Source organism: Thermobia domestica, chromosome 9 (genome assembly GCF_964235325.1).
Source record: "Thermobia domestica chromosome 9, izTheDome1.hap1.1, whole genome shotgun sequence".
In the NCBI taxonomy this organism is placed as follows: domain Eukaryota; kingdom Metazoa; phylum Arthropoda; class Insecta; order Zygentoma; family Lepismatidae; genus Thermobia; species Thermobia domestica.
Window position 1 is genome coordinate 233,514,977 of NC_137462.1, and position 72,089 is coordinate 233,587,065.

The following is a 72,089-nucleotide window of genomic DNA, read 5'->3' on the forward strand; positions in this document are numbered from 1 at the left end:
TTATATTTTTCTGAAATCGAAGTGTTATCTTGTCTTCTACAACGGTTTATTTTGTTGCACCCTGTATATATATATTTTCGATGTCGAAACAAAATATGTTGTTTTCATATTCTACACATCAGGATAGATACGATAGACACAAACTAGCAGAAAAAGCCTAAAATTATGAAGTTAGTAACATATATTCTACATGAACGACTTTAACACTTAGCTTTTCAATGCGATCACATGACGCACACCTTCTGTCAAAAATTGATTCCAATTTCCACTTAGTTATTCATTTTTCCTATAATTTTCTTATTTCTCGTAAAAATGTTGGCTGGCAATGGTCTAACAATATATTATATGCCATTATTTACATATTGAATTGTTATGAATTGTCGTGTATTATAATCTGTTTTGGTCTATATCTTAAGAACCACTTAACATATTTTTACGAAATAAAGATCAACCGCGAGTACAAGCACTCGTCTCATCGCGGTCCTAAACCAGGGTCCCTTTGCCTGAATAAAGGTACCTTCTTCTCTACCATGTTTTGTGCTACTTTATTGTTTTTTTTAAACAACGCAAATTTCACTGCACTTCTTTACACTGACACACAGCTAGGTTCTTGCATATGACACCCGAGGATCACATATGTGTATTTTTAATTAAACACAAAGAAAAAATACATCATTATATCGAACTCTTATATTTTTCTGAAATCGAAGTGTTATCTTGTCTTCTACAACGGTCTATTTTGTTGCACCCTGTATATATATTTTCGATGTCAGAACAAGATATGTTGTTTTCATATTCTACACGTCAGGATAGATACGAAAGACACAAAATAGCATAAAAAGCCTAAAATTATGAAGTTACTAACATATTCTAAATGAACGACTTTAACCCTTACCTTTTCAATAAGAACACATGACGCACACCTTCTGTCAAATATTGATTTCAATTACCACTGAGTTATTCATTTTTCCTATAAATTTCTTATTTCTCGTAAAAATGTTGGCTGGCAACCGTCTAACAATACATTATATGTCATTATGTACATCTTGAATTCTTACGAATTGTCGTGTATTTTAATCTGTTTTGGTCTATATCTTAAGAACCATTTAACATATTTTCACGAAATAAAGCTCAAACGCGAGTACAAGTATTTCTCTCATCGCGGTCGCCAAACGGGGTCCCTATGGCTGAAAAAAGTACTTTACTCTCCAACACGTTTGGTACTAATCTATTATTTTTTTAAAAATAACGCATATTTCAATGCACTTCCATACACTGACACACCACTATGTTGCTTGCATATGACACCCGAGGATCACATATGTGTACTTTTACGTAACACAAAGAGAAACTACCTAATTATATCGATCTTTTAAATTTTTCTGAAATCGAAGTGTTGTCTTTTCTTCTGCAACGGTTTATTTTGTTCCATGCTGTATATATATTTTCGATGTCGGAACAAAATATGTTGTTTTCATATTCTACACATCAGGATAGATACAAAAGGCACAAACTAGCAGAAAAAGCCTAAAATTATGAAGTTAGTAACATATATTGTACATGAACGACTTTAACCCTCACCTTTACAATGAGATTAAATGACGCACACCTTCTGTCAAAAATTGATTCCAAATACCACTGAGTTATTCATTTTTCCTATAATTTTCTTATTTCTCGTAAAAATGTTGGCTGGCAACCGTCTAACAATATTATGTCATTATGTATATATTGAATTGTTACGAATTGTCATGTATTATAATCTGTTTTGGTCTATATCTTAAGAACCATTTAACATATTTTCACGAAATAAAGATCAACCGCGAGTACAAGTACTCCTCTCATCGCGGTCGCAAAACAGGGTCCCTTTGCCTTAAAAAGAGTACCTTTCTCTCTACCATGTTTTGTGCTATTTTATTGTTTTTGTTAAACAACGCAAATTTCACTGCACTTCTTTACACTGACACACCACGAGGTTGCTTGCATATGACATCCGAGGATCACATATGTGTATTTTTACGTAACACAAAGAGAAACTACCTAATTATATCGAACTTTTATATTTTTCTGAAATCGAAGTGTTATCTTGTCTTCTACAACGGTTTATTTTGTTGCACCCTGTATATATATATTTTCGATGTCGAAACAAAATATGTTGTTTTCATATTCTACACATCAGGATAGATACGATAGACACAAACTAGCAGAAAAAGCCTAAAATTATGAAGTTAGTAACATATATTCTACATGAACGACTTTAACACTTAGCTTTTCAATGCGATCACATGACGCACACCTTCTGTCAAAAATTGATTCCAATTTCCACTTAGTTATTCATTTTTCCTTTAATTTTCTTATTTCTCGTAAAAATGTTGGCTGGCAATGGTCTAACAATATATTATATGCCATTATTTACATATTGAATTTTTATGAATTGTCGTGTATTATAATCTGTTTTGGTCTATATCTTAAGAACCACTTAACATATTTTTGCGAAATAAAGATCAACCGCGAGTACAAGCACTCGTCTCATCGCGGTCCCAAACCAGGGTCCCTTTGCCTGAATAAAGGTACCTTCTTCTCTACCATGTTTTGTGCTACTTTCATGTGTTTTTTAAACAACGCAAATTTCACTGCACTTCTTTACACTGACACACAGCTAGGTTGCTTGCATATGACAACCGAGGATCACATATGTGTATTTTTACGTAACACAAACAGAAACTACCTAATTATATCGAACTTTTATATTTTTCTGAAATCGAAGTGATATCCTGTCTTTTCTAACGGTTTATTTTGTTGCACTCTGTATATATATTTTCGATGTCAGAACAAGATATGTTGTTTTCATATTCTACACGTCAGGATAGATACGAAAGACACAAACTAGCAGAAAAAGCCTAAAATTAAGAAGTTAGTAAAATATATTGTACATGAACGACTTTGATCCTTACCTTTTCAATGAGATCACATGACGCACACCTTCTGTGAAAAATTAATTCCAATTACCACTAAGTTACTCATTTTTCCTATAATTTTCTTATTTCTGGTAAAAATGTTGCCTGGCAACCGTCAAACAATATATCATATGTCATTATGAACATCTTGAATTCCTACGAATATTCTTGTATTATAATCTGTTGTGCTATATATCTTAAGAACTATATAACATATTTTCACGAAATAAAGCTCAAGCGCGAGTACAAGCATTTCTATCATCGCGGTCGCCAACCGGGTTCCCTATGGCTGAAACAAATTACCTTATTCTTTACCATGTTTGGTACTACTTTATTATTTTTTCTAAAATATCGCATATTGCAATGAACTTCCATACACTGACACACCACTAGGTTGCTTGCATATGACACCCGAGAATCACATATGTGTATTTTCACGAAACACAAAAACAAACTACTTAATTATTTCGAACTTTTATATTTTTCTTAATTCGAAGTGTTATCTTGTTTTCTCCAACGGTTTAATTTTTTGCACCCTGTATATATATATTTTCGGTGTCAGAACAAAATATGTTGTTTTCAAATTCTACACATAAGGATAGATACGAAAGACACAAACTAGCAGAAAAAGCCTAAAATTATGAAGTTAGTAACATATATTGTATATGAACGACTTTAACCCTTACTTTTTCAATGAGATCACATGAAGCACACCTTCTGTCAAAAATTGATTCCAATTAAGACTGAGTTATTCATTTTTCCTATAATTCATTCTTTTGTCGTAAAAATGTTTGCTGGCAACCGTCTAACAATATATTATATGTCATTATGTACATCTTGAATTCCTACGAATTTTCGTGTACTATAATGTGTTATGTTATATATCTTTTGAACCATTTAACATATTTTCACGAAATAAAGCTCAAACGCGAGTACAAGCATTTCTATCATCGCGGCCGCAAACCAGAGTCCCTTTGGCTGAAAAAATTACCTTACACTGAGAAAAATCCATTATCCGGACAGCGGTATATTGTACAAATACAAGGATTCGTTATGTTTACTAAGGAAATCTGTACGGAGCGTACTTTATCCATATACTACATAGGTACTGCCTTTTACCCGCTTAGATATTACATCATGTCTCTGCAGGATGTCTGATATCTAACAATCTTCTGTAATTTACATACGTATACGTATGTTAAATACTTCAGCTATACGTTATATACGTCCATCTGTGTGTAAGATCCAGACCGCCTATAGACACTCTTTTTTTCGCCATGGCTGACGTCATTGAACTACCGTCTTTTGCTTGCGTAACGAGGTTGTTTACAAACGGAACAGAAGAGAGGAAGGAAACCTGGGAAGCCTGGGTAAGTACAATAGTTAACTATTACTTTAGTTAAATATTCCCATTAATTATATATTCTTTTAGTGTAACTTGCTTTAATATAGTACTAAGTAAGTAATGTAGTTTATGACTACAATTCTTACTATTGTAACTCGTAAATGATTGAGGAGAATGGAATGGGTGAATCTGAATTTTGAAAAAACTTTGAATATTAATGTTTTGAAACATATTATGTTTCAAGGTAGCAAAATGAATGTTATGTGTTTATTCATTCCATTTTATATGTGACGATTTATTACTTGGTGCAGATTTACTACAGGACTGCTTAACATAATTGCTAATAAACCGTTTTCAGCGCGGAAATTTCCTTGTGTAGTGAAGATTTAGGATTTAGATTTCTGGGCTTTCGGCATCAATGGCCTTGTTACCCCATATGAGGGATGACTTTCCTCGGCGAGTACACTATCCGGGGAAAGAAAGGGAAGAAAGAATTGGGGAAGGAAGAAAACGGCCTGGGACCTATATGTTAGGTACCACTCCGGCATTTGCCTGCTGTGAATGAGGAAAACCCAAGGAAACCTCATTCAGGATGGCTGGACTTACAATCTTTTGATACTTTTTCGACCGAGTTCCTCCCCGGGATCGAACCCGGAACCGTTCGCACCGAAGGCGAGAGCGCTAGCGACTACCCTACGCGGGGCCACTTGTGTAGTCTAGAAAACTCATTTTTACTAGAATATTTGCAAAAAATTTTTTTTTTTTTTTTTTTGCTTTTAGTTTAACGCCCCATGATTGTACATCAATGTAAGAGAGAAGGTGACAATGAGATACATGATAATGGTGGAATCAAGAAAATGTAAGGAAACTGGAAAGTCTTAAGAATAACCACACCTACAGTGTTCACCAAAAGGCTATTTGTCGGGAGCAGGAATCGAACCAGGGACCTAACGCGTCAGAGGTAAGCGCTCTACTACAAAGCTTTCTTTTGTTTAAAGAACTTGTTTACATTGAAATATATATATTTTACGAAGATACTAACATATTTTACAGCCTCACTGAAATTAAAAAAAAAAAAAAAAAAGTAGTCAGGGAGAGTTTACTTGTCAGATTTTTATTTTTTAATTTAATTTATTTTTATTTTTATTTATTTTTGCTTTGTTATGTTCCCTAGTTAATTAATGTTTGGGTTACTGAAAATTAAAACCTTTTTAGTATTATTGTTATGTCATCACTTTGGAACCAAAAAAGTTAGATTTTTTTTCTTGTGTTTTCATATAGGAAGTTGGTAAGTTTGTGCCTTAGCATTGGTTTGGTTTCTAGAACGTAATTGAAGGTCATGTTGAGTTGAGTCTTGGCGGGTTTAGAGTTCGTGAAGTGTCAGGCACTGCTTGTGCCCCTGTCTTCTGTCTGTGATGTTTCCTGGCTTTGGGCTGTGAGGTATTTATGTTGAGGAGTACCAACGCAGGCCGCGTGATATACAGGTAGCTTCAACAGCTACGAGTGCCAGATGTTCATCTTTCGTTACGGCGTGACTAATGCAGTATAGTACTAGGTTCAAATTCTATGGGTGGTAAAAATGGTCGTGGTGTGGTAAGAAATACAACGTAATTGTTATTAGTTTATTAGTGTTTCTTCATAGTATAGTTTCACTATTTCTAGAAGGAATTAAGTATTAACGAAGTAATAAATAAGCAAAAGCACACTTTGATTGGCGTTAACTATTTCTCATACTCCATTGAGAATGTTTTGATCCTCAGTTGCGCAAACATCCAGTGTGCGTTTTTTTGTTTGCTTACACTGCCTTATAGATGAGCTCCCTCGTGGCTAAGTGGTTAGTGAACACGCCTTTGGCGTGGGACACCCGGGTTCGATTCCCGGCCGGGGGCCGCGGTGGCTCAATGGTAGAAGGTTCACCTCTGGTGCTTGGGGTCCCGGGTTCGATCCCAGCCCCGCCAAGTGAACCTTGTGGTGGACAAACACCGTGTGCGTGGGTTTTCTCGGGGTTCTCCCGTTTCCTCCCACTTTCTTCATTCCACTATTTAATTCATTACTCATCACCGTCTCCATTAGCCTAACCATCATAACCGTAGGACATAAAACTCAAAGATTTCATTTCATTTTTTCGATTCCCGGCCGGAGCTTATGTGGTTCGGATTCCACGTTAATCTGTAGGTCCACGTCTCATACAGCCTTGCTGCTGAAAGGAACGTTAAAATCAAATCAGCACTGTTTTACAGATGCAATTGTTCGATTCCGAGTTCGAATGAAGCTTTTTACGGGCAGGGGGCGACTTTTATATATACAATCCAAGGATTTTAGTTATTAGTCAGTGATGCAATATATAGACCTATATATATTACAAAATTGAAAGTGACTATGTTTGTGACTCTTAATCTCTTAAGAGCTGCGGTGGCTCAGTGGTAGAGCGTTCACCTCCGGTACTTGGGGTCCCGGGTTCGATCCCAGCCCCCGTCAAATGAACTTTGTGATGGACAAACACCTTGTGCGTGGGTTTCCTCGGGGTTCTCCCGTTTCCTTCCACTTTCTTCATTCCACCTTTCATTCATTGCTTATCATCAGCGTCTCCTTTAGCCTAACCGGCATAACTGTGGGACGTAAAACTCAAAGGTTTCATTTCATTTTTTCTTAATCTCTTTGGAATCTTGTACTTAGGTTCACAGCGGAAGCGACGAAATAACTCGACTCATCCATTGTAGCTCTCTTCGCAACCAGTTTCCAAAATGTTGGCAATAAGTTTGCGAAACGGGATATGACGACTCCAATTTTGGGTGAAAAGTCGCTATAAAAAATAATAGAGAAATTCATTGTCTATAAGCATTGTTTTAAAGTTGTAGATGTAAACTAAACAATATGTTCTACTCACTGGCGCAAATCCGTGGGGGGGGGGGGGTGACGGATACATGTCCCCTCCAATCTTGGAACTGAGGGGGACTTCTCCCCAATAATCCGATTTGAAATGTGTTTTTTGGGAGAAATTTGATTATTTTTGTCCGATTGCTACAAAGGAACGTGAGATAAAATAGATGTCCCCCAGAATAAGCCTCAAATCTGCAGCCTCCCAACGCTGAAAACAACTCTGATCCTCCACAACATTGTTTTTCAACTTCATAAGTATTTTGGACATCGTCAAAAAAAAGTATGGTAACGGTCTTACCCCCCCCCCCCTCCCAATGTTGAAGACAGATTTGCGCCGCTGGTTCTACTCACATCTTTGTAAATAGGGCGCAACCAATCCTTTAATTCAGGGATCATTTTTTTGTAAAAGAAAAAGTGCAGAATAATTAAAAGACCCCAAAGGACAAATATAACAAACATCTTCTTCGCCTTTATTCACGCAATCTATAGCTAATCTTGTTGCTATCGGTAATGATGTATTACGTGTGTTTCTCAACGGAAACTCTGCGAACTAAAGGACATCAAGTTTGTAGTTGTTCTTCGTTAGAGGGCAAGGGTAACATAACAATGCAGGATTGTGGGGCAGTGAGTATGCTGTATTTCCAAACTCTTCATCAGTTGCGCTGATTAAAACAAACAAACAGAAAAAAAGAACGTAAAAACTGTTTTGAACTAATAATGCTTCTCTACAGATGAACATTTTGTTTGGAGCAGAAAGTCGCTAAATGTGTAAGTAGGTAAATCGTCATTTAAAAATCACCCAAAAAAGTCTCCAATCGGAAAAAAATATTTTTGTCGCTATCGTAGGGCGACCATACGTCCCGTTTTGACCGGGACAGTCCCGTTTTAGTGGCGTGTCCCGGCCGTCCCGTCAGTAGATGGAAAAAGTAGTATTCGTCCAGTTCTATGTAAATGAAAGAAGTAAATAACAAACCCAGTATCTTTACTCCTTTTAAAAGTATTAATAATTAATAATAACAAAGAGGCAAAAATTGAACTGAAATTCCCTATATTAAACATACTCTATAGTTCGCAGTACTGCTCGAAAGGCAGCAGAGGTTTTAGCAGTTGGTTGTGTGTTGAACAAATTTCAACGTGTCTTTCCTTTTTCATAAGTACCCGTTCTGTAACAAAGAGAGAGAGAGGAGGAAATCTGATATCAAGGCACTGATAAGAACAAAGGTAGATCTAAAAGTCTAGGGTTGCAAGAACCTGTCCCGTTTTTAACTGAAAATTTTATGGTCAACCTACGCTATCGTTGAGGTCGAATTCCCCTTATTTAGCGACTTTACCCAAAATTGGCAACATTGACCCCCACCGAACAACCAGGGTTGAATTCAGGGGGTAGCCCGGGGGGAATCTCCCCCCCGAAGAAAATTCATTCCCCCCCGGAGAAACTCCCAAAATTTCAGTCACAAAATGTAGAAATTACTTCACCCAATTATTTGCTTTTCTGTCCGTGTACGTGCAGACGAAATCCGATCTCTCAATATACATATAAATGACGCAGACCCATTCTATATAAATGTTAACATGTAACATCTAAGATAGAATACCAAATAGTGAATAAAACTTGTATTTCTTAACGCTATGACTGAGTTTGGCAGAACATGAAATTGTTAACTGTTGAAGAAAGGTTTGTATTTTAGTAGGTACTATACTCTCGCCCTATATTATATATTAGTAGGTAGCACTAGCACAGGTTGAGATACGAAAGGAAAGATAGGGAAGATCTTTCGATCATTCCATATAATCTCTCATGTCAGCAGACTTCAGTTCTTGAAAATATACAGTTCCTACATTATTTGAAATAGGGCGCCTAAATCCCATTTCTCGCATCGGAAGTAACAGACGTAAATGTGTTTTACGATTGTTAAAGTAAACACATCTTTCTTTAAAAATAATTCAGTTAAAGGGTGAGATTCAGTGGGCGTCATTTAGAGGGATCAGGGAGGAACAGTTATCCCTCCTTGATTAGAGACTTATATAGAATTTATCAATATGATAATAGTATATAAGTGAAAGATTGCTATTGAAGGTGGCCAAGATCCTGCTCAGTGCCGTTCCATGGGGGAGGGGCAAGCGGGGCGACGGCCCCGGGCGCCGAAGTAAGGGGTGAAAAATTCGGGAGGGAAAAAGAAAAAAGAAGGAAAGAAAAACAGAGGAATGAAATACATGTGGACATATATAAAATGAAAGGAAAAAAGTAATGAAAAGTGCTCAAAATCAAGGAAAAGCAGGGTTTACTTTTTATAATTTTCCCACCTTTGGCGGCTGGTCTGTCGACCTCACTCATATATACGGGGATGCCGTCGTATACTCTCGCGCCAAGCGCTGATTTTCCACGACACGGCACTAATCCTACTGAAGATTTCGTCAACTAAACTATTGATGTATATGCAGTGAAGAAACCAAGGCTAATATGTTTGATTTAGAATCAGAAGTGTGAGAAAGAATGATAACTTTTTATTAAGATATTCCTAAGTATGTTTGTTTTAGGAGAAAAAATATTTCAGTTAATTTAAATCTTTTTAAAAATTTTTACATTAGTAACAAACAGTAATTACTGAATATAGGAAATAATAAAAATAGTTACTGTAAATAGCAGTTAAAGTTTAGTCTAAACTATTTTTGCCAGTCTTTATTTAATGTTTTAGATGAAATCAAACGATTGTTTTCTTAAAATTATAATCTCATTGAATATTTATCAGCAATTAGTCTCAATATTAGGTAAGATGTGTATGTGAATGGAATTGTTAAATATGCTGCTTTCTTGAAAAAAATACAGAAAAATAACCCTCCCCCGAGCAGTTGACATTCCCCCCCGGGTGTAAATGTCTGAATTCAACACTGCGAACAACACCCCGTTATCTTTAGCCTAGCCAGCATAATAGTGGGACGTAAAACTTAAAGATTTCATTTCGAACAACACTCCCAGAAACCTATTGTTATACCATTCCCAAAACACCCTTTTGTACAGTTCTCCCTATTCGAAAAAAAAATTGTAAATAGCAGTGTTCATATATAAATATGGAACTCAATTTCCCTGAATTTTCCAGGTTTTCCAGGTATTAATTTTTCAATTTCCAGGTCTAGTGGAAGAAACTAATAGTACGAGAACACATAAATTTTAAGAATACTATATTTATATATTTGAGAATGGCCACCCTTCTCCCCAATGAACGATTGCAATTAAATATTGAGTCACAAGAAAATAAATAATTAAAATAAATAAAATTTAAGTTGAAAAATATGAAGTTGAGAAACCTACTAAGGGAATTATATAATACTTTTGTTCCATACTTGAATACATTCAAAATATACAAAAATATTGGCTTGGGGAAGAAAAAAGGGCCCGCGAGATTTTAACTGATTCTTATAGTACTCGACAACAGAAATAAATTACTGAAAGAATTTTCAAAATCGGCGCAGGTAAACATGCAGAAAATCGCATTTTCATGTACCGGTTCAAAATGGGGAAGAAAAGACAACCGCGAGATTTTAATTGATTCTTGTAGTACTCGTCGAGAGAAATCGATTAGTGAAGGAATTTTCAAAATCGGCGCAGGCAAACATAGAGAAAATCTCATTTTCATTTTCCGGTTCAAAGTGGGGAAGAAAAAAGGGCCGCAAGATTTTAACTGATTCTTGTAATACTCGACGAGAGAAATCGACTAGTGAAGGAATTGTCAAAATCGGCGCAGGCAAGCATGAAGAAAATGGCATTTTCATGTATCAGTTCAAAATGGGGAAGAAAAAAGGGCCCGCGAGATTTTAACTGTTTCTTGTAGTACTCGACGAGAGAAATCGATTAGTGAAGGAATTTTCAAAATCGGCGCAGGCAAACATGGAGAAAATGGCATTTTCATGTACCCGTTCAAAATGGGGAAGGAAAAAGGTTCCGCGAGATTTTAACTGATTCTTGTAGTACTCGTCGAGAGAAATCGATTAGTGAAGGAATTTTCAAAATCGGCGCAGGCAAACATAGAGAAAATCTCATTTTCATTTTCCGGTTCAAAGTGGGGAAGAAAAAAGGGCCGCAAGATTTTAACTGATTCTTGTAATACTCGACGAGAGAAATCGACTAGTGAAGGAATTGTCAAAATCGGCGCAGGCAAGCATGAAGAAAATGGCATTTTCATGTATCAGTTCAAAATGGGGAAGAAAAAAGGGCCCGCGAGATTTTAACTGTTTCTTGTAGTACTCGACGAGAGAAATCGATTAGTGAAGGAATTTTCAAAATCGGCGCAGGCAAACATGGAGAAAATGGCATTTTCATGTATCAGTTCAAAATGGGGAAGAAAAAAGGGCCCGCGAGATTTTAACTGTTTCTTGTAATACTCGACGAGAGAAATCGACTAGTGAAGGAATTGTCAAAATCGGCGCAGGCAAGCATGAAGAAAATGGCATTTTCATGTATCAGTTCAAAATGGGGAAGAAAAAAGGGCCCGCGAGATTTTAACTGTTTCTTGTAGTACTCGACGAGAGAAATCGATTAGTGAAGGAATTTTCAAAATCGGCGCAGGCAAACATGGAGAAAATGGCATTTTCATGTACCGGTTCAAAATGGGGAAGGAAAAAGGTTCCGCGAGTTTGAACCGCTACGATGTATGTTCACGAATGTCCCCGTCTTCTCAAATTTAGTTAATTACTGTGACACTGAAACATGTGACACAGAGTCACATTGTGGATGACTGCAATCGGCAACCACTGCACATATACTCCTCCCGCCCCACAGTTTGATTATTTCGATCCATTCCTCACGTGCTAACGGCATGGTTCAACATCTGCAAGAAAGAGGTAATGTAACGTTCAATTGGCAATAGCTTTTCACCAAATTAAGCTGCATGAAATCTGATTGCATATTTGACATACTGAGAAAATTCTAGTCCGTGGCCATATGTATCACATATCCCATCAATTCATAAAAATTTTGAACACAAAATTACGGTCGTCCGTGTGACGTACTCCCAAAAGGCCTAATGTGTATCACCCACCTCACATTCAATGAAACCACATCCGTGTAGAATTTAGAAAGGAACTTCTTATGATGTATACAGGATGTCTCAAACGTTCCCTGACATAGGATAACTCTGTTATTATCAGAGTTACAACAAAATGTAAGAGGAAAAACATCTCGAAATATGACGTTTTCAATCTAAAGTGAACACTTTTTAAAAAAAATCGGACGAGATGTTTGTGCTGTATACTCTTTATGCAGCCAATTTTAAATGAAAATGCAACGTTGTCATTTACCTGGACCCACAACATAAGTGAATGAAGTTACTGTTTGAAACGGGGGCTGGCCATCGACATGTTAGCGTAAAAGACAGTAACTTCACTCACTTACGTTGTGGGTCCAGGTAAATGGCAATGCTGCATTTTCATTTCACATTGGACGCATAGCGAGTGTACAGCGCAAACGGGTCATCCGATTTTAAAAATTCCTTCACTTTAGAATGAAAACATTATATTTGGAGACGCTTTCCAAAGTAGTATAATTTAGTTTGTTTAAATTTACAATTTAATACAAGTAGATTCGGATTTATATGCGTAGGATTTTGTATGCATCTAACTAATGAATTCTTTATTTTCATGCTTAACTTAGTGACTTGGCTTTGGACTGCAACTGATTATTGTAACCCATTATTGCTTGAGAAGAAACAAGATATCCGAATCTTCATTTGGAGAAATCAAACGTCTATTGGAAAGCTGGGGATTACAATCATTAATTTCTACATTTCAAGGTGCGTAAATTATATATTCTGTGTTTGTTGTTAAATTACTATTACTATTATTGGGTTTAGAATCAATCAAGCACTTCATGATATTTTATGGGGATCAAGATGGGTGCCGGATAGATAAGTATTTGAGCGTCAGGCTCTTATTTCTTTTCAATTTAATATTTAATCAATGATTATTTTTCTCCCTCATTATTCCACCAAATCGTATTCCAAGATCATATATCCATTTTTGATCGATATATCCATATTTTTGATCTCTTTCATATTTCTATATTTTCGATTTTTGATATTGTTTATATTTCGATATTGCTGTATTTTTCGATATTTCGAACAAGTTTCGATAGTTTGTCAATATCGATTATCTATATCTAAATTCGGATATCCCAAAGCCCTATCGAACCCCCTCCGAAATGAAGTTTTTGGCTATGGACCTGATTAGGGATGCGCACGAGACAAGACGAGACAGAATTTTTGTTACGAAATTCGAGACGAGATAGAGCTCTTCCAATAGAAACGGATCCAGTTTTCGAGACGAGACATAACTTTCGCGGCACCTTTTCGAGAGGAGACAATCTCAAATCTTTTCTCTTGCGCATCCCTACACTTGATCATGAGGTATCAAAAAAAAAAAAAAGTTAATGAGAAATACCGGTAACATGTAAATACAACATAGGTAGCTAAAACATTTTTGTTTTCATTCTTCAGTAATGCATTATTATTAATCTCAGGGGGGCGCGGTGGCTCAGTGGTAGAGTGTTAACCTCCGGTGTTTGGGGTCCCTGGTTCGATCCCAACTCGCGCCGTGTGGACTTTGGAGTGGACAAACACCGTGCTCGTGGGTTTTCTCGGGGTTCTCCCGTTTCCTCCCACATTCTTCATTCCACCATTTCACTAATTTCTCATTATCTCCGTCTCCTGTAGCCTAACCGGCATAATCGTGGGACGTTAAACTTAAAGATTTCATTTTTTATTAATCTCTGTATTTTATAGTGTATTCTCAAGCTTAAGGTGATGTATAATTAAATTTTGAATTCAGTTAACTTATTTTGTTTCTCAGATTGTTTTTAAAATGTATGTACAAACGTTTATTTTCATTCTTGAGAGTTTAAAGTGACGTATAGTTATTAAACATAGTATTTAATATTGTACTCTTAACGTGGAAGTGATATACAGTTAACTTTTGAATTCAGTTAACATTTTTCTCTCTGAAATTGCTTTAAAAAGTATGTAAAAACGTTTTTATTTTATTTCTTGAGTGCTAAAAGTGATGCAAAGTTATTAAGCTTACTACTTTATATTGTATTCTTAACCCTAAACTGATACACAGTGCGTTTTTGAATAAATTATGTCAAGTTATTTGAGTGACGAACACTGGTAGAAAATCCTGACTACTACTGGAACATTTTGATTTTAAGGTGACGACTACTGGTGCAAGGATTTTAAAATATTGTTTTTCCTCCAACGGCTACTCCTTTTTTAATTCTAACTACATGGTCATTATAGGAAGGATCAGTGAGTCTTTCCAACTATGGTACAGCTCCGACAGATTCACGATGCTCAGAGAAGAGACAAAATAGTATGTTTTCAACCTTAAAGTGAGAACCACTGGCGTTTTTACCCTGCTATGCAAAAGTAAGTGAGTACTCCAATGGAGTTCCAATGCGGTACTTAATTTCTGCGTTTTAGATATATGGAAATACATGTCTCTAAAATGTAAAGAACTGATTTTTTTTTTTTTTTTTTTTTTTTTACTGAAAACTGCAACTCGGTAAGCCTTATGGATACCGAGGTATGGGAAAATAAACTATAGGTATGTGGGGCTTGCATACTTGACGCTACAATTCGGAAATTGAATTAAAATATGACTAACGGCTATCAAGATGTTGTCAAATAAAGGGAGGACCAACACAGTTAAGGGGTTTTCGTGTTAGATGCTAAAATTTCCGAAATCGGTCATGGAAAGTTAATAAACACCAGTAGCAATTTCATCTTAAAGTAATTAGATATCTTCATGGGGTGTTAGAACATCATGGAGTCTACCAAAATTAAATTTTAAAAGCTTTTGAAAATGTAATCTGACATTTGTAAACAGTATTTGAAATATGTATTTACCCAAAACTTCCAGCTAGTACATCTAACATCTGGAGAAACACTGTGAAATAAAAGCTTGAAATTTCGGAAACAATTATTGGTCTCAACAAAATTAAATAAGATGGTACTTCTATGGGTTAAATCAGTACCTCAGTACAATTTCGATCGAAAGATTAGTTCAGTCCTAGGTTTTCTTCAGGCAATTCCAAGGGTTCATCGAGCTGTGCAAAAGAATGAAAATTCGCTGTCAATATCTAAGATAGTAAATAAGATATAAGGAATTATATATTTTATGACGTGAAAATAGAGATCTTTATGGATTTGTACTTTTGGGTCTTTCCTAAAAGAAAAAAATTCAGAAAACTACTGTATATACCTTAATAGACAATTCAGTGGGCGGGGACACAGTAGCTTAGTGGTAGGGCTATTTAACTAATCTTTTTTTTTTTGCAGAAACTATTGGAGTATTCACTTAACCCATAGAAATACGATCATACTTAACTCCCTATTTAATTTTAAAATTAAATAAAAGGAAATATTTCAGTGTAGCGACCCACGATTATGCATTTTAGTCTCAGGGAGATTATGATTAAAGCAAGTGAATGTTGTTGATAGAATTGATGGAATGCAAAGGTGGGAGGAGAGTACCCCGAGAAAACCCACGAATACGATGTCCACTACAAACTGACTTGGCCGTGGATCGAACCAAGAACCCAATACACCAGAGGTAAGCACTCTACCACTAAGCCACTGTGCCCCCGCCCATTTAATTGTCTATTAAGGTATATACGGTTGTTTTCTGAAATTTCTTCTTCTTACAGCAAATACTCAAAAGTACAAATCCATGTGGGTCTCTATTTTTACGACGTCATAAAATACATAATTCCTTATATCTCGCTTGCTATATTAGATATTGACAAAAAATGTTCACTTTATTTCAGAGCCCGATGAACGCTTGGAATTGTCCAAAGAAAATTTAGAGCTGAATTAATCTTTCGATCGAAATTGTACTGACGAGTCTGAGGTTCTCACTTAACCCATATAAGTACCATCTTATTTAACTTTTGTTAGGATCAATAATTGTTTTCTGAAATTTCAAGATCTAATACGCTTTTATTGTATGGTGTCTCTCTAGCTGCTAGATGTACTAGCTGGAACTTTTAGGTAAATACATATTTCTAATACTCTTTACAAATGTCAAAATATATTTTACAAAACTTTTAAAATTTAATCTTGGTAGACCCCATGATGTTCTTAAACTCCATGGAAATACCTAATTATTTTAAGATGAAATTGCTACTGATGCTTATTAACTTTACATGACCGGTTTCGGAAATTTTACCACCTAACACGAAAACCCCATAACTATATGGATCCTCCCTTTATTTGACAATATCTTGATAGTCATATTTTAATTAATTTTCTAAATTGTACTGTCTAATATGCAAGCTCCACGTACCTATGGTGTCGCTTTTTATTTCACCATATTTCGGTAACTGTTAGGCGTACCGACTTGCGGTTTCGGTAAACACACACCTCTAACGTTCTTTAAAACGTTATTAAGACATATTTTAGAATATTTAGAAATGAGAGTTCTGGGAATATCATGGTACCCGAAAACCCCCATCAGGGCGTGTGTGTAGTGTATTTAATTGAAACTACTTTTGAGGTTGTTGTAAGCCCTCGTAATTACGTTTCCGAAACTGCACCATCTAGTACGCAAACTCCACAGTTCTGTAGTGTCGCTCTTTATTTTCCCATATCTCGATATCCATAAGGCTTACCGAGTTGAGGTTTTCGGTAAACAGATGTCAGTTCCTTACATTTTAGAGACATATATTTTCATATATCTAAAAAATACAGACATTAGGTACCCCATGGTAGCCCGAACACCATTGAGGTACCCACTTACTTTTGAATGGTAATACATTTTGAGTTGTTGTTCAGCATCAATAAACACTTCATAGTTTTTCTACGTGCAACCCAAAAGTCCATACCTGACCTAACAGATTTTGTCCATTTAATCTCAAAAATGTTAAGATACTTTGTATTGTTAAGTACAACCAAATTAAGCACACTGAATATAACATTTTAAATATTTTCTGATTTTTGTTGCAGGTATTTCGTGCATCAAACCAGGATTCTGCTTGAAAGACAGTCAAAAGAAGCAGTGTAGGTTGTGGCTAAAAGTACGCCCTTTCTGAAGACAGACTCAGTTGTACTTACATTATTTTGTACGAATATATAACCCTAATAAAGATACTGTACTACAAATTATTTCTTTCTTCCATAAATTATAATAAAATATTATCTCTGTTTAAAGAAAATGATTGTTAATGTTAAGTCATTTTAATTCTTTTTCTCTGTAATAAGAACATTATCCCTAGCAATATTTTTTATCTTTGTGCTATTGCGATTGGATGAAGTAAAATTCTATACGAAGCACTATTATTTCAGACATGCATTAATAACTAATGTATTGTTCTGTATGTAAGACAATGTGTATACTGAACATGTCTAGCGAAGGTGTTGTTTTAATACAGAATCTATAACTCAGCTTTTCAGTAGTCAACTTTATTGGGAATCCGAAGAAAGAAGTTAAAAAAAAAATGTTGGACTTACCAGCGTGTGTGTGTTCGAATTCTGGACTAATCCAAATTATCCAGAGAAATCATTATATATTTCTTTGTTGCTATTTCAGATGTATCCTTTATCCAAGTCGTATGAAACGGAGACTTCATACATCGCTATACTTTGTATGAACTATGTTCCGTATTTACTTAATCACTTTGTAACTTTCTCTAGTGTTGACAAGGCCGCAGGTGTCAATCGAATAGTTTAGTGTTTCACTCATGTCACCTTGTGACTAAGGTACGTCCTGTCGGTATATATATGGTACTGGGTTCAATTAGCGATAAAATACATTTTTAGCGTTAAACAAATGCAAAAATCTATACGAAATGAGATACCGTGATCTCTGACTTACGGATAACACCAAGCAACTAATGGTACTGAGTGTGATTGAGTTTACTAATTACTATTTGGCTAAAATCAGTGTTCCTTTATCTATAGTTCTTTTCGTGCTTTGAATTGCAAAGTTTGAAATAACCGTTTTAAATTATTGTGTATATATATCTTCCGAGTAATTCTGAGAATCATTGCTCTTTCTTTAAGCAATGTATGAGACTGTTAAATTGCTCTTTCCTTAAAATGTTGCACTAAGAAGGATGCATCCAGGAAAGTCCAAATTTGCAGAATGTCTATAGCAGGGAAGAATAAATATGTTTAGTCGATGGCTGCACAACGCCTCCGCTGTCACCACGTTGTCACACAGCGAATACAGCGAACGTTTAAGAGTATTCTGCACTTACTATTAGGTATCGGCCTGGGAACTTTGGCGCATCTACCCAGTCTCCTTCTTGGTGTTTCATTTTTAATGGCGAGTACTGAGTAGGAATAATATTGTAAGCGAATGCGTTTCCGGCTGACACCACACTTTTAATTATTGCGACATTTAAAAAAAAAACTGTTAATTAAAATGTACAGAGAAGTTATTTCTGGAAAATTCTATTCAGGCCTCTTGTGGTAACAACTGCACTTTAGTAGAAGATACTATTAAGGAAAAGAATGAGGTAAAATAATCTTTATATCGTACAAGCAATGGATGATAACAGCTTAATAAATGATTGTACGTAAATCTTGTTTGAGTTTGAATATAGGATTGTATAAGGCTGTGCATTTTGCATTATTATTGAGGTGCTGCAACTAACTAACTGCAAACCATATGATAAATTCTTACAGTAATATATCACATATTGATTTACTCTGTATGGAAACGAAAATAGTTTAATATATATTTAACCTCCTTTGTGCCAGGGGCGAATCCAGAGGGGGGCGATCGGGGCGATCGCCCCCCCCCCACAAGAGGAAACTTTCTTATTTTATATATAAATAAACCCATCCATAACAAGTTTGGAGCTCTTAAAAGTAGCAGTATTACCGCCGACCGCCCCCCCCCAGAAGTCCGTCCTGGATCCGCCCCTGCTTTGTGCCCATAATTTTAAAATTAACGCTTGTGTCACTTTTCAACACTTGACTTTGCAGTAGCTTTCCAACGAATTAGCAGGAAGCCCAAACTTATAGGACACCCTGCAGGTAAATACATTTCTTTGGACAGTTTCACTGCTCCAAACTAAGATTTGAAAAGTGTAGTATTGTTAATTTTATTATTATTGGCACAAAGGAGATCAACCATATTTTAAGCTATTTTTGTTTTCATACAGAGTAAAACAATATTTGACAACATTACAGTAAGAATGTATCATGCACTTTGCAGTATGTTGCAGCACTTTAATAATGGTGCACTATACGTACACTCTAGATCCTGCATATGTCCGATCCATACATTACAAGAAGGCAATACGTATTCGATACAGGTAAAATCTGTATATTTCATATGGACAACCTATTAGCTATATACATCCAATCTATACATTACATATGGCCAACCTGTACGCGACATACGTATAATCTATATGCTGCATGCAGACAGTCTGTAAGCTACATATATGCACTCTGTATGGTGCATACGGATATTCTGTATGCTGTATCTGGACAAGCTGTGTGCGACATAAGGAAAATCTGTATAATACATACGTACAATACGTATACTGTATCTAGTCGTACGTATGGGGCACAAGTACAATATAGATGCTGTCTCGGGGTTGAACGCAAGAAACATACGTACAGAACGTATATTGCATACTTCTTGAAATCATGCTCCGTCCTGATAGTCAGTGTATGTCGTCATTATTAACCCACATGCTACATACGACCCTGACGTCACAAAGCTAGATATTACCTCCGTATATACTTGTTACTGCAGATAACGTCACACGAATGACGTCATTGCACTTCTGCAGACAGTACGTATAATACATACTTTTTCAGCTATACGTTTGCTGCAGGATGTTATATACGGTTGTACGTTAAGTCCAGAAACTACAGGAATTACGAATGTAACCTACGTTTTTAAGTATGCCACCTACATTTTTTTTTCTCAGTGTACTCTCTACCGTGTTTTGTGCTACTTTATTGCTTTTTTTGAACAAAGCAAATTTCACTGCATATCCCTCCACTGACACACGACTAGGTTGCTTGCATATAACACCCGAAAATCACATATGAGAATTTTACGTAACACAAAGAGAAACTACCTAATTATATCGAACCTTTATATTTTTTCTGAAATCGAAGTGTTATCTTGTTTTCCACAACGGTTTATTTTGTTGCACTTTGTGTATATATATTTTCGATGTCGGAACAAAATCTGTTGTTTTCATATCTACACATCAGGATAGATACGAGAGACACAAACTAGCAGAAAAAGCCTAAAATTATGAATTTAGTAACATATATTGTACATGAACGACTTTGACCCTTACCTTTTCAATGAGATCACATGACGCACACCTTCTGTCAAAAATTAATTCCAATTACCACTGAGTTACTCATTTTTCCTATAATTTTCTTATTTCTGGTAAAAATGTTGGCTGGCAACCGTCTAACCATATATTATATGTCATTATGTACACCTTGAATTGTTACGAATTGTCGTGTATTATAATCTGTTTTCGTCTGTATCTTAAGAACCATTTAACATATTTTCACGGTATAAAGCTCAAACGCGAGTACAAGCATTTCTCTCGTCGCGGTCGCCAACCGGCGTCCCTATGGCTGGAACAAGGAACCTTATTCTCTACCATGTTTGGTACTACTTTATTATTTTTTCCAAAATATCGCATATTTCACTGCACTTCCCTACACTGACACATCACTAGGTTGCTTCCATATGACACCCGATGATCACATATGTGTATTTTCACGTAACGCAAAGAGAAACTACCTAATTATATCGAACTTTTATCTTTTTTGAGAACGAAGTGTTTTCTGGTCTTCTGCAACGGTATATTTTGTTGCACCCTGTATATATATTTTCGATGTCGGAACAAAATATGTTGTTTACATATTCTACACATCAGGATAGATACAAAAGACACAAACTAGCAGAAAAAGCCTAAAATTATGAAGTTAGTAAAATATATTGTACATGAACGACTTTAACCCTTACCTTTTCAATGAGATCACATGACGAACACCTTCTGTCAAAAATTAATTCCAATTACCACTAAGTTACTCATTTTTCCTATAATTTTCTTATTTCTGGTAAAAATGTTGGCTGGCAACCGTAAAACAATATATCATATGTCATTATGTACATCTTGAATTCCTACGAATATTCGTGTATTATAATCTGTTATGGTATATATCTTAAGAACCATTTAACATATTTTCACGAAATAAAGCTCAAACGCGAGTACAAGCATTTCTGTCATCGCGGTCGCCAACCGGGGTCCCTATGGCTGAAACAAAGAATTTTATTCTCTACCATGTTTGGTACTACTTTATTATTTTTTTAAAATATCGCATATTTCAATGCTCTTCCATACTCTGACACACCACTAGGTTGCTTGCATATGGCACCCGAGGATAAGATATGTGTATTTTTACGTAACGCAAAAAGGATCTACCTAATTATATCGAACTTTTATCTTTTTCTGAAAACGAAGTGTTGTCTGATCTTCTGCAACGGTTTATTTAGTTGCACCCTATATATATATTTTCGATGTGGGAACAAAATATGTTGTTTTCGTATTCTACACATCAGGATAGATATGAAAGACACAAACTAGCAGAAAAAGCCTAAAATTATGAAGTTAGTAAAATATAATGTACATGAACGACTTTGACCCTTACCTTTTCAATGAGATCACATGACGCACACCTTCTGTGAAAAATTAATTCCAATTACCACTAAGTTACTCATCTTTCCTATAATTTTCTTATTTCTGGTAAAAATGTTGCCTGGCAACCGTCAAACAATATATCATATGTCATTATGAACATCTTGAATTCCTACGAATATTCGTGTATTATAATCTGTTGTGCTATATATCTTAAGAACCATTTAACATATTTTCACGAAATAAAGCTCAAACGCGAGTACAAGCATTTCTATCATCGCGGTCGCCGACCGGGGTCCCTATGGCTGAAACAAATTACCTTATTCTTTACCATGTTTGGTACTACTTCATTATTTTTTCTAAAATATCGCATATTTCAATGAACTTCCATACACTGACACACCACTAGGTTGCTTGCATATGACACCCGAGAATCACATATGTGTATTTTTACGAAACACAAAGACAAACTACCTAATTATATCGAACCTTTATATTTTTTCTGAAATCGAAGTGTTATCTTGTCTTCTACAACGGTTTATTTTGTTGCACCCCGTGTATATATATTTTCGATGTCGGAACAAAATATGTTGTTTTCATATTCTACACATCAGGATAGATACGAAAGACACAAACTAGCAGAAAAAGCCTAAAATTATGAAGTTAGTAACATATATTCTACATGAACGACTTTAACACTTAGCTTTTCAATGCGATCACATGACGCACACCTTCTGTCAAAAATTGATTCCAATATCCACTTAGTTATTCATTTCTCCTATAATTTTCTTATTTCTCGTAAAAATGTTGGCTGGCAATGGTCTAAAAATACATTATATGCCATTATTTACATATTGAATTGTTATGAATTGTCGTGTATTATAATCTGTTTTGGTCTATATCTTAAGAACAACTTAACATATTTTTACGAAATAAAGATCAACCGCGAGTACAAGCACTCGTCTCATCGAGGTCCCAAACCAGGGTCCCTTTGCCTGAACAAAGGTACCTTCTTCTCTACCATGTTTTGTGCAACTTTATTGTTTTTTTTTAAACAATGCAAATTTCACTGCACTTCTTTACACTGACACACAGCTAGGTTGCTTGCATATGACACCCGAGGATCACATATGTGTATTTTTACGTAACACAAACAGAAACTACCTAATTATATCGAACTTTTATATTTTTCTGAAATCGAAGTGTTATCGTGTCTTTTCTAACTGTTTATTTTGTTGCACTCTGTGTATATATATTTTCGATGTCAGAACAAGATATGTTGTTTTCATATTCTACACGTCAGGATAGATACGAAAGACACAAATTAGCATAAAAAGCCTAAAATTATGAAGTTACTAACATATATTCTACATCATCGACTTTAACAATTACCTTTTCAATGAGATCACATGACGAACACCTTCTGTCAGAAATTGATTCCAATTACCACTGAGTTATTCATTTCTAATATAATTTTCTTATCTCTCGGAAAAATGTTGGTTGGCAACCGTCTAACAATATTGTATGTCATTCTGTACATATTGAGTTGTTACGAATTGTCTTGTATTATAATCTGATTTGGTTTATATCTTAAGAACCATTTATCATATCTTCACGATATAAAGCTCAGACGCGAGTAAAAGTATTTCTATCATCGCGGTCGCAAACCAGGGTCCCTATGGCTGAAACAAATTACCTTATTCTCTACGATGTTTGGTACTACTTTATTGATTTTTCCAAAACAACGCATATTTCACTCCACTTCCCTACACTGACACATCACTAGGTTGCTTCCATATGACACCCGATGATCACATATGTGTATTTTCTCGTAACTCAAAGAGAAACTACCTAATTATATCGAACTTTTATCTTTTTTGAAAACGAAGTGTTTTCTGGTCTTCTGCAACGGTATATTTTGTTGCACCCTGTATATATATTTTCGATGTCGGAACAAAATATGTTGTTTTCATATTCTACACATCAGGATAGATACAAAAGACACAAACTAGCAGAAAAAGCCTAAAATTATGAAGTTAGTAAAATATATTGTACATGAACGACTTTGACCCTTACCTTTTCAATGAGATCACATGACGCACACCTTCTGTGAAAAATTAATACCAATTACGACTGAGTTACTCATTTTTCCTATAATTTTTTTATTTCTGGTAAAAATGTTGGCTGGCAACCATCTAACAATATATTATATGTCATTATGTACATCTTGAATTCCTACGAATATTCGTGTATTATAATCTGTTATGGTATATATTTTAAAAACGATTTAACATATTTTCACGAAATAAAGCTCAAACGCGAGTATAAGCATTTCTATCATCGCGGTCGCCAACCGGCGTCCCTATGGCTGAAACAAAGAACCTTATTCTCTATCATGTTTGGTACTACTTTATTATTTTTTCCAAAATATCGCATATTTCAATGCACTTCCATACACTGACACACCACTAGGTTGCTTGCATATGGCACCCGAGGATCAGATATGTGTATTTTTACGTAACGCAAAAAGAATCTACCTAATTATATCGAACTTTTATCTTTTTCTGAAAACGAATGTTTTCTGATCTTCTGCAACGGTATATTTAGTTGCACCCTGTATATATATTTTCGATGTCGGAACAAAATATGTTGTTTTCATATTCTACACATCAGGATAGATACGAAAGACACAAACTAGCAGAAAAAGCCTAAAATTATGAATTTAGTAACATATATTGTACATGAACGACTTTGACCCTTACCTTTTCAATGAGATCACATGACGCACACCTTCTGTCAAAAATTAATTCCAATTACCACTGAGTTACTCATTTTTCCTATAATTTTCTTATTTCTGGTAAAAATGTTGGCTGGCAACCGTCCAACAATATATTATATGTCATTATGTACACCTTGAATTGTTACGAATTGTCGTGTATTAGAATCTGTTTTCGTCTGTCTCTTACGAACCATTTAACATATTTTCACGGTATAAAGCTCAAACGCGAGTACAAGCATTTCTCTCGTAGCGGTCTCAAACCAGGGACCCTATTGCTGAAACAAATTACCTTATTCTCTACTAGGTTTGGTGCTACTTTTTTGTTTTTTCCAAAATAAAGCATATTTTACTGCACTTCTTTACACTGACACTCCACTAGGCTGCATGCATATGACACCCGAAAATCACATATGTGTGTTTTTACGTAACACAAAGAGGAACTACCTAATTATATCCAACTCTTATATTTTTCTGAAATCGAAGTGTTATCTTGTCTTCACAAACGGTATATTTTGTTGCACTCTGTATATATATTTTCGATGTCAGAACAAAATATGTTGTTTTCATATTCTACACATCAGGATAGATACGAAAGACACACACTAGCAGAAAAAGCCTAAAATTATGAAGTTAGTAACATATATTCTACATGAACGACTTTAACACTTAGCTTTTCAATGCGATCACATGACGCACACCTTCTGTCAAATATTGATTTCAATTACCACTGAGTTATTCATTTCTCCTATAATTTTCTTATCTCTCGTAAAAATGTTGGCTGGCAAACGTCTAACAATATTGTATGTCATTATGTACATATTGAGTTGTTACGAATTGTCTTGTATTATAATCTGTTTTGGTCTATATCTTAAGAACCATTTAACATATCTTCACGATATAAAGCTCAAACGCGAGTACAAGCATTTCTATCATCGCGGTCGCCAACCGGCGTCCCTATGGCTGAAACAAGGAACCTTATTCTTTACCATGTTTGGTACTACTTTATTATTTTTTCCAAAATATCGCATACTAGCAGCGTTCACCCCGCTTCGCTGCGGTCACCCCGGAACGCAATAAACTTTGTTACTTAGATAATTTTTACTTTTTCGCTTTCAAGTGATATGATAAAAACCATAGAAGATTGCAGTAAATCTTAACATTATATCGCCTGTCATTTATGTTAACCCGCCCCGCTTCGCTGCGGTCATCCCGGTGCTGGCATATTGTAAAAGTGTCTGTAAAAATAAGCAAATCAATTAAAAAATTTTAAACAGAAGATTCAAGCTATTTTCCGCTGTATATCGCCTGTCATTTATGTTAACCCGCCGAGTGACACGGTCATGCGGGTTGCATATAAATACGTTTATTTTTACCTATGATGAATAACTAACAAAGGATTTGTACGTTATGGACACTTGAATGGTCAATTATCTCAAGACACTGGTAATTAAAAATTAAAGTGATATGATAAAAACCATCTAGGGTCCAAATCCTAATAACCCCCCAAAAATGAAAGAAATTGGTTCAGCCGTATTAGCGTGATGAGCGGACAAAATTTTGTACGTTCTCTTTTATATATATAGATTTCACTGCACTTCTTTACACTGACACACCACTAGGTTGCTTGCATATGGCACCCGAGGATAAGATATGTGTATTTTTACGTAACGCAAAAAGAATCTACCTAATTATATCGAACTTTTTTCTTTTTCTGAAAACGAAGTGTTTTCTGATCTTCTGCAACGGTTTATTTAGTTTCACCCTGTATATATATTTTCGATGTCGGAACAAAATATGTTGTTTTCATATTCTACACATCAGGATAGATACGAAAGACACAAACTAGCAGAAAAAGCCTAAAATTATGAAGTTAGTAAAATATATTGTACATGAACGACTTTGACCCTTACCTTTTCAATGAGATCACATGACGCACACCTTCTGTGAAAAATTAATTCCAATTGCCACTAAGTTACTCATTTTTCCTATAATTTTCTTATTTCTGGTAAAAATGTTGCCTGGCAACGGTCAAACAATATATAATATGTCATTATGAACATCTTGAATTCCTACGAATATTCGTGTATTATAATCTGTTGTGCTATATATCTTAAGAACCATTTAATATATTTTCACGAAATAAAGCTCAAACGCGAGTACAAGCATTTCTATCATCGCGGTCGCCAACCGGGGTCCCTATGGCTGAAACAAATTACCTTATTCTTTACCATGTTTGGTACTACTTTATTACTTTTTCTAAAATATCGCATATTTCAATGAACTTCCATACACTGACACACCACTAGGTTGCTTGCATATGACACCCGAGAATCACATATGTGTATTCTTACGAAACACAAAGACAAACTACCTAATTATTTCGAACTTTTATATTTTTCTTAATTCGAAGTGTTATCTTGTTTTCTCCAACGGTTTAATTTGTTGCACCCTGTATATATATATATTTTCGGTGTCAGAACAAAATATGTTGTTTTCAAATTCTACACATAAGGATAGATACGAAAGACACAAACTAGCAGAAAAAGCCTAAAATTATGAAGTTGGTAAAATATATTGTACATGAACGACTTTAACCCTTACTTTTTCAATGAGATCACATGAAGCACACCTTCTGTCAAAAATTGATTCCAATTAAGACTGAGTTATTTATTTTTCCTATAATTCATTCTTTTGTCGTAAAAATGTTTGCTGGCAACCGTCTAACAATATATTATATGTCATTATGTACATCTTGAATTCCTACGAATTTTCGTGTACTATAATGTGTTATGTTATATATCTTATGAACCATTTAACATATTTTCACGAAGTAAAGCTCAAACGCGAGTACAAGCGTTTCTATCATCGCGGCCGCAAACCAGAGTCCCTTTGGCTGAAAAAATTACCTTACTCTCTACCGTGTTTTTTGCTACTTTATTGCTTTTTTTGAACAAAGCAAATTTCACTGCATATCCCTCCACTGACACACCACTAGGTTGCTTGCATATAACACCCGAGGATCACATATGTGAATTTTACGTAACTAACTAACTAACTAACTCTATGGCCTATGGAACCCGGAGGTTCAGTGCCGCGTTCACAAAAGCTCTCCACTGACTTCTATTCTTAGCTAATTGGATCCAGTTTCTACTTTGTATTCCTATCTCTGCGAGATCTATCTTAATATTATCCTCCCATCTGCGCCTAGGTCTTCCTAATGGTCGTTTTCCTATGGGTCTACCAGTCAAGACTTTAAGAGCGTTTCTACTTTCTTCCATTCTAGCTACATGACCTGCCCACCTAAGCCTCCTAGACTTGACGACCCTAACAATGTTGGGTAAACCGTATAAACTATGTAGTTCCTCGTTATGAAGCTTCCGCCATTCCCCATTCTCGTTCCTCTTGGGTCCGAATATTCTTCTCAGGATCCTGTTCTCAAATACTTTCAGTCTATGTTCTTCCCTCAGAGTAAGCGACCATGTTTCGCAACCATACAGAACAACAGGCATGATTATCGTTTTATATATTTTAAGCTTCAAATTCCTCGACAGAATTCGCGACGACAAGAGATTTTGAACCGAATAGTAACACGAATTCCCTGATTTTAGTCGACATTTGATTTCTTCGTGAATATGATTTTCGTCTGTTAATATTGATCCTAAATATTTGAAAGTATTCACTTTATCAAAAGTATTATTTAATATTTTAACGCCTCCACAATTTGCCGTATTACGGTCCCGACGCACTTCCATGTATTTAGTTTTCTCTGCATTTACTTCTAAACCCATGTCCCTGCAAGCGTTTAATAATATCTCTGCATTTATTTCTACTGTTCTCCTATCATCCCCTATTAAATTTACATCATCAGCATATGCCATAACCTGGTGGATGCAGTTCAACTCTAGGCCCTGGTTGCTATCTTTGATTTTCCTTATGGCGTATTCCAGCACAAAGTTAAATAATAATGGCGACAACGCATCTCCTTGTTTCAGGCCATTTTCGACGTGGAAGCTCGTGGACAAAAATTTTCCTACCCGGACTTTACTTTGGGATTCACTTAAACATATCTTAATTAATCTAATTAGCTTTCTCGGTATTCCAAGCTCTGTAAGAACGTTGTATAATGTTTCTCTCCTAACCGAGTCGTAAGCCTTTCTAAAATCAATAAATAGTTGATGTACCGGGGTATTGTATTCCCACTTCTTTTCGAGTATTTGGCGAATGGTAAATATTTGGTCGATAGTTGATCGATTTCGTCTAAATCCGCACTGATAATCTCCAATAATTTCATCTGCGTATGGGGTCAATCTTGCTAACAGAATATTTGAAAGGATTTTATAGGATGTTGACAGAAGAGAAATGCCTCGATAATTATTACAGTCAGTTTTGTCGCCTTTCTTGTGAATTGGAACAATGATTGACTCTTTCCACTCTTGTGGCAATTCTTCCTTGTTCCAGATAAGGAGAATGAGTTTGTGTATCTTGTTCCACAATTTTTCGCCTCCAGCTAAAATTAACTCAGCCGGAATTTCATCTACACCCGGAGATTTGTGTTTCTTTAATTTCTTTATAGCGGCTTCCACTTCTATTCGATTGGGTTCTGGAATATACGGTTCTGCGGTGTGTATCTCCTTTTCTCCACGCACATTAGTTTTTGGCTTCGTGTTCAGCAAATCATCAAAGAAATCTTTCCATCTATTTAAGAGGCTATCCGTATCAGTGAGAACTGTTCCGTCAGATTTCTTTAATATATAAGCACGAGGTTGATAGCCTTTCTTAAATTCGCTGATCCCCTTATACATGTCCCGAACATTCTTATTTTTACTATTATCTTCAAGTTCCTTAATTTTAGCTTTCAAAAAATCCCGTTTCTTTGTTCTAAAAGTTTTGGAAGTTTCCCGCCTGATATCTGCGAAATTTTGTGTAGTTATTTCATTCGGATTTTGTAGCCACCGTAATTTTGCCTGTTTTCTCTTCTCTACTAGTTTAATGCATTCTTGGTCGAACCATGGTTTGTTCCTACGTATTTCCGCGTGTCCCAATTTTTCTATTGCTGAACTTTTAATGCTATCTCTAATTTCAATCCAAGTATCCTCAACACTAGTGCACTCCGAGTCTTCTAAAACCGAGAATCTATTCGAAACTTCAATCTGGTATTCCTCTCTTACCTGGCTCTCTTCTAATTTCTTTAAATTAAATCTCTCCGTTTTCGGACATTGAGTATTACATTTATTCAACGATAATCTCTCCCGTATTATCGCTGCTACCAGGTAGTGATCAGTGTCACAATCAGCCCCTCTAAACGACCGGACGTCAATTATGTTAGATTGTCTTCTTCTATCTACTAAAACGTGATCAATTTGATTATGTGTTTTTCCGTCTGGTGATGTCCAAGTGTATTTATGAACGTCGCGATGTGGGAATTTTGTGCTCTTCACGATTAGGTTCTTGGATGTTGCAAAGTTCACGAGTCTAACACCGTTGTCATTACTTTCCTTATGCAAACTTTCGTTCCCTATAATCGGTTTGAAAATATCCTCTCGTCCTACCTTCGCATTGAAATCCCCTAATAGAATCTTCATATGGTATCGCGGGAGTTGGTCAAATATCCGTTCCACTTCTTCGTAAAAACTATCTTTTATATCGTCACCCTTATCTTCAGTTGAAGCATGTACATTTAAAACAACAATATCACACCACCGTCCCTTAAGAGTAATAAAAGAAAGTCTGTCAGTAACAAATTCAACCCGTTTAATTGCTGGTAATATTCGTTTGTGAACGAAAAACCCTGTTCCTAACTGGTGATTTTTATTTCCTTCCCCGTAAAAGAACGTAAAATTTCCGGAATTCTCAGATCCATTTCCTTCCCACCTAACTTCCTGAACTCCTACTAAGTCCATCCTGTATTTCTCTAACTCACTCGTTACAGATTTTAACGCGCCTGCCCTATAAAGACTTCTAATATTCCATGTTCCAAATCTCATGTCCATTTTCTTTTGCTGATGTCGTGCCAAGTTATCAGTCCTTGTCCGAGGCTTTTGTGAATGTTTCTGAACAAGTACCTTTTTGTACAGGATGAGGGTGTTAGCCTTACCCAAACCCCCAAGCTGGAGGACCACTCCTAGTCGTCTGTCCGCGCCTGCTTATTCAGTATATTCGCAGCTAACCTCTATATCTAGAGGCCTTCTCCTCGATCCGCAACCTGAGGACGCGCCATGCCGTGGTGACAGGAACCCACGTTACACGAATTTTACGTAACACAAAGAGAAACTACCTAATTATATCGAACCTTTATATTTTTTCTGAAATCGAAGTGTTACCTTGTTTTCCACAACGGTTTATTTTGTTGCACCCTGTGTATATATATTTTCGATGTCGGAACAAAATCTGTTGTTTTCATATCTACACATCAGGATAGATACGAGAGACACAAACTAGCAGAAAAAGCCTAAAATTATGAATTTAGTAACATATATTGTACATGAACGACTTTGACCCTTACCTTTTCAATGAGATCACATGACGCACACCTTCTGTCAAAAATTAATTCCAATTACCACTGAGTTACTCATTTTTCCTATAATTTTCTTATTTCTGGTAAAAATGTTGGCTGGCAACCGTCTAACAATATATTATATGTCATTATGTACACCTTGAATTGTTACGAATTGTCGTGTATTATAATCTGTTTTCGTCTGTATCTTAAGAACCATTTAAAATATTTTCACGGTATAAAGCTCAAACGCGAGTACAAGCATTTCTCTCGTCGCGGTCTCAAACCAGGGACCCTATTGCTGAAACAAATTACCTTATTCTCTACTAGGTTTGGTGCTACTTTTTTGTTTTTTCCAAAATAAAGCATATTTTACTGCACTTCTTTACACTGACACTCCACTAGGCTGCATGCATATGACACCCGAAAATCACATATGTGAGTTTTTACGTAACACAAAGAGGAACTACCTAATTATATCCAACTTTTATATTTTTCTGAAATCGGAGTGTTATCTTGTCTTCACAAACGGTATATTTTGTTGCACTCTGTATATATATTTTCGATGTCAGAAAAAAATATGTTGTTTTCATATTCTACACATCAGGATAGATACGAAAGACACAAACTAGCAGAAAAAGCCTAAAATTATGAAGTTAGTAACATATATTCTACATGAACGACTTTAACACTTAGCTTTTCAATGCGATCACATGACGCACACCTTCTGTCAAATATTGATTTCAATTACCACTGAGTTATTCATTTCTCCTATAATTTTCTTATCTCTCGTAAAATTGTTGGCTGGCAACCGTCTAACAATATTCTATGTCATTATGTACATATTGAGTTGTTACGAATTGTCTTGTATTATAATCTGTTTTGGTCTATATCTTAAGAACCATTTAACATATCTTCACGATATAAAGCTCAAACGCGAGTACAAGCATCTCTCTCATCGCGGTCGCCAACCGGGGTCTCTATGGCTGAAACAAAGTACCTTATTCTGTACTATGTTTGGTACTACTTTATTGTTTTTTCCAAAATATCGCATATTTCAATGCACTTCCATACACTGACACACCACTAGGTTTCTTGCATATGGCACCAGAGGATCAGACATGTGTATTTTTACGTAACGCAAAAAGAAACTACCTAATTATATCGAACTTTTACCTTTTTCTGAAAACGAAGTGTTATCTTGTCTTCTGCAACGGTTTATTTTGTTGCAACCTGTATATATATTTTATGTGTCGGAACAAAATATGTTGTTTTCATATTCTACACATCGGGATAGATACGAAAGACACAAACTAGCAGAAAAAGCCTATAATTATGAAGTTAGTAAAATATATTGTACATGAACGACTTTAACCCTTACCTTTTCAATGAGATCACATGACGCACACATTCTGTCAAAAATTAATTAAAATTACCACTGAGTTACTAATTTTTCCTATAATTTTCTTATTTCTGGTAAAAATGTTGCCTGGCAACCGTCAAACAATATATCATATGTCATTATGAACATCTTGAATTCCTACGGATATTCGTATATAATAATCTGTTATGCTATATATCTTAAGAACCATTTAACATATTTTCACGAAATAAAGCTCAAACGCGAGTACAAGCATTTCTATCATCGCGGTCGCCAACCGGGGTCCCTATGGCTGAAACAAATTACCTTATTCTTTACTATGTTTGGTACTACTTTATTATTTTTTCTAAAATATCGCATATTTCAATGAACTTCCATACACTGACACACCACTAGGTTGCTTGCATATGACACCCGAGAATCATATATTTGTATTTTTACGAAACACAAAGACAAACTACCTAATTATTTCGAACTTTTATATTTTTCTTAATTCGAAGTGGTATCTTGTTTTCTCCAACGGTTTAATTTGTTACACCCTGTATATATATATTTTCGGTGTCAGAACGAAATATGTTGTTTTCAAATTCTACACATATGGATAGATACGAAAGACACAAACTAGCAGAAAAAGAATAAAATTATGAAGTTAGTAACATATATTGTACATGAACGACTTTAACCCTTACCTTTTCAATGAGGTCACATGACGCACACCTTCTGTCAAAAATTGATTCCAGTTACAACTGAGTTACTCATTTTTCCTATAATTTTCTTATTTCTGGTAAAAATGTTGGCTGGCAACCGTCTAACAATATATTATATGTCATTATGTACATCTTGAATTCCTACGAATTTTCGTGTACTATAATGTGTTATGTTATATATCTTATGAACCATTTAGCATATTTTAACGAAATAAAGCTCAAACGCGAGTACAAGCATTTCTATCATCGCGGCCGCAAACCAGAGTCCCTTTGGCTGAAAAAATTACCTTACTCTCTACCGTGTTTTGTGCTACTTTATTGCTTTTTTTGAACAAAGCAAATTTCACTGCATATCCCTCCACTGACACACCACTAGGTTGCTTGCATATAACACCCGAGGATCACATATGTGTATTGTACGTAACACAAAGAGAAACTACCTAATTATATCGAACTTTTATATTTTTCTGAATTCGAAGTGTTATCTTGTCTTCTCCAACGGTTTATTTTGTTGCACCCTGTATATATATATTTTCGATGTCTAAAGAAAATATGTTGTCTTCATATTCTACACGTCAGTATAGATACGAAAGACTCAAATTAGCACAAAAAGCCTAAAATTATGAACTTAATAACTTATATTCTACACGAATGACTTTAACCCTTACCTTTTCAATGAGATCACATGACGCACACCTTCTGTCAAAAATTTATTCCAATTACCACTGTGTTAATCATTTTTCCTATAATTTTCTTATTTCTCCTAGAAATGTTGGCTGGCAACCGTCTAACAATCTTATATGTCATTATGTACATATTGAATTGTTACGAATTGTCTTGTATTATAATCTGTTTTGGTCTGTATCTTAAGAAAAATTTAACATATTTTCACGAAATAAAGCTCAAACGCGAGTAAAAGCATTTCTATCATCGCGGCCGCAAACCAGGGTCCCTATGGCTGAAACAAATTACCTTATTCTCTACTATGTTTTTTACTACTTTATTGATTTTTCCAAAACAACGCATATTTCACTCCACTTCCCTACACTGACACACCACTAGGTTGCCTCCATATGACACCCGAGGATCACATATGTGTATTTTTACGTAACACAAAGAGAAACTACCTAATTATATCGAACTTTTATATTTTTCTGAAATCAAATTATTATCTTCTCTCCTGCAACGGTTTATTTTGTTGCACCCTGTATATATATTTTTTCGATGTCTAAACAAAATATGTTGGTTTCATATTCTACACATCGGGATAGATACGAAGGATACAAACTAGCAGAAAAAATCTAAAATTATGAAGTTAGTAAGATATAATCTACATGAACGACTTTAACCCTTACCTTTTCAATAAGATCTCATGACGCACACCTTCTGTCAAAAATTGATTCGAATTTCAACTGAGTTATTCATTTTTCCTAAATTTTCTTATTTCTCGTAAAAATGTTGGCTGGCAACCGTCTAACAATATATTATATGCCATTATGTATATATTGAATGGTTATGAATTGTCGTGTATTATAATCTGTTTTGCTCTATATCTTATGAACCATTTAACATATTTTCACGAAATAAAGCTCAAACGCGAGTACAAGCATTTCAATCATCGCGGCCGCAAACAAGAGTCCCTTTGGCTGAAAAAAAATTACCTTATTCTCTACCATGTTTTGTGCTACTTTATTGCTTTTTTTAACAAAGCAAATTTCACTGCATATCCCTCCACTGACACACCACTATGTTGCTTGCATATAACACCCGAGGGTCACATATCTGTATTTTACGTAACACAAAGAGAAACTACCTAATTATATCGAACCTATATATTTTTTCTGAAATCGAAGTGTTATCTTGTCTTCTGCAACGGTTTATTTTGTTCCACCCTGTACATACACATTTTCGATGTCGGAACAAAATATGTTGTTTTCTTATTCTACACATCAGGATAGATACGAAAGACACATATTAAGAGAAAAAGCCTAAAATTATGAAGTTAGTAACATATATTCTACATGAACGACTTTAACCCTTACCTTTTCAATGATATCACATGACGCACACCTTCTGTCAAAAATTGATTTCAATTACCACTGAGTTATTCATTTTTCCTATAATTTTCTTATTTCCTGTAAAAATGTTTGCTGACAACTGTCTAACGATATATTATATGTCGTTATGTACATCTTGAATTCTTACGAATTGTCGTGCATTATAATCTGTTTTGGTCTATATCTTCAAAACTATTTAACATATTTGCACGAAATATATCTCAAACAGGAGTGTAGGCCCATCTTTCTCCGAGGTCGCACCCGTAGTCCTTATCGTTGACATCAAATACCTTATTCTTTACCATGTTTGGTACCATTTTACGCTTTTTTCCAAAATAACGCATATTTCACAGCACTTCCCTACACTGACTAACCACTATGTTGGTTGCATATGACAGCCGTGAATGAAATATTTGTATTTCTACGTAACGCAAAAGAAACTGCTCTAATTATATCAAACATTTATATTTTTCTAAAATCGAAGTGTTATCTTGTCTTCCGCAACGGTTAATTCTGCTGCACCCTTTATATATACACCGTATTTTCGGTGTCAGAACGAAATATGCTGTTTTCTATTTTACACAACAAAATCGATATGAAAAGATAAAATTAGCAGAAAAAGTATAAAATAATGAAGTTAGTAACATATATTCTACATGAACGACTATAACCCTTACCTTTTCAATGAGATCACATGAGAGTCACCTTTCGTCAAAATTTGATTCCAATTAAAACTGAGTTATTCATTTTTCTTATAATTTTTTATTTCACGTAAAAATTTTGGCTGGCAACCGTCTAACAATATATTATATATCAATATGTACATATTGAATTGTTACCAGTTGTCGTGTACTATAATCTGTTTTGGTCTATATCTTCAAAACTATTTAACATATTTTCACGAAATAAATTTCAAAAAAGAGTGTAGGCATATCTTTCACCGAGGTAGTACCCGTAGTCCCTATGGTTGACATCAAGTACCTTATTCTTTTCCATGTTTGGTACTACTTAATTGTCTTTTCAAAATAACACTTATTTCACTGCACTTCCCTACACTGACTCACCACTAGGTTGCTTGCATATGACAGCCGAGGATAAAATATCTGTATTTCTACGTAACGCAAGGAGAAACTACCCTAATTATATCATACTTTTATATTTATCAAAATCGAAATGTTATCTTGTCTTCTGCAAGTGTTCATTTTGCTGCACCCTGTACATATTTGTTCGATGTCAGAACAAAATATGCTGTTTTCATATTCTACACATCAGCATAGATACCAAAGGCACAAAATTAGCAGAAAAAGTATAAATTGATTAAGATAGTAACATATTTTCTACATGAAAGACTTTAGCCATTTCCTTTTCAATGAGATCACATGACGCACATCTTTTGTCAAAAATTGATTACAATTAACACTGAGTTTTCATTTTTCTTATAAGTTTCTTATTTCACGTACAAATGTTGGCCGCCAACCGTCTAACAATATATTATATGTCAATATGTACAAATTGAATATTTACCAATTGTCGTGTACTTGAATCTGTTTTGGTCAATATCTATAGAACTATTTACCATATTTTCAAGAAATAAATCTCAAACAGGAGTGTAGGCCCATCTTTCACTGAGGTCGCACCCGTAGTCCCTATGGTTGACACCAAGTACCTTATTCTCTACCATGTTTGGTACTACTTAATTGTTTTTTTTTAAATAACGTATATTTCACTGCACTTCCCTACACTGACCCATCACTATGTTGCTTGCATATGACACCAGAGGATGAAATATGTGTATTTATACTTAACACAAATATCCATTGGCAGATTTCTCCATTGGCATATTTGGTAATGGGCGGATTTGTCAATTGGCAGATTTGTCGATTCTCACGATTGATGCATTTGGTAATTGGCAAATATGGTAATTGGCATATTTGGTAATTGGCAGATCTGGCAATGGGCTGATTTGACAATTTTAGCAATTGGCGCATTTAGTCATTTTTGCGTTTGGCAGATTTTGTAATTGGCAGATTTGTCCATTGCCGGATTTGTCCATTGGCAGATTTGTCCATTTTCACAATTGGCGCATTTGATCATTGGCACATTTGCCCCAGACCCATCCTGATGTGTAGAATATGAAAATAGCATATTTTGTTCTGACATCGAAAATATATATACAGGGTGCAGCAAAAAATTGAAGATGACAAGTTAACACTTCGATTTTAGAAAAATATAAAAGTTTGACATAATTAGGGTAGTTTCTCTTTGTGTTAAGTATAAATACACATATTTCATTTTCTGGTGTCATATGCAAGCAACATAGTGATGGGTCAGTGTAGGGAAGTGCAGGGAAATATGCGTTATTTTTTTAAAAACAATTAAGTAGTACCAAACATGGTAGAGAATAAGGTACCTGGTGTCAACCATAGGGACTACGGGTGCATCCTCGGTGAAAGATGGGCCTACACTACTGTTTGAGATTTATTTCTTGAAAATATGTTAAATAAATCGAAAATATAGACCAAAACAGATTATAATACACGACAATTGGTAACAATTCAATATGTACATATTGACATATAATATATTGTTAGACGGTTGCCAGCCAACATTTTTACGTGAAAAAAATATAAAAAAATGAATAACTCAGTGGTAAATGGAATCAATTTTTGACAAAAGGTGTGCGTCATGTGATCTCATTGAAAAGGTAAGGGTTAAAGACGTTCATGTAGAATATATGTTACTAACTTCATTATTTTATATTTTTTTTTGCTAATTTGTGCCTTTCATATCGATTTTGATGTGTAAAATAAGAAACACCATACTTCGTTCTGACATCGAAAATATATATACAGGGTGCAGCAAAATTAACCGGTGCAGAAGATAAGATAACACTTCGATTTTAGAAAAATATAAATGTTTGATATAATTAGGTAGTTTCTCTTTGCGTTAAGTATAAATACACATATTTCATCCTCTGGTGTCATATGCAAGCAACATATTGATGAGTCGGTGTAGGAAAGTGCAGTGAAATATGCGTTATTTTGAAAAAAACAATTAAGTAGTACCAAACATGGTGGAGAATAAGGTACTTGATGACAACCATAGGGACTAAGGGTGCGACCTCGGTGAAAGATGGTCCTACACTCCTATTTGAGATTTATTTCTTAAAAATATGTTAAATAAATTGAAAATATAGACCAAAACAGATTATAATACACGGCAATTGGTAACAATTCAATATGTACATATTGACATATAATATATTAGGTGGTTGCCAGCCAACATTTTTACGTGAAATAAGAAAATTATAAGAAAAATGAGTAACTCAGTGGTAATTGGAACCAATTTTTGACAAAAGGTGAGCGTCATGTGATCTCATTGAAAAGGCAAAACTTAAAGACGTTCATGTAGAATATATGTTACTAAGATCCTTATTTTATAATTTTTCTGCTAATTTGACCTTTTTATATCGATTTTGATGTGTAAAATAAGAAACAGCATATTTCATTCTTTCACCGAAAATATATATACAGGGTGCAGCAAAATTAACCATTGAAGAAGACAAGGTAACACTTCGATTTTAGAAAAAATTAAATGTTTGATATATTTATGGCAGTTTCTCTTTGCGTTAGGTAGAAATACACATATTTCATCCTCGGGTGTCATACGCAAGCAACATGGTGGTGTGTCAGTGTACGGAAGTGCAGTGAAATACGCGTTGTTTTGAAAAAACAATAGAGTTGTACCAAACATGGTAGAGAATAAGGTACTTGATGTCAACCATAGGGACCATGGGTGCGACCTCGATGAAAGATGGGCCTACACTCCTGTTTGAGATTTTTTTCTTGAAAATATGTTAAATAAATTGAAAATATAGACCAAAACAGATTTTAATACACGACAATTGTTAACAATTCAATATGTACATATTGATATATAACATATTAGGTGGTTGCCAGCCAAGATTTTTACGTGAAATAAGAAAATTATAAGAAAAATGAGAAACTCAGTGGTAATTGGAATCAATTTTTGACAAAAGGTGAGCGTCATGTGATCTCATTGAAAAGGCAAGGGTTAAAGACGTTCATGTAGAATATATGTTACTAAGTTCATAATTTTATAATTTGTCTGCTAATTTGATATTTTCATATCGATTTTGATGTGTAAAATAAGAAACAGCATATTTCGTTCTTTCACCGAAAATATATATACAGAGTGCAGCAAAATTAACCGTTGAAGAAGACAAGATAACACTTCGATTTTAGAAAAATATAAATGTTTGGTATAATTATGTAGTTTATCTCTGCGTTAGGTAGAAATACACATATTTCATCCTCGGGTGTCATACGCAAGCAACATGGTGGTGTGTCAATGTACGGAAGTGCAGTGAAATACGCGTTATTTTGAAAAAACAATAGAGTTGTACCAAACATGGTAGAGAATAAGGTACTTGATGTCAACCATAGGGACCATGGGTGCGACCTCGGTGAGAGATGGGCCTACACTCCTGTTTGAGATTTTTTTCTTGAAAATATGTTAAACTAATTGAAAATATAGACCAAAACAGATTATGATACACGACATTGGTAACAATTCAATATGTACACATTGACATATAATATATTGTTAGACGGTTGCCAGCCAACATTTTTATCAGAAATAAGAAAATTATAAGAAAAGTGAATAACTTAATGGTAATTGGAATCAATTTTGGACAGAAGGTGTGCGTCATGTGACCTCATTGAAAAGGTAAGGTTTAAAGTCGTTCATGTAGAATATATGTTACTAACTTCGCCATTTTATACGTTTTCTGCCAGTTTTGCTTTTCGTATTTATCCTGATGTGTAGAACATGAAAAGAGCATACTTTTTTCTGACATCAAAAATATATATACAGGGTGCAGCAAAAAATAAACGTTGCAGAAAATAAGATAACACTTCGATTAAAAAGAAATATAAAAGTTTGAAATAATTATGGTAGTTTCTTTTTGCGTTACGTAGAAATACACATATTCATCCTCGGGTGTCATATGCAAGCAACATAGCTGTGTGTCAGTGTACGGAAGTGCATTGAAATACGTTTTTTTTAAAAATAAAACTAATAGACTAGCACCAAACGTGGTAGAGAATAAGGTAATTGATATCAACCATAGGGACTACGGGTTCTACCGCTATAAAAGATGTGCTTACAGTCTTGTTTGAGATTTATTTCGTGAAAATATGTTAAATAGTTTTGAAGATATAGACCAAAACATATTATAATACACGACAATTCGTAACAATTCAATATGTATTTGGTCTAGGAATTAATTCGTGCGGTTGGTACGCACACATTGAACATGTAGTACAAACACAAAATACATAAATACCTTAAGAAAAATATTGTCCATCGCTAGCCACCACTTTCGCCCATCTGTCAGGCAATGTACGGATTCCGTGGCGAAAGAAGTCCTCATCCTTGGAAGCGATCCAGTCAGAGACCCATGTTTCGATATCTTCTGAAGAAGTAAACCGCTGTCCAATCAAATCGTTGTTCATGCAATCGAACAAGTAGTAGTCCAAAGGAGCAACGTCTGGTGAGTACGGCGGGTGGGGTAAAACTTCCCATCCGACATTTTCTAAATAGGTTTTGACCAGTTTTGCGACATGTGGGCGAGCGTTATCATGTTGAACAATAAGTTTATCATGTCTGTTCTCCCATTCTGGTCGTGTTCTGGCCAGAGCTTGCTTCAAACGCATTAATTGTCGTCGATAACGTTCTCCATTCATAGTTTCACCCGGTTGCAGCAGCTCATAGTACACCACACCTTTCATATCCCACCATATGCACAGCATAACCTTTGCACAGTGAATATCTCGTTTTGGTTGTGATGGACCTGGTTCACCTGGTTTCACCCAGGCCTTTTTTCGTATAGGATTCTCGTAATGGATCCACTTCTCATCATCCGTAATAATTCGATGCAGAAACCCCTTTCTGCTCTGTCGTTGAAGCAGCAATTCGCAAATGGTTTTTCGTCTTTCAACGTCTCTGTCTTTCAATTCATGTGGAACCCAATGTGACATCTTTTGAATCATTCCCATGGCTTTCAAGCGTTTGGAGACTGTTGTTTGATCAACGCCTAATGCTGCTGCAAGTTGTTCCTGCGTTTGACACGAATCCTGCTCGAGCAATGCTGTCAATTCTTCGTCTTGAATTTTTTTTGGCTGTCCAGCTCGCTCTTGGTCTGCCAAGCCCAAATCACCACTTCTAAACCATGCAAACCACTTCTGACACGTTCGCTCAGCTAGAGCATGGTCACCATACACTTCCACCAAAATACGATGACTTTCAGTCGCACTTTTCTGCATGTTAAAGTAATGCAGCAGGACACCCCGCAAAAACACTTTATCAGGCACAAATTGCGCCATGTTCACTTAACTACAAACTGGTGTTGTTGACGCTTTAATCCACTGCCCTATACTACGAACGATACGCGATGACAGGGGTTTGCAACACATGTGTGGATACACGGAACTATGGGACGCTCCGTTCGTTGCGCCATCTCTTGTCCACCCGCACGAATTAATTCCTAGACCAAATACATATTGACATATAATATATTGTTAGACGGTTGGGAGGCAACATTTTTACGTGAAATAAGAAACTTATAAAAAATGAATAACTCAGTGTTAATTGGATTCAATTTTTGACAGAAGGTGTGCATCATGTGATCTCATTGAAAAGGTAAGGGTTAAAGTCGTTCATGTAGAATATATGTTACTAACTTCATCATTTTATACTTCTTCTGCTAATTTGTGCACTTCCTATCTAATCTGATGTTTAGAATATGAAAACAGCATATTTTCATCTGAGAACGAAATTATATATACAGGGTGCAGCAAAACTAACCGTTGCAGAAGACAAGATAACATTTCGATTTTATAAAAATATAAAAGTTTGATATAATTAGGGTTACTTCTCGTTGTGTTTCGTAGAAATACACATATTTCATCCTCGGGTGTCATATGCAAGCATCATATTGTTGTGTCAGTGTAGAGAAGTGCATTGAAATATGGGTTATTTTGAAAGAACAATAAAGTAGTACCAAACATGGTAGAAAAAAGGTACTAGATGTAAACCGTAATGACTAATGGTGCGACCTCTATGAAAAATGGGCCTACAATCCTTTTTGAGATTTATTTCGTGAAAATATGTAAAATAGTTTTGAAGATATAGACCAAAACAGATTATAATACACGACAACTGGTAACAATTCAATATGTACATATTGACATATAATATATTGTTAGACGGTGGCCAGCCAAGATTTTAACGTAAAATAAAAAAAATATAAGAAAAATGAATAACTCAGTGGTAATTGGAATCAATTTTTGACGGAAGGTGTGCGTCGTGTGATCTCATTGAAAAGGTAAGTTTTAAAGTCGTTCATGTTGAATATATGTTACTAACATCATCATTTTATGCTTTTTCTGCTAATTTGTGCCTTTCGTATCTATCGTGATGTGTAGAATATGAAATCAGCATATTTTGTTCAGACATCGACAATATATATAAAGTGTGAAGCAAACTTAACCGTTGCTGAAGACACGATAACACTTCGATTTAAGAAAAATATAAAAGTTTGATATAATTAGGGTAGTTTCTATTTGTGTTACGTCGAAATACACATATTTCATCCTCGGGTATCATTTGCAAGAAACATAGTGGTGAGTCAGTGTATGGAAGTGCAGTGAATTAAGCGTTATTTTGATAAGACAATTAAGTAGTACAAAACATTTAAAAGAATAAGGTACTTGATGTCAACCATAGGGACTACGGGTGCTACCTCGGTGAAAGATATGCCTATACTCCTTTTTGAAATTTATTTCGTGAAAATATGTTAAATAGTTTTGAAGATATAGACCAATACAGATTATAATACACGACAACTGGTAACAATTCAATATGTACATATTGACATATAATATATTGTTAGACGGTTGCCAGCCAAAATTTTTACGTGAAATAAAAAATTATAAGTAAAATGAATAACTCAGTGGTAATTGAAATCAAATTTTGACAAAAGGTGAGCCTCTTGTGTTCTCATTGAAAAGGTAAGAGTTAAAGACGTTCATGTAAAATATATGTTACTAACTTCATTATTTTATACTTTTTCTTCTAATTTTATCTTTTCATATCGATTTTGTTGTGTAAAATAAGAAACAGCATATTTGGTTCTGACACCGAAAATATATATACAGGGTGCAGCAGAATTAACCGTTGCGGAAGACAAGATAACACTTCGATTTTAGAAAAATATAAATGTTTGATATAATTAGAGCAGTTTCTTTTGTGTTACGTAGAAATACACATATTTCATCCACGGCTGTCATATGCAACCAACATAGTGGTGAGTCAGTGTATGGGAGTAGTGAAATATGCGTTATTTTGGAAAAAAGCGTAAGATGGTAAAGAATAAGGTACTTGATGTCAACGATAAGGACCACGGGAGCGACCTCGATGAAAGATATGCCTCCACTCCAGATAGTCACCGAACTATCATTTTATTTTAGATGTATTTTTCAATCATCATCCCACAGTATTACAAAAAAGGAGAAGAAGAATTATTTACGAAAGAAAGCGGAAAAGGGTATTTTAATTTTAATGTGTGTTACTTTTATAAATTCGAAATTATGTTTCAAAATGAATGTTTACTGATGTTGGTTGTTGGAGTTTAGTATGCCATTGCTGTACTTATGTTTTATGAGACGTGAAGTAACGCGTTTGAATTTTAATGTTCTCTCACTGGGAATCGAACCCGAAAAGACTAACGTTTGTTGTAATTATTGGATAGCCAACAAATAATTTCACTGGACAACAAGTTTTAACTATTTTAATACTTCCGAAAAAAGTACAATTTCTTATGCAAATGAGGATGCTGAATACGAAAATAAAAATTAAAATGATGGATTGGTTCGAGTTTAAGTTTAATCGATAGAAATGTGTGTTATGTAGTGTTGACACTTAGATTCTTGGATTTTCTATTTAGTCTTTCACTTAGGTAGCTATTGCTTCAATTGTGTTCATCCGATTACCTTGGTTCATATGCTATTCACTTCAGAATAAAGCAAGCTTGCAAATGGTACTATGCACATGTGTACATGATGTATAAGAAGAAAGGAATTCAGGTAAAATTGGGAATTTCCCGTCCAAATGTCCCTTTTTCAAATGTAACACTCCCGGTGTAGTGTATCATACATGCCCCACCGGAAGTCAAGGAAGGAACTGTACCACAAGTTAGTTAATTTAAAAATAAGCAATACTTCCTCGCATCATAGCAGCAGCCTATGCAACACATACATAAAGACACGTTATTAGATTGGATACCCCCCTTAAGCAGATATAGTAGAAACCAGAGGCTTTCTAAAATCAAAACATTATCCTCAATTAAAAGGTATACCAATGAACAATTTATTAACGAGAACATATAGAACGAGTAAACAACAAATGTATAAGTGAAGCTCATATAGAACAAGATATAAATATATAGTATATATCCTAAAATTTCAATTTCAATTAATCTCTTTCCATATATATAAATATATATATAACACGGTAGTACGGGAAGGTTCATATCAAATTAGCAAAAATAATTGAATTTAATTATACATTAAATTAACACTACTTTTACCTGTATATGAAACGGGCAACTTCCAATGGTCAACTCGGGAGCGAACGATGGCAGGAAGTTTCACCAACACAAAATATAATATATTAAAAAAAGAAAAAAACACTGGAGGAAAAAAAACTATAATAAAAAAATCACAAACTACCGAACTAAATAAATGAACACTTCCGTCTTCGATCCATTCCCTCGTTGTCCATTAAATTGCGAGGCACAATTTTATACTTAAAAAAATCCAACCAATACGCACCCGATTTGAAGTCAATCTGCCAAACGGCAGAAGGAATTCAAATCACGGAGCCAGACATGACGTCATGTTCTATACAATAGTACCAGAAGAATTAACCAATAGAACACCAAATGAAAGAACATTTTTCAGAGATATTAAAGTAGAATACACTACATGGTGGGTCCCCCCGGAATTCAAAAACTGTAAGAAACATTTTTTGAATTACCAGAAATATGAAACACTTATGGAAGTGAAAACGATTTTGTTAGTAAGGATGATAGATGAATATGGAGTATGAAAAGACAAAACAACAAACCATAAATGAATAATGAAAGGGACCACCAAATAATATAAAGCCAAATTGACCAAATATATTCAAGCATATCATTAAATATATTGTGGTTTTGGTAAAACACAAAAACCAGAGTAGAGTACTAAATACAGAAAACAGAATAGAGTTATACCATATTATAGAATGTAAACATAACATGGGCTTGAATAAACCTTAAATATCCATAGACGATGAGATTCATATTCATAAGGCGCAGAATGATATATATATATCTCAAATAGAAGTGTAGACTGGCCAGTCTTTACAAATTGGAACAATCGGATTTTTTTTATAAAAACAAACAGCTCCCTTACACCTGAAAAAGAAATAAGTGTAAGAACCTCACAAATATTACACCAAAATTTACAATTCGGGTTCAGGAGTTTCGCGCATTTCATACTTTTTTAATTGGCTAATATGAGAAGAAAATTTTCGGTTTTTACTTTCGTCTAAAAGAATTATAGTATTCGGACCAGCAAAGGAGTCGATGCGGTAAGGACCAAGCCAGAGGGGCGACAAAGATTTACTAACTTTATCTGTTATTGACGACTTAAAGTGAGATTTCCAAAGAACTAATTGGCCCACCTGGAAAGTAACTGGATTATTACGCTGCAGGAAAAGATGCTTTCTATCTTCCCAAGCTCTATGCATATTTTTTAAGGCATCGGACCATATCTCTACAGAATTATGTAAGTTCAGGTCGGAATCCTTTACAGACCATTTAACTAATAAAGGATCTAGAGCTTCACGTCCCAAATAAAGCTCAAATGGTGATGCCTTTAATTCACAATGTTCGGAAACGTTAAGAGAAAATTGGATCGGATATAGAAAATTGCTCCATACCGTCTGATTCTCAGAGCAATAACATCTTAAGGCATTCTTTACCGTCTGAACATATTTTTCAGCTGCATTTTCGGACGCAAAGTAAGCTGAACTACGTATATGTTTAATCTCTAGTCCAAAGAGAAAACGTCGAAACTTCTCGCTACAAAAATAACTAGCCCGATCCGTGGATAAAGCAAAACAATGACCAAAACGACAAAATATCTCCTTCATTGTTTTAATAATAATTCTACTGGTCGCATTATGTAATGGAACTAAGTGCAAAAAACGGGAGGCGTTATCCACAAGTAACATTATGTACCTATAGCCATTGCTTGGGATTAACGGACCAGCCAAATCACAGTATAAATGTCCCTGAGGTTGTGTTACATATTTAGAAGACAAAAGACCTTGGGGCTTTTCAAAACGTGGTTTTGAAATCTGACATTCATGACATGAGCGCACGTACTGATGCACATCACGAAGCAAAGAAGGCCACGTAAAATAACGTTTAATTTTACTAAGTGTTTTAAAATTTCCCGTATGTGTTCCCACCAAAGTTCCAGAATGATAATATTCCAATACCAAAGGTCGCAAAGACTTAGCCAATAGAACCTTGTAAGGATTATACCGTGCTTTTGTTCTTTTATATTATAAACCACGTGACAAACGATATTCTTTCCAAACATTTCCTGCAGCTTCAGTCTTCTTATAAATATCAGAGATATCCGGATTCTTTATTTGCTCTTCTTTTACATTATAAAATCCCAAAGGAGTATTCAACAGGCTTGAAGCCAAAAATTCACGTTGGTATACCTCCTCACCCATAGGTTTATCTGTAAGGTCATACAAACTTGAATCATATATTCGACTCAAAAAATCTGCGTTAATCATCTTGTTGCTAGGTACATGTAAGATATCGAATTTAAATTCTAACAATCTATGAATCATAGTACTATATCGTGTGAATTTTTTAGGGTTACGCAACACGCAAGCTAAAGCATGGTTATCAGTTATTATTGTAAATCTTGAAACAAGATAGTACTGAAAACGAGTAATAGTATTGTACAAGCTAGCCAACTCCAAGGCAAAGATAGGACGATTATAGTCTGAAGGTTTCAGTTTTCTGCTATAGAACGCAACAGGTTGATAGAAACCGCTGGAATCCTTCTGTAGGATCACACTCCCGAACCCTCGTAAACTAGAATCTGCTTCTATAAAATACCTTTTACTCATATCCGGAATCTTCAAGATAACCTGCTCTTCAAAAGCGTCCTTAATACGAGCTAATGCCTCAGATTGTTCTTTACCCCAAACAAAGGGAATTTTAGGTAATTTTAAGTCGGTTATGGGACGCATAATCTCAGCAAAATTACTAATAAATCGACTATAGAAAGACAAAAACCCAACAAGAGATTTGACACCCTTCCTATTACGAGAAGCAGGTAAATTTCGTATCTCTTCAAGTCGATCCGGAATCATTTGCATAGTTCCTCCATCTACACGAAATCCCAAATAATCTATCTCCGTTTGAAATAAGGAACATTTTTCTGGTGAAATTGTAAGACCTCGTGATCGAATTCGATCAAGCACAGTCTTAAGTAATGTTTTATGTTGTTCAATTGTATCAGAATAGAGTACAATATCATCAGCATATACTTCGACACCTTGTTCCTTCAAATCACCTAATACAGTATCAATAGCGCGCGCTAAAGCCGCCGTCCCAGTACAGAGTCCCATAGGATGTACCCTAAAATGATAACTTTTATTGTAAAAAGAAAAGCCCGTATATTTCTGACAGGATTCATCAAATACTATCTGAAAAAATCCCCTTTTACAATCGAATCTCGACATAATACGAGCATTAACCAGTGTAGCAATAGATTCTTCCATGTGAGGGGTGACTATATTATCGGCTTCCACAAGCTTAGATAATTTACCAAAGTTTAGAACTAGCCGTCCTCTACCGGCACTATTTTTAACAATAAAGCAAGGGGAGCGATACTCACTAGTACTCTCCACGATAACCCCGTTATCCAAAAGTTCTTTTAAAATTACACGCATTTCTTGCTTTTGTTTACTAGACATAGGGTATTGTCTTTCACGAAACACAATATCCTCCTTAACCCAAAACTTGTACTTAAAATCTTTAATTCTGCCGATATTTGATGTAATCACATCAGTATAATCATTTATAATATCCTGTACAAATAAAGGTAAGGTACTATCTTCCTTAATAAGTCCATTATCAATGTTTTCCACAAATAAGTTTCTATTTGTATTATCTAGTTGATTAACAGATGATTTGTTATTTAAATTATGCATAACTCTACTATCAATCGCTAATACCTCATTTGTATATTCTATTACTTTTTTATTTTGAAAAAATTCTTTATGAGTAGCCTGTGACGTTAAAGACCAAGAATTTAAAAAAGAATTATAGTCATTAAATTGATTTAAAGCAGAACAAGCATTTTTAAAAATAACAGGTTCTTCAGATAAAGCAAAGTTTTGTTTATATTTAGTAACACACTCTTTACCTTGCTGTAGTACTGCTTCCTTATCTCCAACAGGTTGTTGACCGGGTGGCAGGGCTGTATTACGTGGCACCTGGTTTAGTGAGAACTCGCTCGTTGTATCAGGAATGCAACAGGTGTTATGACCTTGACCATGGAAAAGGCTCTTATCTTCACTGCCCAGCTGGTTTTGAACATTTGGTTTGTCGCAGGATGTGCGGTTCCTTGTAAGATAACCCATCAAATACAATGTAGAATAAGGACCCGTCTTCCTGCAAACAAAAGGAAAAGGGCCAGAATATTGTCCACCAAAAGAAGGCTTGGAAACATACGTAATGTTGAAATTGTGATCAGGAAAGAATATACTTCGTTCCTTAACATCCAATTTAAAGGCAGTCTGCTCAATAAAAGGCATTCCTAAAGTAATATGTTGGCCACTGGGACAATGTTCGTTTATATACTCACAAACAGTTAAATCTTGCTTATTAATTCTCAACGGGAGCAAACAATATTTGTGTAACAAGAAACGATAGTTTGTAGCAGTACGTCCCACAAAGTTTTTAACATGTATTTTTAGGTTTGAATCCCGTTGTAGTAAATACTGTAACACTTCGTTACTTATAAAATTAACACTTGAAGCACTGTCCAAACATGCAAAGTATTTTTTATCATACAAAGCGACTTCAATAAATATACCACCTTTCCCAACTAATGGAGGTAAGGTTCGTACACCACAGTCCGAGGTACGAATCTGCTGAGTATCAGAATCCTTTTGAAAATTAGACACCTGTCCTTTGTGGAAATTACCCGATCTGTTTCGTACATGAGGGTGAACTATACTACGCGATCTAAAGTCACTGCTTGTACGATTTATATCGAATGATGATCCAACAACAGTTGTTTGATGCTGCTTCGTAAAAAGTTCTAACTGTGAGTAAGCCTTTAAAGAGTACATAAGTTCATCACGCGTTTGAGGATGCTCACTATAAAATACATGCGATCTCACATCCGGTCTACAACCACTAGCCACCGTTAAGATGTACGTTTCATCAAAGATTTGAATATCCAATATACGTGATACTTGATCAAGTCTACGTGAATATTGCAAGACCCCTTCACTTTCGCCTTGAGGTTTATAAAAATATCTTGTGGTAAGTTGATGTATAGCCACGTCAGAAAGCAACTCAGTCATCACGTATTTACATAAATCTCCCCAGTTCCTCGTTGTTTTAACACTATCCTTAAGACACTGTAGTAATGGATTTCTAGTTTTTGTTTGTAAAGCGTATACCACACAACGAATTGGAAATTCATTACCACTTAAAAAATCGTCAATTTTACATATAAAATTGAATAACTTGTCAGGTTCATTACCATCACAAATTGGAAGATTTTCCACAAATCTATTTAACACCGTCAAAGCAGTATTATCCTCCAAACGAGAAGAATTGGTACGGAGATGACCTTCATCACCTATTACCTTTGTATAATCACTATGGCATCTATTACCAGATACTTTACTAGTACGTTTAGGAATAGCACCCGTTGACCTATCAAATCCCGTGTTATCCTTGTTAACAAGTATCCCAGAAGACATCGGACCCACTTTTCCAGCTATGTCTTCTAACATTTCTCCTAATCTTTCAATTCCAAAAAATAACCTATCAATTTTATCTATATTTAGAGGCGGCGTTTTTACACCATTATCATCAAATCCGGACATAGTATCTGAGGCTACCTTATCTTTATCTACACCTTCAGCCATGTTTAATATATAATACGAACAGCAAGGGCATTAACAAACTAATTCAATATGTAAAAAGCCTCGAATTGGGGAGATTGACTTCAAACCATTTATATGTTGTGTATCATACATGCCCCACCGGAAGTCAAGGAAGGAACTGTACCACAAGTTAGTTAATTTAAAAATAAGCAATACTTCCTCGCATCATAGCAGCAGCCTATACAACACATACATAAAGGCACGTTATTAGATTGGATACCCCCCTTAAGCAGATATAGTAGAAACCAGAGGCTTTCCAAAATCAAAACATTATCCTCAATTAAAAGGTATACCAATGAACAATTTTTAACGAGATCATATAGAGTGAGTAAACAACAAATATATAAGTGAAGCTCATATAGAACAAGATATAAATATATAGTATATATCCTCAAATTTCAATTTCAACTAATCTCTTTCTATATATATAAATATATATATAACACGGTAGTACGGGAAGGTTCATATCAAATTAGCAAAAATAATTGAATTTAATTATACATTAAATTAACACTACTTTTACCTGTATATGAAACGGGCAACTTCCAATGGTCAACTCGGGAGCGAACGATGGCAGGAAGTTTCACCAACACAAAATATAATATATTAAAAAAAGAAAAAAAACACTGGAGGAAAAAAAACTATAATAAAAAAATCACAAACTACCGAACTAAATAAATGAACACTTCCGTCTTCGATCCATTCCCTCGTTGTCCATTAAATTGCGAGGCACAATTTTATACTTAAAAAAATCCAACCAATACGCACCCGATTTGAAGTCAATCTGCCAAACGGCAGAAGGAATTCAAATCAAGGAGCCAAACATGACGTCATGTTCTATACAATAGTACCAGAACAATTAACCAATAGAACACCAAATGAAAGAACATTTTTTTAGAGATATTAAAGTAGAATACACTACACCTAGTACAGCCCCGACTAAAGGCACCCAAATATAATATACTTTTAAAACTACTGTAATTTATAAGTAATACATGTGCCAAGTTTCATTGTAATACCTACAATAGTTGTGACGGAAAAAATATTTCTCAGCTGTGCTAGAGAATACCAAATTTCATATAGGAAAAAGTGAGATAACTATAAAATCAAATGAATCCGAACAATATTTTTTATTTGAAATGAAATGAAATCTTTGAGTTTTACGTCCAACGTTTATGCCGATAAGGCTAAGGAGACGGTGATGAGGAGTAATGAATGAAATGGTGGAATGAAGAAAGTGGGAATAAACCCACGCAGACGGTGTTTGTCCACCACAAGGTTCACTTCGCGGGGACTGGGATCGAACCCGGGACCCCAAGCACCAGAGGTAAACGCTCTACCACTGAGCCACCGCGGCCCCTATTATTTATTTGAGTATCATGACTTATACGTCATTCTCTTCAGAATAAAACAGGCTTTCAAATGGTATCATGATAATATGTGTTTGTGTGTGTTGTACGAGAAAAGGGGAAAATGGGATAAAATTGGGAATTTTCCGTTCAACATCAATTGGCAAGTAGTCCTGATATCGTTTCTCCATCATAGATATAACTTGGTAGAAATGTTTCCCATGTTCATCAATGACTGCTCCGCAATTTTCTGGGAAGAAATCTATGTGGGATTACAACATATGTATTTTTAGTGATACATTACACCCTATTGCTTGGTAGAAGGTATTGTTGCACCTCTACTTACTTATAGTTCTGAGACCGCTCGTTTTCCAAAAACATTCGTCACCACTTTTCGGAAAGAATCTCATGCAATCCTCTCTTCATTTTCTAACACTGCATCAAACTCACGATCATTAAGGAGTTAGCGAATTTGAGTGCCAATAAGTATTCTTACCTGATTTTAGTTTCAGCAATTTGTGGAAGTTTACGCAGAATATATTTGAAGAATGTTTTGATGCGTCTATGAATAGCTGTCATTCAACGAGATTATCGTCTATGTTAAGTTTACTCATAAGACCAGTTAGGCCTACATTGTTACAACGTAATATGTCACTTTAAACTGAAAATACTGTTTAGGGATTCTGACGTGTTCAAAACACGAACACTTTTAGATCTTCAGAATAAGCTTCCCACTTCTTGAGTTTGGATGCCAGCAGTTCTGCGCCACTTTTTGAACACCTCAGGTAATTTAATTCAGGTTGAGTATCATATGGTGAATAGATAATGATATTTTGGTTTTGTGAGGTTAGGATCGGTGGAAGACGATGAATCTGCAGCAGAATTTGACAATGTGGGTCGACATTGTTCGCCTTTTCTCTTTATTGGGGGACACACCGGAGTAAGGTACGAGAAGTTGTAGAGTGTGGCACAGTGACGAACGTTTCAAGGAATATTTGAATAAGTAGCAGTCCACTTTTTTCTTTTCTGGATAAACCTTTAATTGGAAGAACTATGCAAAAATAGCAGTTTGAAGTATGATCTGTCGGTTCTCTCCATATCATTGGAACTGCAAATGGCACGCATGGCCTTCTTCCGTGTAGCCAGTCCCGCAAATTTGTAGAACAAGTCCACATCTCCCACTTTACAGCCAAAGTACAAGTGATAGGCTTTCTTTATAATAGGAGCGAAATTCCACTTTTCGCTTCACTTCGTTAAAAACAACAATTTGTTCTGCACTGCAATCACATTTACGCGACATGTTTCTGCTTAGTATAGCCATAGAAAGATAAATAATAATAATAATAATAATAATAATAATAATAATAATAATAATAATAATAATAATAATAATAATAATAATAATAATAATAATAATAATAATATAACACCCACCAGCCCAATATCTCACCACCACTACGTCCAAGATGGCAAATTGTAACTACAAAAGAACGTTGCTCAACATGTTTTCTCTGGCAAACTCTTCATACAAACTAAACCGTGAAGTGGTTGATATTTCTTTCTTAGCGATGAAATGCGAGTAATATGGATAGCCAGATACGCAGGAACTTATTTCGGGAGAGACCCTAAGCTTTTCGGGAGTCCAAATACAATTTGAAGCTAAATTATATTAAAATTTGTAAAATTTCACCTGAAATTAGACTAAATTTACAAAGAAAAAATGAAATGAAATCTTTGAGTCTTACGTCCCACGGTTATGCCGGTTAGGCAAAAGGAGACGGTGATGATGAGTAATGAATGAAATGGTGGAATGAAGAAAGTGCGAGGAAACGGGAGAACCCCGAGAAAACCCACGCACACGGTGTTTGTCCACCACAAAGTTCACTTGGCGGGGGCTCGGATCGAACCCGGGACCCCAAGCACCAGAGAAATTTACAAAGAAGTCGGGGTGTCAAGATCTTCAGGACCCACCCCTGCGTATGTCCCTAAGAATAGCAATGAAACTAACTGTCAGACAATGGAAGTTTATTGAAATAAGTAGACAGCTCCTGTTGCCACAAACCCTTAATTTGCCCAGCAGAGCACATCAGGTGATAACGTATTTCTTTGAAACCCGAACCAATCTTCAAAAACTAATATCATATTCGTTATCTGCACCCTAAAATTAGTAAGAATTGTTTAGTTTTATCTCCGAAGCATTTTCACTGTTGACCAGTGTTTTCAGAGCAAGTTTCTCTTTATGTAGTTAATACGTTTAATGTGGATTAAATATAATCCAAGATTAGTTTATATAAAAGGAAAATTAGTATAATTGAGTTCACTTTTCATCTATTAGTAAATACTCATTAGTAACTAGTGTTTTGTAACTTGTATGCTTAGTGCATAAAATAATTTTGTGATTGTGATAACAGATTCCTAAAGTGAAGAATATTAACTGTTAACAATTTGATTGTACTTTTGTTGCTTGATTTCTCTTAACACTGACACACATATTTCCAAGAATGATACGCGTAGTCCTAACAGTCTTCCAATGACGAGACATATATATCATTCCATTGATAATATTGAGGTAAACAAAATGTCATACGTGCGTGTGAAAACCCATGTAAACTTTTCCAGAACATGTAGTTAAATATTCTATTCGTAGATATGAAAATTGAAGCTTTGTTACAGCTACTTACTGATATAAAAGTGAAAATGAATTATATCGTCATAAACCATGCACGCTGATCTTGGGGATTGGCCTTCCTGGATATAGATATCTTTATTCGAATTTGTAACAAGGAACTACACATATTTCAATGCCTCCCCAAAGTTATACAGAAGTCGTTGTCGCTGTCATTAAGATCTTTATTACACCAATTCTAAGACTACATTACTCAGTTAATGAGATATAGTGCAGAATGTTGATTTTCTTCCTGTAAAAATAACATTGTCAAACACATTATATATGTATAAATCGATAAATCACATCGAACCAAATAAAATGAAATGCTCGAGTACAAGTGTACATGTTTATTTAAAAAATGTGCTGCACTAACAACTGAATCTTTCGTTGCCAATAATCAGTGACAGCTTTCATTCATTGTCCTGGCAGTAGCGAACTAGCAGCTTGCTTGTCTTTTCGTAAGGTGACACACATACACTTTTTCGAACATGCTAGTCGTAATCGTAGGTAATAACAATCAAGTTAATTAAAAAGTCTTGGTAATAAGTATTTTCAAACTGGTTAAAATGAATCAGAACCTGTTTTCGGGACGGGTAATTTGAATAGGAACATCAAAATATAAGCTGTCACTTTAGAATCTTTTTAAAGAAAATTACAAAAGTGTTTACTTAAAATATTAAATTTATTTATTATTTACAAGGCTATGAATATATTTCTTCACATTCTTTCAACTATAATTTCGAATAGACCGCGACTATATAGGCCTGATAGTATTTCCTTACGCTCTCTTAATACTGTGTTACTGTTGTGTAACATTGATGACTTACAGTACTTGATATCACTACGCCCCGAATATGGCGACTATTAACGTTAACTATATGACTTCTCCACAGGTGTAATGGAAATGTATGACTGAGAGGCCAGACAAAGTGCGTAACTAGAGGCGGGTGTCCGGGGGCGGACCACCCCAACATCTTCTCACCTCAATTGTTTGAAAACACTCACCTTTGAGTCTACTTTTTTCTTCAATTATGTTATACTTGTCATGTAGTTCAAACTAAGGAAGAGAAAAATATATCACAGTCTTCACGTTTTCGAGATATGCGCATGCGCACAATTTTTTTGCGCATTATGCGCAGTTCTGCGCAGGTGCAGACAATTTGTTTTAAATACTTTTAAAGCTATCATGTATCTACTATGGCTCGCAAAGTTTGCTTGTTTTCCGTAGAGCCGTTCCCGAGATATCACGACAAATGTCTTCTTTAATGAATTGACTGTATCTCAGAAACTACAGTTTTTTCGACAAATTCCTGCTAGTTACATTAGTTTTGCAAAGTGTCCTATTAGTTTACCAAGTTTCATCAAAATCGATTGTTGTGGCCCAGACACCTTATGGATGTGTCACAGCCCTTTGAAAATTGAATAGCTTTGTGTAAAGTGTAACCCTCTCATAGTGGGGTACATACATGATGGTACACCACAGGCACTTCGTCGGTAACTTCAAACTTGAAATACTCATAACTGAATAAACAAAATAAATAAAGAAAAGAAATAAAATGGCCTCCCAAAGACCCGTTTTCCAACAATATTTGCTACGGTCATATTAGTAAAGAAACGCAGTTTGTTCTTTACAAGATATTTGCTCGACATACATTTACATTCTTTTTTAAGATTATATAATATACAATAAGCCAATACATTACTCACATATTTATCTTCATATTCTCTTGTATTTCTTTTATTATAATATATTCATGGGCATGTTCAGTTTGGTCCTTTGGAACAAATACTATAACTTCAATAAAAGTATCACAAATTGCCTACTTATAATACAGTATATGTAAAGTGTATATATTTTCTTATTATTTGTGTAAGTGTTATTCTCTTACATACAATTTTCACTTTTTGGTTTTCAATGAATAGGTGAGGTTCTCTAAAATAACGATGTGCATGACATGTTCCTTTTTCTGTACTTATAAATTTATTTATAACTATAAATTTATTTATACAAAATTTAACATTTCGACTCATATTTCTTTGATTTACATAAATACTGTAGATATATATTTTTCATTAGTCATTTCGATAACCTGAGAATAGATATAAAGTATAAATCTATAAAGTAAGTAGTCATAACTTCAAAATCAAGATGTATTCTTCTTCCATTTCTCAGTCAGTCACCTTCTTTTAGATATAAAATGTACTGTTTTTTTTTTCAATTTCAAACGTAATATAGAGTCACAAAGACAATTTAATGGCATGTATAAGTATTATAATGTCTTACGAGTGTTCGTTAAAATGTCATACATTAAAGCTTATACATAGCACGTTCTTGATAAAGTTATTAGAACCCATTACATGTCAATAGAGGCATCTTAGGAAGAAGGGCAATGCATTATACAACATTACATTAGTAGAATCGCTTTTGGTGTTCTTTTAGGTACCTCATTGCAACCACAACATTGGCCTACACCACGAGATGTAGAAAGAGTAGATACAACATTTTGAATTTTTTCAGTAATTATGTAACAAATTTTAGAAACAAGACGATAATGGTGAAATGAAGAAAGTGGGAGCAGCTGGAAATAACTAGAGAAAACTACACGATATTTGTCCACAAGGCGCACTTGCTGGGAGCTTGGATCATAACATGGTCTTCACAAAAAATGCAGTTTCTACTAACGTTAGAAATATTTAACTCAATAGTCGTGACAAGGTACAACACATTTTAGTAAAAAACACTGTATAAGTTGTGAAGTTTCAATACTATAACAGTATCTTCATCAGACTTAAACACACTTATCCACACTAGATCTTAGGAGTATCTTTCGCCCATAGTGTTTGTTTCCTTACTGTAAGTAATACGTGTACGAAGTTTGATTTAAATTGCTCCAGGCATTCTAGAGTTATGTTCGAACATACATACATACAAACATACATACATACATATATCCTTTATATATACAGAGTGGTAGGTAACTCCACCGACAAACTTTGGGAGGCGATTCCTTATACGAAATGAAAGAAAAAAGTTCGAATAAACATGGGCCGAAAAATGCCTCCTTTCAGAGTTATGATCCATTGAAAATTTGAAAAATCATTTTTCAAAACTCCCTAACTTAGAAACTATAGGACCTATCCCAAGCGGTTTAAGGAATTACACAGGAACTAGTATGTTCTCTATCTACTAATAATACTACTAACAATATACTACTAATAATAGATAGAGAACATACTTATTCCTGTGTAATTCCTTACTAATAATACTACTAACAATATACTACTAATAATAGATAGAGAACATACTTATTCCTGTGTAATTCCTTAAACCGCTTGGGATAGTCCTGTAGTTTCTAAGTTAGGGAGTTTTGAAAAATGATTTTTCAAATTTTCAATGGATCATAACTCTGAAAGGAGGTATTTTTCGGCCCATGTTTATTAGAACTTTTTTCTTTCATTTCGTATAAGGAATCACCTCCCAAAGTTTGTCGGTGGAGTTACCTACCAATACAGGGTGGGCCATTTTAATTAATCCACGGAAATATCTGAAAAATTATAAAACAGAAGAAATGTTTGAAGCACACGTTATATATTGCTAAGGGGGGAAAACAATTGCGCTAAAAGTACCCCTCCTCGCCCCCTAAATGGGGGTCGAGTAATACCTCGTTCGAAAGGTCTTGGAAAACTAAGTAACGTTGTACCAAAAGATGTTTCATATTGTGTACCAGTTTCAAAATGGCCGCCATGATATGGTTTGGAAACTCCAGTACCCGTAGTATGAAAACCATGGAAGGTAAATGAATGGAACAAAATTGAAATACGTAAATATCATAGGGCATATCGAATGGTGTGGTCCCTGTGATTCCAGTGGCCTCCCTGAAGGGCTCTTGTGGGCTAACTTCAAAATTTCAATGTGCGACCGGACAACGTTCGGGCGTACGCTTGACCTACCCAATGCTGTTTGGAAGGCAGACTTCATGGATAGAGAATTGGTGCACTCAGTTAATGCGGATGGCCACAGTTACATTTTGATTAACTATTAACACTCATGTCATACAGTGAGCTTGAGGGACGAAAAGGTGTGTACGTATACCCCCGAAATGCTTTCTGAATAACCAGCACGCATTGCATAAAAGTTTCTGTGGCGACGTTGATTAGCAAATTCACACGTTTGTAAGTTCCAGCAACTGCATTATTCGACCACTTCCTTCGTATAACGTTCCTTCTGTTTTCGCATCAAATCATGTTTTACCATTCAAATAAAATTTTACTTTTTTTTTAGTCACTACATCGTTATCCTTAAAAACAAATACACCATACCATACCTAATTGAAGATAGCCTTAATTTGCGAATTAAAATAGAGTTCTCACTTGAACTTTCACTGTTAGTTTCCACCCCACTCACATACAGAGCGCAGGGAGAGTATATTTTGCAGGACTTGGATTTCTCTATATATATTATGGCAATTTTACTCTAATATTTTTATCTCTGTTGTATTATTCTCGAGCCTTGGAACTCCTATGTGGTATCATGGCGGCCATTTTGAAACTGGTGCACAAAATGAAACATCTTTTGGTACAACGTTACTTAGTTTTCCAAGACCTTTCGAACGAGATATTACTCGACCCATGTTCCCATTTGACATTTCAAAGTTACCCCCCGTTACCCCCATTTACGGGGGACGGGAAGGGGTACTTTTGGCGGAATTGTTTTTCCCCCTTAGCAATATATAACGTGTACTTCAAACATTTCTTCTATGTTTTATCATTTTTCAGATATTTCCGTGGATTGATTAAAATGGCCCACCCTGTATATATATATATATATAATCATAGTCAACTGTTGTCAATACACTGCTGGATGAAGGTCTTTCCAACTCTTTCCCACAACAACCTATCTTCCATTTCCACTTCCTCTTCTGAATGGCTTGTGGGAGGTGCATACACTTGAATCACTTGTAGTGTATATCTCTGGGAGAGTTTGACTACAAGCCCTGCTACTCGACTAGATATACTATCTACCTCAAGGACCTTGTTTTTCAATTTTTCCTGGATCAAGAAATCCCACTCTGCTGGTCTTGCCATATTCTGATCCTCTGTAGTAGAGTAAGTGTCCGTTCTTCAATTCGATTAATTCTTCTCCTTTTCTTCTTACTTTGGTCAATCCGACGATGTCCCAGTTGTCTTTCAGTAGCTGGTCTTCCAGCTCCTGAAATCTTGCTTCTGAAGATAGTGATCTTGCATTGTATGTAAGCATGGTCAGTTTTAAATGACAATCTAGCCTGTAACTCCGGGGATTCTTAGCACCCTCTGCCTGCATGTGATTCTGAACGTTGCCTTTCCTAGACACAGTTCGGCTTCCGGAGAATGAGGGTTCTGGCTTATTGTGTCCTAGCATGATTGTTTAAAAAAGTTGAATGTATTTGGCAAAAATCACCATGCCGGTCAGGCATGTTGGTGATAGCCCTCCCTGTTCGCTATCCTATCATTAGGGAAACCTGTAAGTTTCACCATGGACAGGAAGTTACCAGTCTGCACCACTAGGAGGTACGAGTAGGACAAAAGTGGCTAGCGCGGCCGGTTCCATACGACGTCGACTAATTCTCAGCGTGCGGATCTCCTTCTGGTTTACTACTAGACACCATTTCGCAGATATATATTGTTTGTATCATACTTAGAGAGAACGATCCATTGAAGTTTTACAGTTTTTTCTATGAGTACATTGCTCTGTCCTGATCATACTACCCTGTCTGGATTCCACATTCTTTAGTGTACTGCCGGGTTCAGTGATAGAAAACTGCTGAATTGAACCTAAAAAGTGACTTCTGAATAAAATTCAGACTACAGTAAGGCTAAGGATTATTCTCGTTAGAACCTCGATCCGTCGTCTTAGTGATCTTGAGTGAAAAGACATCCAACGAAAGGAGAAGTAGTGGGCCCGGTATGGACAAGAAAAGAGGTATGTACACAAGTTCTCTCTGAGTATGATATGACTTTCATCCTAGGCCAATAGACTTATTTGTCAATAGGAAGGGAATAAATTCGTATATTAAAAGGTATAAATTTAAATCTATTCATTTAATTCGCTCAAATGTTAGTTCATCAGTGCATCCCCAATTCCTTATTACTCTCGAATAATACTTGCTACGATCCCAATTAAGCAATATATATAGGGATCGTAGTATATACAGGATGCGTCATTTATAATGTCCAACCGTGATAACAGAAAAACCTAAAAGAGGGAGGGAAGCGAAGCTTTGCATGAAGCATCTGTAGGAAGGGGGACACCTAGCCACGTATTGGTTAATATCACCGGATGAAAAGTGTTGCCAACTCAACACAAAGTTGTATTTTTTGAATAGCACTACGTTAAGTTATTACAAATTTTAAGTCTACATACAAATCGAAAACAAACAATACCACTTTTATTGTTCAGTGTTGGAAACTAATTATGCTATATCAAAAAAATCCAGAAACTTCCCAATTTTGGAGGTTTCTACAACAGTAATGACGCAAGTGAGACGGATGTTGCGTTGCACATCAAAAGCACATTAGTGTCGAATACTATGGTCAGCATATGATGTACTTCTATCAAACAGAAGAAAAAAGCTACAAGGAATTCAAAACTTGAATTCTTGCAAAGGGCTTTATTTCGAAAATGAGCTGAGATAAGTATCACATCTAATTACGTAGGTTATTGTAAAAAGATGTAATGATCATAATGCCTTTTACAGCAATTTGATATTTTAGGAGATATGATAATGAATGTTAAAGTTGGCAATACTGCTAAAAGTCGTGAAATTAGGAGGTATGTGGTAATTGCAACTACCAAAAACTGTTGGTCAAGTGTAGTGTTGTGAAGGCCTGAAAAAAAACCGGAAATTTTGGGTAAAAAACAGTTTTTTACCGTTTTTTCCCGAGCTTGGAAAAAAACGGAAAAAATTGGAAAAATTGAAATTTTCGAATATTTTACTTCATTATGCTTTTAAAATGAAAAATATTTTATATTTACTAGTTTACAGTGAAGATCATTGAGTGTTTATGTTTCTTGTATTAGAGTTGGGAAAATTTGTGTTAACAAATGTATGTGCACCTCTCTTTTAATGTTAACACCATAATACAATGGAGGTATGGTTACAAAAGGTACTAAAATAAAATTAAGATAAATGCATTTAAATTATCTTAAGTAATCTTATGAAGTTCCTGCTTTATGAGAGGGAAGACTTAAAATAACGGAGCCAGAATCATTAATACCGGTATGTTAAAATGAAATATATATTTTATGGAGATACGTATCTTACTTGTGCTGTGTAAAATTTGCGGAAACTTTGAACCCATTACAAAAAGAAAAAAAAAACTTTCGGAAATATTGGCAAAACCCGCAAATACAATTTAAAAATTATTTCTTCGCCTGATGTTAATCTTATTTGTTGTAACGTTTCTGCAGCATATACACAATGTATTTAGCTAGCAGGAAAAGTACTTAAAGCAACAGGTTTTAAGTTTACTTTTTAGTTTTCTCATTTCGGGTAAAAATCCCTCTTTATTATTTGTATATTTTTAGAACAACTCAGGAGAAATTATCTTATTTACACATACATATACACCGCATAAGTTTAAATTTGAGCAGCGAGAAATATATTAAAAATTTAACATGTGAAACTTCCGTTCGTTATTAATAAATACTAGCCAAACAATCGTTCTTCGCACGGGGAAACAAACGTTTCATGTTAAACATAAAGGGCACTAAAACTGTCAATAATGTACTGGTACCCCAAAAACAATAATTTGACACTTGTATCAGTCATTTTCAATTACTTTTACGTTACCCTCCTCCTTTAGGAGTATTGATGTTGGCTGAATTTGGATTTAAACAGCGTCGGAAGTGTCACTGTCCATCTAAGCGACCCCGAAATCTATGGATTCGACACTAATATCGGCAATTTTCGGGGCACTCGGTCGAAAAAGTGTAAAACGCATTTTCAGATAAGCCACCCTGAATGAGTTTTCCTGGGTTTTCCTCATTCACACCAGGCAAATGCCAGGGTGGTACCTAACTTATAGGTCCCAGGCCGCTTCCTTTGTACCCCCATCCTTTCTTCCCTTTCCTCGGATTGTGTGCTCGCCGATGAACGTCACCCCTCAAAAAACGTGAAGGGCTATATGGCCCAAGATGCCGAAAGCCCAGAAATCTAAATCCTAAATTGGCTATTTTCGATCATTTTCCCTTCTCCCTCCCCCAAGCTGCAGCGTTGAATTTGGATTTAAACGGAAGTGTTGCTGCTCATTTCAGCGACTCCAAAAACTATGGATTCGAACTAATAACGGTCATTTTTGATCATTTTTTTTTAAATATATCAATCCTTCGCCCTCAATGAAGTTACCGTCCTGAATTTGGATTTAAACGTCATCGGGAGTGTCAATGCTCATCTCAGCGACCCCAAACACTATGGATTCAACACTAATATCGGTCACTTTCGATCATTTATATATATACATCTCCCCTTCTCCAATTTGCGGGGCTGAATTTGAATTTAGACACCACCGAACCCACGCCCGCAATTTATGGCGCCGAATTTGTATTTAAACGGTATCAGAAGTTACTCTTCATCTCAACGACCCCAAAAACTATGGATTCGACACTAATATCGGTCATTTTCCACCATTTATATATATACATCTCACCTTCCCCTAATTTGCGGCGATGTATTTGGATTTAAACAGCATTGATAGAGTCAATGTTCATCTCAGCTACCCCGAAAATTATCGATTTTACACTAATGTCGGTTATTTTCAATATGTATTCCCCCTTCCTTCTTCGAAGTTGCACCTTCAAAGTGAAATGATAAAAAAAACATCCTAGGACCAAACCCCATCTATGTCGAAAATTTTTTCGAGATCGGTCTGGTGGTTCAAAAGTTGTTAAGTTACAAATATAGTCACCTTCATTTTTATATAATTTGTCACACTAGAAAACAGATATTTGTTTACATACAAAATATTATGCATAAAGTTTATATAAAAGTCCATATGAGAATATTAAATAATAGTAATTATATGTTTTAGTGCATGACTATTAGTGAAATTTGCATACTGCTGTCTCTTTTAAGAAGTATTTTGGTTAAAATTAACAAAATTTCACCAGATCAAAGAGCACATTAAGAACTCAGTTCCATTTAAGAACTCTGTTTGTTGCAACAGAAACGCTTCATGATGGTAGATGTATATGCAGCTGTTAACGTCCTTTAATTAATGCACAGCCACGAATAAATGACTAAAAAAGCATATAAAGGAAATGAGTGCAGATTATTAATTTTCAAAAGAATAATTACAACAGTTTTATTTTAGATTGATTCTTTTTTAAATAGTCGCAATATTGAAGTTTCTCAACTAATAACTTTCACGCATTTGAGGAAAAACGATTCAATTACTAGTAAAATTAACCTGATACAAAGATGTTTGTTATTTTCCCATTTTTTTCAATTTTTCCGGAAAGAAACCGGAAAAAACGGCTTTTTACCAACGGGTTCAAAATTTCCGGAAATTTTACAACACTAATCAAGTATCAAAGGTACGAAGACAAGCAACGATCGCTTTGAAAATTTCTCGCAACAACGTAATTTTAAGAAGTATTGCCAACTGTAACATGTATATATGGTAATGTCCAAGAGGTCGGGCGCCCCCAAAAGGGGCAATCACTTCAGCAAATAACAAGAACATTCATTTTTAACAGTTATAAATTCATCAAAATTAACATAATTACAAGCAAATTATCTCTCATTGCGTTAGAGCATGTACGATTTATTGAAATTTTACATCATATGTCTCTCCGGCTCTCACAAAATAACCAAACATATAGGGAAGTACGGGGCTGGTTGGCGAACTTTTCATTCTTTATTTTTTCATGAGCAGATTGTGCATTGTACTGCAATGTAATGGATGTGTACGGACAGACCAATGTTTCCTCTAATAAATTCAATTTTTGTTTTCGTTTTGTTGCTTACAGTTTTCGAGAAATATTTTTTTCTTTCTTTGAAAACCTAGAATGAAAACCGACCCCTACTAAGGGGCTGCTTGGCTGATATTGTGGGGCTAGTTGGCATACTTTTTAAATATAGCAAAACAAAAAAAAAATGATTTATTGGAAATAAACGTTATTTTTTAAAATTCTATTATATATATTGCAATGAAGTAGGCTATTTGAAGTTTGAAATTAGTTTTATTCACAACGTTTAAAAGAATCAGCATTATGAAATATGAAAACTACTTTCTTTCATTCTAGCTTGGTTGTCATGACATTTATTTCCCGCTGTTTACAAAGCAGCTAAGAGAAACTAAGATATGTTTTAGCTCAATTATTGAGAAATGCTGTTTACTTCCGACTTTCCACAAAGAAAGAAAAGGCAATAGCTAGGCCTCTATTTTTGTAACAAAAGAGCACATACAAAATATTCTTGATCCTGAGAATTAGGCCTATTCAGGAAATTCAGAGTCTGGCTTAGAGTCTTATCTCGATTTCTAAATTTTTACAGTAATCCAATATGTCCATGCTATTCTATAACATTGAAGTAAAATATTGGTAGAACTGTAAACTACACAACAATAAAACAAACAATGTAACAATAAAAGTAAAATGAAATAAAATTCCACACAGGGTTGTTTGGAGCACTTGCCAACCAACCCCAAATGCTATACGCCACCTAACCCCAAGCCCATGTTGTGCAACAAAGCGTAATTACTCAGCAATTGTTTGACATTTACGTTTTATTGTTTGAATATCCATAAAAACAAAGTTCAGATCTAACTAATGCTATATTACTTACCTCTGTACTCCAAGTAGTGACGATTCTGTGATGTAACGGAGAACTGAAAAAATACTTCAGATTGGCAAAAACACTCTTTATCTAATAGACGCCATAATCCGCAAGTTACAAATTCCATATGAAGGTGGCAACTGCATCCATAGGTCGCTCTTTTAACAGCAGCAACAGCTCATTGTGTTAATTAATGAAGGAGTTATATGCAGCTCGTTAACCAGCAACTGCTGCCAACCAGCCCCGGTCTCCCCCACTAAGTAAACGTTAATGTTATTGTAAATGGTTACCTCGTTCAAATCCTCAAATATTTGGGCGATGATTTGATTACTTTCTATTAATTACTCTTAGTTTCTTGCTTGATATTCATAAATACTTTCTTTTGTATGGTTTTTACTAGATTATCCAGCTATTTGATGAAAATAGAAACAGAGTTGTTCATTTTAGCGTTTGGCAGATTTGTGCACTGGCAGGTTTGGTAATTGGCAGATTTGGTAATTGGCTGATTTGTCCATTCTAACGATTGGCGCATTTGGTCATTTTTGCGTTTGGCAGATTTGTCCATTGGCAGATTTGGTAATTGGCAAGTTTGGTAATCGGCGGATTTGTCCATTGGCAGATTTGTCCATCTCGCGATTAGCGCATTTGGTCATTCTCGCGTTTGGCAGATTTGGTAATTGGCAGATTTGGTAGTTGGCAGATTTGGTAATTGGCAGAGTTGGTAATTGGCAGATTTGTCAATTGGCAGATTTGTCCTTTGGCTGATTTGTCCGTTTTCACAATTGGCACATTTGGTCATTTTCGCGTTTGGAGCATTTGCTAATTGGCAGATTTGGTAACTGGCAGGTTTGTCATTTGGCGGATTTGTCCGGGTCCCATCAGGATAGATACGAAAGGCACAAATTAGTAGAAAAAGTATAAAATGATGAAGTTAGTAACATATATTCTACATGAGCGACTTTAACCCTTACCTTTTCTATGAGATCACATGACGAACACCTTCTGTCAAAAATTGATTCCAATTACCACTGAGTTAATCATTTTTCCTATAATTTTCTTATTTCTCGTAAAAATGTTGGCTGGCAACCGTCTAACAATATATTATATGTCAATGTGCACATATTGAATTGTTACCAAATGTCGTGTATTATAATCTCGTTTGGTCTATATCTTCAAAACTATTTAACATAATTCCACGAAATAAATCTCAAACAGGAGTGTAGGCCCATCTTGCATCGAGGTCGCACCCATGGTCCCTATGGCTGACATCAAGTAACTTATTCTCTATAATGTTTGGTACTACTCTATTGCTTTTTCAAAATAACGCGTATTTCACTGCACTTCCCTACACTGACTCATCACTATGTTGCTTGCATATGACACCAGAGGATGAAATATGTGTATTTGTACTTAACACAAAGAGAAACTACAATAATTACATGAAACTTTTATATTTTTCTAAAATCAAAGTGTAATCTTGTCTTCTGCAACGGTTTTTTTGCTGCACCCTGTATATATATTTTCGATGTCAGAACAAAATATGCTGTTTTCATATTCTACACATCAGGATAGATACGAAAGGCAAAAATTAGCAGAAAAAATATAAAATGATGAAGTTAGTAACATATATTCTACATGAACGACTTTAACACTTACCTTTTCAATGAGATCACATGACGCACACCTTTTGTCAAAAATTGATTCCAGTTACCACTGAGCTATTCATTTTTCTTATAATTTTCTTATTTCACGTAAAAATGTTGGCTGGTAACCGTCCAACAATATATTATATGTCAATATGTATTATCTGTCAGGAAAGTAAATGTACACCTATTTTTCGAGTCTGGCATTCCTGCACTCCATCCGTGGAGAGTATGAGAATTAAATCAATCAAATATTTACTGAGCGGTAAAAAAATAAAGTCTCATCTGAATAACACATTGCAGAGGGACACAAGCTGTGAATACGAATAGTGCATAATGTAAATAAAGGACGACACCGAAAGAGATAGCCAGAAACAGCTCTTAAACGGAGAAAAAATTGTCGTAGTAGGAACATAAAACACATCTACAACAAATATGCCGACAACTAAACGTTCAGTACGCCATGATCTTGGTGTAGTGGTTTAGGTGATGGCTTACAAATGGGAAGGACGTCAGTTCGAATCCCCGCCAAGGACATTTTTAAAAATTTTTGTTAATAATACATACAGCTCATGAGAGATGGTAAAAGAGGTCTATTTAGTCTTTCGTAGCAATTATTATTGGTAATGTTTAGTACTGATAATACTTTTTGTCTTTGCGTATTGCTTTTATTCTTTTCTTCATTTCGAAAGAGAAGAATATCCGAACAAATGCCACCAAAATTCCTCTTATTTTGAATGTAAACGCCATTTGCAATCAGTAAAGAATAAAAATTGAACGTTCCGACGTATCTGCAAAAACTAAGAAGAAAAACATGGAAGTGGAGGGGTTCGAATCCATACTCATGGTTATTAAAAATACAATTTCTACATGCCTTACACCTCCCGACCACGTTTCTACGTTAGCAACTAAGAGGGTTGTGTTTAGATTAGGCTGGTCAATCAACGTTTTGCAAAGAGGCCCGGTTTAGCTCTGACGCACCACAGGTGCTTGAAGGGAGCAAAACACTATTTTTCTCTCCCTCTGTGTGTCTACTCTTCTATCTATCTATCTATCTATCTATCTATCTATCTATCTATCTATCTATCTATCTATCTATCTATCTATCTATATATATATATATATATATATATATATATATATATATATATATATATATATATATATATATATAACGCTATTAGTGAATGCCATAACCACCCTAATATTCAGAGGATTGAGACGAAATTTGGCACAAACATTAATTGTTGAAATATCTTGATGAGTTCGTTAACCAGAATAATCAGATGAAAATTTTCAAAATGGCGGCCCTTCAAACTCTCAAATTGTTCCAAGAAACCAAATTTCGCCCATAAATAGGTATTCAGAAAGTTTGAGTAACGTCTCCTCTTTTACTGAAATATTTGTGTGGAGGAACTTATCCTCTTTTATTGAAATATTGGACCCGATTAATCGCCTAAAGAAGGTTCACGTCCTTTCGCTACGGTCAGGCTTTTTTTTTCTTTTTGCAGGAGGGGGTTATTTTCCTATCGGAACAAGATATTTATTAGAGATGATATGAAATTACACATTGAAAGTGAAGTAACTTTTGAAACGTGTTATTTGAAAGAATATTATAATAAATGTGCTTTCCCCTAAAAGAGAGAACTGTAAATCGTATATTTCGAGTTCGGGAGCGTGAATGGCGAGGAGTGTTATTTGATTTGCTTTTTAGTAAGACATTGCATTGCAAATAAAGTTAGGCAACACTAGTGGTAAGTAAAACAACAACAACAATAATAATAATAATAATAATAATAATAATAATAATAATAATAATAATAATAATAATAATAATAATAATAATAATAATAATAATAATAGGTATTGTTTGTGGCAAGGCATTATCTTCTTCAAAAGTAAAGATTGTAACGCCATATGTCCCTTACAAACAAAATATTAGCAATTTATATCGAGAAAACGGGAAATTGTAGAGTGATGGGAGCAACGTTGGACAGCATGCACTCATAGTACTCAGAAAAATAATCGATTTCAATGCAAAATGAACGAAGAGTCATTGTCATGGGGAGTCATGGGGCCACGGCAGAGCCCTCTTTAGGCAAAATGTCGATAACTTATATCGAGAGAACAGGAAGTGATAGTGGGATGGGTCCAACGTTGTACACCATGGACCCATAAGGCGCATCGAAAAAATTAGGGGGGGGAACGCCAGCCAGCCTTACCTATTTCCACAAAATAATATAAAATTATATTGTCGAAATATACACACGAGTTAGCTAGTAATATTTCATATTATTATTATTATTATTATTATTATTATTATTATTATTATTATTATTATTATTATTATTATTATTATTATTATTATTATCAACAGCGTCTTTTCATTACGTGTGCATGTTTGACATGAAACCAAAGAGAAGATCCATCATTCGTAGAAAGAATAAAAATAGCCAGTTACTTTAACTGTGAAGGACGGCGAAAAATACGAAATGAGTGACTACCTGTAGGAAAAGAAATAATAATAAAAACTCTTGTCTTCTCGTTATCTAGACGAGACAAGATATACTAAAATTGCCCCAAGAGATGCACTAAAATTACGAGACGAGATGCACCCCTGTCGTCAGCAACACCAAAAGTATTCCACATTACTGCTTACATTTCTCATGGCTTTCGCTTTCTAGTCTAATCAGACCATTATTTCTAAACGAGTTGAAACGAGCTTAACGAGCAAGCGAGCCATTATCAAACTCGACTCAACTCGAAACTCGACCTCGAAAACAGCAACTTGGCTCGGAACTCAACTCAAGAAAATTATCTTTGACTCGACTCGAATTGAACTCGAGTCGAGTCTTATTTTGGCTTGACTCGTGCTCATCCCTATTCGTATTTGTGTTTTATGTTTCTACTTCAACCATTTCTACTCTTTTTTTTCGTTTACCTGCTGTTTCTGGATTTCTCTTTCGGTGTCGTCCTTTATTTACACCATGCACTATTCTTATTCCCAGCTTGTGACCCGCTTCAATGTCTTATTCAGTATAGGCTTTTCTCCTTACCTTGACTACACATGTGATCGATTTAATTCTCACTTTCCGCGTAGGACCGATGAAAAATTGTAATTATCATTATTATTATTATTATTATTATTATTATTATTATTATTATTATTATTATTATTATTATTATTATTATTATTATTATTATTATTATTATTATTATTATACTATTGAACTTGCACGGCGAAATTACTGTATAATACGATATCATTTCTGTAATTTTACTCCATTATTAATGGGCACTAAATTGTCTCCAGATCAACGAACATATTAACTACGGCATGCACTTTGGTGGAAATATCATTACAGGAACATGTTTGGAACGAACCGATAATGTTCCTGTAATGATATTTCCACCAAAGTTAATTTATTCCTTGCTCTGCGGCTGGCGACTCTTCGTTCATTTTGCATTGGAATCGATTATCTTTCTGAGGACTATGAGTGCATACTGTCCAACGTTGCTTCCATCGCTCTACAATTTCCCGTTCTCTCGATATAAATTGCTAATATTTTGTTTGAAGGGACATATGGCGTTACAATCATTACGTTTGAAGAAGATAGTGCCTTGCCACAAACAATACCTATTATTATTATTATTATTATTATTATTATTATTATTATTATTATTATTATTGTTGTTGTTGTTGTTGTTGCTTTACTTATCACTAGTGTTGCCTACCTTTATTTGCAATGCAATGTCTTACTAAAAAGCAAATCAAATAACACTCCTCGCCATTCACGCTACCGAACTCGAAATACATAATTTACAGTTCTCTGTTTTAGGAGAAAGCACATTTATTATAATATTCTTTCAAATAACACGTTTCACAAGTTACTTCACTTTCAATGTGTAATTTCATATCATCACTAATAATCATCTTGTTCCGATAGGAAAATAACCCCCTCCTGCAAAAAGAGAAAAAAATCCTGATCGTAGCGAAAGGACGTGAACCTTCTTTAGGCGATTAATCGGGTCCAATATTTGAATAAAAGAGGATAAGTCCCTGCACAGAAACAATTCAGTAAAGGAGGAGAAGTTATTCAAACTTTCTGATAACCTATTTGTGTGCAAAATTTGATTCCCTTGGAACTTTTTGAGAGTTTGAAGGGCCGCCATTTTAAAAATTTTCATCTGATTATTCTGATTAACGAACTCATCAAGATATTTCAACAATTAATATTTGTGCCAAGTTTCGTCTCAATCCGCTGAAAATTAGGGTGGTTATGGCATTCACTAATAGCGTTATATATATGCAGATAAATAGATAAATAGACACACAGAGGGAGAGGGAAAAAGTTTTTTGCACCCTTCTCGCACCTGTGGTGTGTCAGAGCTAAACCTTGCCTCTGCAAAACGTATTGACCAGCCTAATCTAAACACAACCCTCACGTTTGCTAACGTAGAAACGTGGTCGGGAATTGTAAGGCATGTAGAAATTGTATTTTTAATAACCATTAGTATGGATTCGAACCCCTCCACTTCCGTGTTTTTCTTTTTAGTTTTTGCAGCTACGTCGGAACGTTCAATTTTTATTCTTTACTAATTGCAAATGGCGTTTACATTCAAAATAAGAGGAATTTTGGTGGAATTTGTTCGGATATTCTTCTCTTTCGAAATGAAGAAAATAATAAAAGCAATACGCAAAGAAAAAAGTATTATCAGTACTAAACATTACCAATAATAATTGCTAACGACTAAATACGACCGATTGGAAGACTAAATACGACCTCTTTTACCATCTCTCATGAGCTGTATGTATTATTAACAAAAATTTTTAAAAATGTCCTTGGCGGGGATTTGAACTGACGTCCTTCCCATTTGTAAGCCATCATCTTAACCACTACTCCAAGATCATGGCGTAGTGAACGTTTAGTTGTCGGTGTATTTGTTATATTTGAGTTTTATGTTCCTACTTCGACAATTTTCAGTCCTTTTTCTCC